Consider the following 60,948-nt stretch of genomic DNA (forward strand, 5'->3'; position numbering starts at 1 on the left):
GATTTTTTCTTTCAGTCATGCAGTATTGTAATACATTACTGTACATGACCATTACAATTATGTCATTAGTTGTGTTAAAGACCCTTCAGTTATTTGAACTATTGAGGAGTGGTGATATGGGCAATTCTGTTATTTTCTTGCACAACAGGACAAGAGCGTGATGGTAAAGTGATAACTGTGTCCAGGACAGCAACAATCACGCCATACTGCTTTTTGCAAGCATCTCCACAGACAGTATGCTAAAACAAAGCCAGTGAAGAACCCAGGGCAAAGTTAAAGCTGAATATGTTTGGACCCCAGCCCAGCAGCCAGACATGGCTCTTTAACAGGTATGAAAAGCAGTGATGAGCAGTCAGGCTTGTAGCAGTGTAGGCGCCATTTCTTCCTTTACCCTTTTCTAGAGTAAAATTGCAGTGGGAAACACTTTGAAGTTGACTTTGTGTTCAAACTTAAACACTAAAAGTAAGATGAGAAAGATGCATGTACTCATCATGCATCTTTCTATGTAACGAGCAGTGTAATTAATTGCTTTCTCTGATAGTAATTAAGAAATGGAATGAATTACTTTTTTTTTTTAAAAAAGGTAAGTTATATTTAATATGTTACTTTTTTGAATAATGATCCCAACAGTTTTACATGCATGGGAATTACTTGACACAACTGTAAATGGTTCAGTAATTCTGATGCACATCACAAGCATGCCAGTCGGTTAATGTAAGTGTGACATCCGTGCAGTGCTGAAGGAATAGTGAGCTAACACCAAACATGCATTCTGCAAAAAGTTTCCATCTAGGCCAAGGTATAGATAACGTGATGCCTGAAGGCCTTTACACATCGAGCATGTTGTAAAAAAAAAAATGGAGCCAAACTTGAGCCAAAAAAATAAATGCCGTAAATTTGTCCTGTGAAATTACATGGTTGCATTAAGAATAGGTGAGTCTGAAAAATATTTTTAACGCATGAAACATTGGCATGAATTTTACCTGTCTGGTGTGTAATGGCCTCAAGTCTGAAACCCATAGACCTTCATAGGTAAGCACATAGAGCTACCTAAGCAACCTCATCTGGCTCTGTTCAGCACAAAGGAGCAGCATCCTCTGGGTGTCTGCACTCCACTCTCTGTAGTTTCTCTAATGATGAGCATTGCCACCCTACAGAGGAAAATCATTTTGGCCCATTTCTCATTCTTTGGTCATGAACCAAGCCCATAAGCATGTGGGGGTTGGAATTTAGGTCCACCAGGAAACTGAAAGCTTTGCCTTCTGACTCGGACTGCTAATATCACACTAATCTGCCAGATGATCTTTACATTATCTCAGAAACCAAAAGCTCAAAGTCCTTCCCCATGGCCTCCTTGTCTTTCCTTTTACAAGCACCTTGTGTGCCAATACCTTTCTCCTCCTTCACTGGCATCTACCAGCAGGCTTTCAAGTTGGAACCACAGCAGGTGCCATCAACCTTTTGACCACACCTCAGAAGAGATGCTTCATTTAAGTAGGCTTTGGATAGGTTGTCATAGATTTTATGTCTCTAACAGTGCTTGGGCTTAACTAACACTTTGCTTTCTCTCTGGTTTTCCATCATTGTGTAAAACCCAGTTTCACTATTTCATATGAAATATGTGTGGTGGTAAAGGTAAGTAATAAGTAAAGTGAATAAAGTAAACAAAACACCTGCAGCAAGAAATCTGTCGCAATCACTTTTGAAATATCACTGATCAGACTGCCAAGTTTGCAAGAGCAGCACTGGTAGCAATCTTTGCAGACACCTGCTTTCAAAAATATGGCACAGCTCTAAGTGTGCCAGAGTTGCTAATGAGTCTTCAGGTGATAATATAACATTACAAAAAGATAGTGCAGACTGTGGATTCATGAAAATTAGCAAGTAGGTCTAACATGCATCCCTCCTACTGTTGCTATGCTTACTCAGATAGTTAATATTCTAAGGTCTTTGCCTTACCTTGTAATGTGCCCTGAGATGACTGTTATTGTGAGTTAATGCTTTGAGTTTAACTGAATTCATTTGAATTGAACTGAACTGCTTTTCTAGTCCCCAGCATCTGCAATTTACCCCAGCTTGCAAGGTTTCACTTTTGAGTAAAAGAAAGCTTAATTGTATAGTGGGTTTTTCTCAGTTGATGAATGATGTCATGAGACTGATAACTAGTCATATGTGGGCTTGTTTAGACACAAGTTTTGCATCAGTGTTTGCGGTATTTTTTTTTTCCTTTCTTTCTTTTTGCATATTTGTTGCACTTATGCATTTCAGATCCAATCAAACAAATTTTAATATTCGACAAAGATAAGTCAAGTAAGTATAAAATGCAATTTTTAAATGATGATTTCAGCAAAGGTATCCAAACCTACCTGGCCCTATGGTTAAAAAATAATTGCCTCCTAATCCTAATAACTGTTTGTACCACTCTTGGCAGCAAGAACTGCAATCAAGCATTTGCAATAACTGGCAGTGAGTCTTTCACTGTGGAGGAATTTTGGCGCACTCTTCTTTGCCACATTGGAGGTTTTTCGAACATGGACAGCTTGTTTAAGGTCGTGCCGAAGCATCTCGGTTGGATTTAAGTCCAGACTCTGAATAGGCCACTCCAAATCCTTCATCATTCATTTTATTTTATTCTATTTATTTATTTATTGATCCATTCAGAGGTGGACTTGCTAGTGTGTTTTGGATCATTGTCCTGCTACATAATCTGCAAAATCCCTCTGGATTTTCTAGTAAAGGACAGAATTCACTGTTCCATCAACAAGTCATCCAGGTCCCGAAGCAGCAAAGCAGCCCCAGACCATCACACTACCACCACTATGTTTGACTGTTGGTATGATGGTCTCTTTATGAAATGCTGTGTTAGGTATAACAAGGCACAAACCTTCCAAAAAGTTCAGCTTTTGTCTCATCAGCCCACAGAGTATTTATCCAAAAGTCTTGGCGATCAAGATCATCACGATGTTTTTTGGCAAATGTGAGATGAGCCTTTGTGTTCTTTTTAATCAACAGTGGTTTTCTCCTTGGAAAATTTCCATGGATGCAATTTTTACCCAGACTCTTTCTTATATGAACACTAACTTAACTGAGAGTGAGGCCTGCAGTTCTTTAGATGTTCTTCTGGCATTGAGGCATGATGTGTTGCTTTTTGAGATCTTTTAGCCTACTTCACTTTGTCAGACAAGTTCAATTTAAGTGATTTCTTGATTCAGCAGGTCAGACAGTAATCAGGCCTGTGTGCAGCTAGTGAAATTGAACTCCAGCTTTCCAAAGAATTTAATTATCACAGTTCATTCATGATTTAACAATGGGGGGGCAATTGTTCACATGGGACCATGTAGGTTTGGATACCTTTTTTCCTTAATAAATGAAATCATCATTTAAAAATGGGTTATCTTTCTCTAAGATTAAAATTTTTTTGGTGATCTGAAACCTGTAAGTGTAACAAATATGCATATTTAAAAAAAAAAAAAAGAAGTCTGGAAGGGGTCAAATACTTTCTCATAGCACTGCAGCTAAGAAAAATGTGCTACTGCTACACCCAACGTAACTCTGAAAATAAGCCTAGGTTAAATGGCTTTTGTTGATAGTGGTTACACTATAGCAGTTGAGGTGGTGATGATGTGGGGTGCACTGGAGCAAACTGAGGCAGGAAAATCTCCGGATGGAACGGTGGAAATCAATGACGGTCAGTTGTTTCCCCACTGGTCCAAAGCTAGCTGACCCAAAACCAGAAACTCCCCGTTGTCTGCCTCCCTAGACCTCTATTGCACTGACCTGATTTACACTGATTCATCATCTTCCAAGTCATCAAATGTGACCCCTTAGCCATGTTTCTCTACTACAGAGCTATATATTTGGATTGGAAACTCTTTTTTTTATGTTGATGCTTTTAATTGGTGAGTTTATTTATTTGTAAATCTATCAGACTGCTGTCGATTTGTTGCAATATTGCTTTTCCACTGAGCACTTTTATGACAGTAAGAAAGTAGTTTAATATAGAAAGAAAAGGACAAAAAAAAGGGAACAGCAGTGTTAAGAAAATTCTCTGGAAGATTGGGCAGTGCTACTGTTTAACAAGGTTAAATATTCTCAAAAGAAGAACTGCATGTCAGGAATTACTGTTATAGCTTGCTTCTGAAAGGAAAATGCATTTACTTGTCTGAAGAATTTGTGCCATAACATGTACAAGAGCTACCTCGTGATGCTTCAAGGTTTGATGAAAAAGCTTTTTTTTTAAATGTAACATTGTGTTTTCTCTCTCTTTGCACAGACTCTAGTTATAATGATATCTGAGTACAGTATTACATTTTTAGGGTTTTATCCTTTTCCTACTTCATTAGGAAATATTTATAGTTCTCTCTTCCTTAGTTGATTATACGATTTGTTGGAGTTATGGTATAAATTCCATTCTGTTTATTATAACTTATCATATCTTCTGTTTGTATATTTTCTATAAGTTGTTCTATGTACATATGATACTGTTGTTTTTATGTTTGAAATGGGAACACGTGGTGGTATTTCAGATAACTTCCGCTCAGCCGCGTGCTGAGTTCAAGGAACGGATCTCTCCTCCTTGCGCAAGTTCAAAAGAGTTGTGTGTTTGTTCTCTGAGTTATTAAAATGATCTGAACCTATCACGATTCACCAACAAATCTTTTTTCATTCTTTTATACATCATAAATGTTATATTATACAATATGTTTACATACCGGTACTGTCATCATCACATACTTGACCAATAACAATGGCAGTAAAACAATGGTAGGAATTATATTTTTGCTCAATTGCTTCCTGTCATGTGGAGATATAAGTCTTTAATCATTCAAACTTAAATAAACTGAAAGAATTTACTGAAATCTTAAGTGTAAATGCCCTGTGAAAAAAGTATTGTTGCTAAATGTATACTGATAAAAGATTTTTGCAGGTGCAGAAGAAGCAACGCATAGCAGTAAAAATTTAATATTTTACTGCTTACATGTATTTTTTTCACTAGTTAACATCACTGTCATTAGTATTATCATTATTGCCATCATTGTTATCATTTTAAGCAGGAGCAGCCACAGCTGCATCATCATTATCATCAGAGTCACTAATGGCATCATAGTTGTCATGATCAGGTGAGTAAACAACTCTGATTGCTTAGCACCACCCAGCACAAATTCTCTGTCTAGATTAGAAACATAGAATGCAACTCCATCCATCCATCCATCCATCCATCCATCCATCCATCCATCCATCCATCGGTGCATCTAGAAAAAGCAAAGAAAAAGAGAGCAGAGGGAAGGACTCACTGGAGGCCTCAGAGCAGCCTATGTGCTCCTGCATTATACCCTCCTGTCCAAGCAGCATCTCAGTGAGTTAGACTGAGTGGCCCTGCTCCAGCATGTTGAATAATGAATTAGAGGCTGATATCCTGTGACGGAGACTGGGAGAGAGCACTTCCTCTCTGGGCCAGAGTGGGGCTTGAATACCCGTGAATAATACATGGCCAAAAAGTGGGTCTGTTGAAATGACTCAATACTGGGAGTCAAGTGCAAGATTATCTTTCCATGGTTATGAAAATATTGCAGCCTTTGTAAAACAATACGAAAGGTGGGAAGATGATCGTATGAAGCGGGTCGACTTACTTTCCATGTGAAAATTTTGATAACACATTGTACCGAATAACTGAGTTGTGTCAGAGCTGAAATACGTGTCCAAAGGCATGTGTGATCGAGCACTGTTTCAAAAAAAACCTAAGTCTTTTGTAACCCTACATAAAAAGAAGAAATGTATCAATATTTCTGTGACTGAAAAAAGAGCTGCCACTTTTCCTCTAGTTTTTTTCTTAGTTGTTGCTTTTTTCATGTTCCACCTATTTTTCTTTTTATCAAACCAGAAGAAAGAAATTATGGCATACTTACTCATCCTTGTACAGTTGTTAATTTAGACATTTAGAAAAGGATATTGGCTTCCCATAAGACTAACCAGGGCTCCCATTTCTTCACTAGACCAAGGCAGGCCCTCCAAAAAAAACTGAAAACCTCAGGCTCTCTCAGCCCCAGTTCCCCCCAGCTAACCACTAATCCATGTGTTTGATATATTAGACTCTCCGCTTGGCTTTGTTCTGCAGAGATGGGTTGTCCCTCCTCCTGCCAAGTCTCCCTCTTTCCCTCAACTATCTCGTTTGCTTGTGCTCCCTCTTGCTCCCACTACAGACCAGAGGATTAGACAAGCGTCCATGGGATTTATCTAATTGTGTTTAATTAGGGCTAGGTCAGGGCAGAGTCACAAAGCTCAGTCCACTGGATTCATGGAAGAAGATACTGTGGAGTGACCCCTCCAGATCTGAGACTTGCAGGTGGGCTTTAGTAAGGTGAGACAAAAAAGAAAGCGTGTATAAATAAATAGATGGAGAGTGAGGACAAAGAGAGAGCGATGGAGGGCAGAGAGAGGTGGAAGAGTGGAATCATAAGGTGGCGGCAGTGTCTGTGTTGGATTCCCCCAAGGAGAAATCAATTGCCACGTGCCTCGCTGTTCCCTTAGACCTGTCCTACCCCATGCTTTTCTCTGTGACACCATGCTGTGGGGAGCCGTAACTCACTGTGCCCTTGGTCTGGGCTAAAGCGGATTGTGGGTCAGGAAGTCTTCCCTTTGGCATGATGTACTGTATCCCAGCTAAAATAAATTCTCCATTGAAGAGCATTAACAGTCAGTGGTTTCTTGCTCTGGTCTGATGAGGACTACCAAGGGCTTAGAGGAAGAGAAAGGCACAGGGGGTGCAAAAGGAAAGAGCAATTTCCTTTGATTTCAAATCTGCTAAGCACATCCTAAGTCTGTTGAGACAATTTAACTCTGACAATATCCGGCATACTTGCGTTCAGTGTTTCACATTAGTCTCATCCTAATTCACCTACAAAGAATCCATGTATGCTGTGTACAGTATATACTGTGTCTACTATGGAAAATAGATGTCACCTTTTAATGGATCCACTACATCACCCAGTGTCAGCCTGGTCCAAATTTTAGCCATAGGAAATGAATTGAATTAAAGTGCTTAGTGACTCTCATTTCTCATGACAGGTGAAGCATATAATGTAAGTGTATTTTTTTTCCATTCAGTAGTTCAATGAAACAGAACCGGCAAATGCTTTAAAAAAAAAAAAAAAAATCAGCAATGCGTTGGAGTAAAATGTTTATCCTTGTAAAGGAGCTGTCATGTTAAATCTCCCAAGAATTTTCTCCTGTTACAGACAAAATGAATCTGGTCGCCTTGTAATGAGCACTTATTATGGCATTGTGTTTATGTTTGGTGAAACAAATTGTTATTCCTGTGGGGAGGGCTGGAAAAAAATACATATGTAATGTCTGCACCACGGCATTGTCATCAGGAGTTACTGTAAATGCGGACGGCCTCTGAAATGTGAGCTGCTGGTACATACACATGAACAAAAGTATGCAATAGTAAAGCCACAAAAAAAAAGGAGTTATGGGGCCCATAAAGGCATGTTGATGGAGCAGCAGTTGCAAATGAAATGTAATGAAATGCTGCTGCTTGCTGTTGCCATAAAGCACTTCATCACTTTCTTATCTAAGGCACACTTTTCAATGTAATTTATTTATGGCGGGGGGGTCCAGTGTTTCAATTCAGTTACTTCCATTACTAGACTTTAGTGTAGTACAGTACAAGTGCAGTGAGCAAGTTTCAGTAGTATAGGGTTGTCCAGCAATCTATATTTCTCCTCCTGGCTGAAAATGTGGTCCCTCCCCTCCCCAAGATACTGTAGCAACCATATACAATGTTCCACACTCAACTTTTTGACCATGATGAGCAGGGTGCAGTTTGGGTTGGGATTTCCCCCTCCTCCGGTCTACATATTCCTGCCCATGCCTTTTTAGTACTACATCTTGAAACAACAATCAGCACACAATCTAATCAGAAACTGACTTTCAGCATTCACAATCCCACAACGGTAGAGATGACACTACACAAGGAGGAAGATCCAATCCCCTTCTTTTCCAACTTTTCTTTAAGCTATCAGTCACCACTGTTTCACTGTGAAAACAACCGCTATTTAAAGTCTTCTATTTTTGCAGGAGACTCAAAAAAAATAAAAAAATAAAAATCCTAGAAACATTTCTTATGAGTGCCAAACACATGCCTGATCATCGACATTAGAATTTCCTGCAAAAGGCGATTTGCGCAGGGTTCCCTGAAGAAATGTTATGCACACATTTTGTTAGCATTGCAGCTGATGGTAAAGCTGTTGTGATCAGAGAGGAGCGGCCACACTCCTGTGTGGAAAGCTCAGCCATAGCCTGCCCATCAATGACTGCATTATTCACAAGATAGAATTTGCAGTCAATGATGCTGTAAAACACATTACAGAGCAGAGTCTTTTTCACATATTTACTGACTCTCCAACTCCAAAATTCTGCTCTTGTAAATGGAACAGGATCGTCTCCTTTCCTGTGTGGAGATTTGCAGATGTGAGTAAAATAGGAGTGACAAGCTGCAGATAAGACTCCACAGCAAAGCAGAAAAAGCCCATCGTCAAAGCAGACTGTTTTCCTCAGAATCTACTGTAGTGGGATATTCATTTGTTCTTTTTTTAACTGGCAGCTTTTTGTACTCTTGAAATTTGAGATTATTAAATTACATTAAATATTGAAGTTAAATGGCACAGCTGGCTAAATAGCTCTAAGTGGAAGGCAGTGTTAATTTCGTTGATAAAATATTTTTGTTATAGAACTTATTTAATTTTGTGAAAGGCAGGGACACACTCACAAATGGGTGAGTGTGTCCAAACTTTAACTGGTGCTGTATACATATTATTATTATTATTATTATTATTATTATTATTATTATTATTATTATTATTATTATTATAACATGGGTGTTTGCTTTGCACCCAGTAATGATAATCATTGATTTTCTGGTTTAGAGTTCCAATAGCTATTTGTTAATGTGTTAGAAAAGTGTGCAAATGTTAGACTAGCCATGAAATAGAAACCATTGATTTTATCATTTACCCCATAATCAATGTGTTGATTCAGCAAAAGAGACAGATGTCCAGTGACAACCAATGCTATCAACCCAAACTGACTCCAAATGCTCCCACAATTACTCACTATCTCATAATCACAATGACCCCAACAATATCTAAGGCTCTCCACTGAGTCCAGAAATGGTTCGCAGTACAATTATTCAAATCACAGCTGAACAAGAGCAATGGTTGGAAGTGTTGGAATTGAGTAAATATAGAGGTAGCCAGCAGTGGCTCCAAATGCCACAAGCTGAGCGATTAAGTAATGGCCTTGTATCCACAGTAACCTTTTAAAGGAAATAATATCCGTATTATGACCCCATCTGATCAGAAGCACACAGAGAAGAGAAGATTCCACCATTGTTGTGACCAGTAGAGCATCACAAGTTTACCCTTTGAACCAATCAGGACAATATTTGTTTTTAATACAGTAGTGTTGTTAATTTATATTTATAATTTTCCATACATAGCACTGTTTCCAAGGTGCCCGTATTTCTGTTCAGTCAGTTTTAATATGGCTTTTGATGAGTTGAGCCACTAATCCTGCTTTATGGAAGTCCCCTCATATAGATGATATGATTTTTATGCAGGCTGCCTTTACATCAATCTTGTTGATATCCAGGAAATAGCTACCACCACTGCTTTGAACAGTGGACTTCCCTGACACCTGCATATATACTATCATAAAGAAGAAATGAAGGAAAGTCAGTCTGAGGTTTCATCGCATGGAACCAGAGATGGAGAAAATGAATAAAACTTTATTATTCATCACATGGTGGGCAGGGCAAACTACTGAACACAATATATCCATTTGCATCACCCTAACATCTCAGTCCCCTGTCATCTGCAGCATTAAGAATTGAGGTCTATATATGAGCCCTGGTCAACACCTTTCAAGGTGCTTCATGCTTCCACAGAACAATGACCTTCATTTGATCTGTGGAGACTAAACAGGGTCATAACAGGATCTTTCGATGTCTCCTGTAAAATGTTTACTGTTTAAACTTTAATGTTCTATTGGAATACTAGGAATACACATTTTGGGATTTCTTTGAACCTGAGTATATAGTTGGACACAAAGCTGAAAGATGATCTACTGATATTTGAATTTGATTTTGCTCATATATCAAATTTCATGATGGTCAAATTCACTAAGGTGTGACAGTTCATATTGCAATCAAATTTTTATGTAAATCCCAATAACATGAACAGCAGGATAAGCAGAAAAAAAAATAATACTGGGTAGCAGCAGCTGAAGAAAGGAGGATGAAGGAGGATGTGTTTTTTTCTTAGTACAAGTTACTCAATGAAGTACAGTTGCAATGTCCTGACTGCATGAGGTAAAAGTGGGACACAGCCGGACTTAAATTAGAGAGAAGCACAGCAGTTGCATGTGTGCACATAACATTGAGGCTGGTTGCCTAGTCACAGCGGAACACTGCACTGCATCCTGGTCCCAGAGCGTAAACTAGAGATGCTGACTCAGCCAAATCCCTCAGCTGCAGGCTGGAATTGGCCCCCAGGAGCACAATGTCTGACCCATATAACTCAACATTAGATACCACACAGTATCACCATACATTAAGTTTCATAGAACTTTACTAGCACTTCTGGAAACATTATGTCCTAACATAATAGCTTTGATACACTTGTGTTCTGCTGTAGTTGAAGATTGCACAAACATATGCTTTTGAGTTCTCTAAGCAGAGAGTGAATGAATAGGCTGTCCTCACATGGCCCATAAACTTACAAGGACAGTAAAAGGAAGGAATAATGTCCTTGTTTATACAACTGCTTTATAATTTGTGAAATATATTGCAGCTTCCCTAATTTTAGTTAGCCTTTTTGTCCCTAAAGGAGGTTTAAACTCTACATTGGCAAAATACTGGTCAATTACACATACCCAAAAACACACATACACACACACACACACACACACACACACACAAGGGTAGTCAAAAGTGTGATGGCCTGAGGCTTACTTGCCTGCAGCAACAGACCGCATGACCATCACTTCCCATTAACCTTCTCCAAAGAGGAGGGAGAGCACTGCAAAAAGACAAGACCTCAAGACTTTATATTTAGAGGTGTGCTGCTGAGACTGCTACATATCTGTTCTGTCTTTGTTCCACCTTGAGAGGAAGAGATTGCATGCTAGCAGTAACCTGGCAACAGGTTAGGTAGTCTTCACTTATTGTGTGCTTTAAAAAAATTATATATATATAAACTTCGCACAAAAAGTAAGGAAATTTATGTTTGCTTAATTATTTATTTGTTGTAACAATTCTTCTTGGCAATAAATTTTATACCGTTGGAAAGCCTGTTTATTTCCCCTTAAATGATGCCACATTTGTAAGGAAAATGCATTTGTGAGTTGAGCAGCACAGTTGAGTCTGTGGGCTGCACCCATAAAAAAAAGTTGTCAAATCTTCTCTGCCAGTGCCAAACAGCTTATTCTGCTATTGACTCTAATTTTGTGTCATTTATTGGATTGGATGGTTCAAGAAACAAGACATATTGGCAATTTAACACTATTCATTTAACAAACAGAGGCCTCAGTAGCCACATCAGCCTGGCACCTCCTCCTCATGCTGGTCACCAGCTTGGTCACACACTGCTGTGGGATAGCATCCCATTCTTCAACCAGTCAAAAAGTCAGCAATTGTGGTTGTGTTGGCCACTCTGGCATGAACAGCACACCCAAGCTGACCATAGCAGAATATGCTGTTTGGTACTGCCAGAGAAGATTTGGCAACTTTTTCAATAATCCATGATTATTTTTTAGTTCGAGACAGTTTGGGGCCAATAACGCATGTTCACTCAATAATAAAGTTGTATCAGTCACCAAACATGCCAAAACAGTATGCTTACATGTTATTTTTTGTGATTTGATTTTAAGGCATTATAAAAAAAAATATGGCAACATTATTGCCTTGCAACAGTTTTCAGTCTATGTTGTCTATGTTTTCCACTGCCATGAAATACTCATGTTACTTTCATTCACATTTCCAGTTGATCATCCAGACCAGGCAAAGAAATTTCTAGTATTTTTGTCTCGTCTTCTAGTCTTTTTTTTCTTTTTTGCCATTGCTTTTCTTTCTCCATAGTGTTTCCTATAACCAAGTAACCCTCTGCTTCCTGTTTACACTGCTGTTGTGCTAAAAAGCTTGTTTTCTTAAAAATGCTTGTTTAAAAAAATGTATTTGTGTGAATGGAACATAGGAACACCAAATAATGGAAATAAATGGAAAAGCTGGTTCTCACACGTATCAAATTTTTCCTGTGATTCTGAAAATTTGGCCTAGATGAGCACGTTACATGTTATTTATTTGTTTGTTTGTTTTTGGTTGTAGGTAAAACATGAGAACCTAAGTATAGATTCCTTATCTAAGCTTCACAAATGAGACTGGATTTTATTTATGTATTTTGGGATGCGTTATTTATTAACTAGCAACTTCATAACTAGATGTATGTTTTTCAGATTTAGTTTTCCTATGATTATGTGCCTCGATCAATGTGCCAGAGGTGACTAATTAGACCTAAATCTGCCAAACTGTGTGAATTGGAGGCACATGCTTTTAAAACCTTACTTTCACAGAGAGGGCACTTAATTGTTGCAGTTTAGGCCTGTTAGGCACTGCTTGGGTAATGTTGTTCTGAAGGACTTCTTCCGTGCTTCCAATCAATAATTCAAGGTGTTGTTTGAGCTGTGAGCAAACAGTAGATGGATCCTGAGCTATTCAGATAACATGACCTCCATTACATGATCGTGAAGACATAAAGGTCATTGATTGGTGGGGAATCATTAGCTACTGCCATAAGCTGGCTCTTGTGCAACCGCATATTAGGCAGTGGAGGGGTACTGAATGGAGATTAGCCTCTACAGTTTCAATTAATCAATAAAGGCCACAGTTACCAAATGAAATAAACAAATGAAATTATTTAATGCAAAAAACACTGACTGGACATCCTCACCTCATGTGACACTTAGCAGACACTTTCCATGCCAACTTTGATCAGAGCCTTGAAGGAAATAGTCATCTGGACACTGTAAGGGAAAGTTTGTCTTAATTGTTAAAACTAACACCGTGCAACCTGTACTCTGTTCTCCCTGGGTCTCTGTGGGCACAGTGGCAGCTGGCTCTATTTTGTTGTCAAATACAGGAAGGCACGGAGGAGAAAAACACCATGAACTTGTATCAGTGGAGAGAGAGGACACTTGGTATTATTAATAGTAACAGACCCATGACAGTGAACAGAGAGGAGTCTGTGTGAGCTGCCTTTTATTTCAGCCACCCTCCCAAATACCCCACAACCTCCAACTTTTCTCCAACCCAGCATCTTATGAAATATGTACAAGGCAAACAGAGGTGGGGCTGATGCGCGGACCTTCCTCTTCTATGACTAACCGCTACACGTCCAGTACCATTACTTATTTATAAGGCATGCCGTGTAAGTGCCACAGTGGCCTCGCTCGCTTCCCCCGTGCCATAAGGGCACTTTCATAACACCCTGTTTACATTTCAACCACCAAGAGAGGAGTGATAACAAAAAAGGATCTCCAATTAGTTACAGTGTCCAGAGCATGGCGAGACGCAGGCAGCGGCGAATGCTCTGATAAATATTTGTAATATGTCATAGAACCCTTTGGTTTGTACTGGGAATCATCCAAAGTTATTGAAGGAGATGAGTTGGAATACTTCTCTGTAAAATCTCAACTTAATTTTACTGTAAATCAGGGCAGGGAGAAGTGTAAAAGAAACAGGGATCTATAAGCGTTAATGTGTATTGCAGGCACAATGAAGGAAGAAACTATCTAAGCACACTTATGTTATTTCTTTTTCTGTTCCTCACTTCTGATCTTTTTTGCCTTCTTTTCTGGCTATTCCTTCTTCAAAATAGGAACAGATTATAGTCACCAATCCAATTTTTTATGTTACAGGCTAGTACCATTACCACAATTCAGTGCCATTACCACTATTCATGGCTTAAAATGATTTTGCGATGGCATTTATTTCAGTCCGTATAATGATTTCAAAGAGATCAACTACACATTGAAAGGAATTACAGATATTCAATAGCGGGATTCTCCTGATACACATGGATTGAATTATAATTAAAAATCAATTCTGACAACATTATTACAGAAAATTCAATGAATACAGCATTTTTTTTTTCCACAGAAACCTCAAATGTGGGAGAAATTTGGTTTCTGAAGTAAAAACAAAACGTTCACACTCACTTGCATTGAAGTAGGTGGGAGGACTCATTGTCAGCAAGTAAACAAAGCAGTGTGACATGCCAGTACCCCTCCCCACTGTTTCTGAAACACAGTAAAGAATCAGATCAAATGCGGATTAAGAATAAAATACTTGTGGCACTTTATACAAGACCTAAAACTGTATGGCTTGCAAGCTTTGCCAGGCTACTTAGAACAGGGCACCATTTGGTATAACTATATTCTTTAAGACTGTGCTATATACAACATGTAAAGCATATAGCTCGGTGACTCTTCAGACACTTGATATACTCGATATATCAGGTCACCCTCATCATTATGTATTTGCCAGTACTGATGAAACGGATTAAAGCAACAACTGTGCAGAAAAAGCTGTCTGTAAAAAATATATATATTTATGGAAACATTTAGGCAACTCAAGAATTTATATGATAATATCTGAGCTATAATTGCACATGTTGTGCATTTCTATAGTGGACGCATCAATATTCGAAGTGTTTCTGTGTACATTGTGAAAGCTAAGAATTCTCTCTCCCTCATGGCAATGTAGGTCATATTTTCTTCCAACTCTGCCTCTTGTGTGCCTCAGCATGAGGCTAGCCCTGCTCCGTCTCTGGATGCCACCAAACACAGGGCTGGCATAAACTCATGGGACGCACATACACACACACACAAGCCCACACAAACACCCACCCACACACACGCGCGCGCACATTCGGACAGATGTGATGCCAGGCAGAGCTCAGACATGTTACCATACTGCACCGCTGTCTGGGACTTCCATTGCCACTGTATCCCCAAACCACTATCCACTGCCATGCCTCATAGATTCAGCCTCAGGCCAGGCCGGCCCTGCCCAGCTGTGTGTGATTCAGCCCAGACCTGGCTGACACAAGTCCATCCTCTATCCACACCATGCACTTTATCCTTCTCCACATCTACCACACCCTGATCTCATCACTTGTCTCTGGATGAATGGGGGCTTGGGATTGACGGCAGGCTAGCCGCCTCCGTCCTTGCCACCACCATCTGCTTGGTGAGCCCAAGGAAAGTGAGAGGAACTCTTGCGTGTGTTTGCCAGCCAGCCAGCTAGCCTTGCTGAGGGCCGATGTGTCCAAAAACGCTGTGCCGTGCCATAGAACCTTAACTCACTGTCACAAGGCCGTCCAATGTGATTGATCTGGTCCATTTAGTCAGAGCAGCCAAGTCTGAGGGAGGCCTGGTGCTCCTGTAGCCTCTTCAGCCCCCTTCATCCCACAATAGCCCTGACATCCCAACTAGCACAACACAAACACTAGAGCCCTGCCAGCTGGCCCACAGGCTGGACATGCTCTGCCTGCTTATCAGTTAACACACCACAGGCCTAAAACCAGGCTTACATGGGCGTCTACAGCTCAATTCTTCTGGCTGTCCTATCGAGGGGTAATTGAACTGAAATGAATCATAGTAAATGTTCATTTTGCGATGTGTTTTCAATCCATGATAATGACATTTTTAATTTTTTTTTTAGAAATGGTATTTTATTTGATGTCGAAATATCGGTGGCTCAGGAGGTTAAATGCAGTTTCATTTATTAGAAGCAGCACAGTGCACTAACAGATTAACGCTCAAAGAGAAGCTTTTATCAGCCCTGTAAAATAAAATAAAAAATACTGATTCACAACGCGCGTTGTCGTTTATATTTCAACAAATGTATCTGGCAGAATATCCTTTATACATTTATTAGAGGCAGATGAAATTGAGTTCAGAGTGAATTAAAGAGGTCAAGAGTACAGTTTTGGGTATGTGTGGATGTGGGGGGTTTTTATTTTAAATTTTTTTGGTTTTTTTTTTTTTTTTTTTTTTCTTTCATTTTACAAACCTAATATTATTTCCTGTCCTGCAAATTTGCCTGTCCTCATCCCTTTTATTAGATGGCTGGTACTCTGGATTTATTCACTCCAGGGAAGACATTACATTGGTGTTTAGTTACTATGAAAATGAGCTCCCTAGACACATAGGTCATGGCCACAGCCCTTCATCTAGTTGCTATTTGTGCTGTGTGTGTGTATTACATCACTTTGAAATTGGGCTAGTACAGAGCTCTCAGTGCTCCTTTTTTTAACAGACTGAGTATTTTTTTTGAGGGGGGGCGGGGGGGGGGGGGGGGGGGGGGTGTCTACCCACAGTTACAGTTGTCCTCAAAGTTCCAGCCACATAATATGGTGTTATTTCTTTTTAGATGTCTAACTGCTGCAGAGGAATCTCTTCTCAATCTGCTGAACAGTACTCGCTAAACAGAATGTGACTGTAGACTTACTGTGAACATCATGTGCGGTTTACTTGATTTGTGACATTAAGCTGAAACAAACAATGCTTTAAGCTTTAATTGAGAGTGCTGAAGTGAGATAAAGATACAGAGCTTTTAGTCTGAGAGGACTCGGAAGAGAAATGGATTCTATGTATTGCAAGTACACTAAGTGAGTTTAAGAAACTCTGGGAAGTTGTTAGGAATATTGTATGTCCTCTCACTTTAATATTTAACAAGAGGAGAGCTTTTTCTCTGAAACTTTTCAGGATCCTTTGGTCACTGTGTATTTTTCTCATCTCACCAGGATAACTGTCTCTGCCTCTCTCTCACGTTCTTTCTTTGCTATTTCTGTGTTACATTTACTGCAGAAGAAGGTATTCTTTGCATCAGACACAGGGTTAAAAGGGCAAAAGAGAGAAAGCTTTGTCCATGTGAACCACTGGCTGGTCTTTTTTTTTTTTTTTTAATTTGATACTCAAGTCAAAAATTTTTTGGCTTATCCTGGACAACAGGATTTACAATTTCTACTTGACAAAAAAATAGGTCGTATACAATACTTGTCATAGTCCACGATGCTTTCACTGAATCTGAAGTCACACTATGGTGAGACAACCTAAGCAAACTCCTTATCTGACTGAGGCATTTGGCACAGAAGCCTGTGAGCTGTCCAAGGACCACCATGGGAACTTTACTAGGGGGGGTTGGCTGGAAAGATTGTGGGAGTGTAGTGACAGTTGGGGGACTTTTCTCGTGTGAAATGAGCCCAGCCATTTCATAGAAAAACACACCACTACAAACAAAGAGCATCCATGGCCTGATAATAAGGCAATCTGAATTAGATGATTTAAAAGTAGTATATAAACACCCCCCCCCCCCCCCCTTTTTTTGTGCATGCCTCCATTCGTAATTGTAGCCAAGATAATTAAAGAATTCTTTCCTTAATTCCCAAGAATATAATCATGACAGTATGACAGTTTTACAAGCAGCAAGGTAATATGATCTCATATTTCTGTTTAGCGGTGCTAACCGTGTTGCAAAGTAGTTTTAACCGTGTCTCCAATGGTGACATCTCATCATGGCACAGTATGAAATGGTCCTGAAGTTGAATGAGACTCAAACAAAAGCGTGAGGGAATTAGTATTTGCGAGGCACATTTCCAGAAAGTGTTTATGTTCTTCTTAAAGCCTTTCTCTGGCAGAAGCGATTACATGAACGTCTCCTACTTATTTGTTTTCATCTGAACATTTGGCTGAGGGGTTTATCCATCTTGACAAGCACATAATATGGCTTTTGGTGCTGTGAGGGAGAAAATGGTAGAGAACGGTAAAGAACGGAGGAGAGAGAGAGAGAGAGAGAGAGAGAGGGGAGAAAACGTGAAAGTTAAAACAGAGGCTCTGTGGTGGGGTTTTATCACTTTCCTTGCTTTTCCCTTCCTCTCTTTAACAACATGCTTAACTCCCCAAAGATGTGTTGAAAGATCACAATAATCCCCTCGAAATGACATTAGTCCTCACTCTCCTCTTTGAGTAGGTGGAATGTATCTGAGCCAAATTACTGAAGACACTCTAGGGTGTTGGGAACGATGTGATAAACATATAAAGTTCCCAATGTAATTTGATTAAGTCTAAAAAAGTATAAATATGGTATCTGCTCAACATTTCCACGCTAAGCCTATTAGAAGCTCTACAGTAAATAAAATTTAGTCCACATGATAGCTGACTTGACTTTCTTGAAGTAAAAACGTATCTTATCAAATAGTTTTAATGTGTTAAACTTTTCATTATCTGCTATTGGTCTCTATAATTTCATAAGAAAATGTGTGAAACAGCAGCAGGAAAATAGGATATCATTATTACAGATAAAACCTGCCATAGTTAAATTATTTGATCACACTAGATCAAGATCTATTTTTTATCAAAGTCCCATTCCTGTTCTTTGTTGTAGTCTATAGGGTTCCCTCCACCAACCACAGCAGGTCATAAATCAAAATATTATTTGCTATGTAGAGGGCTGAAAAAAAGGAAAACATATTATTGTCTGGGTGGATTGTCCTCGTGTACTATCTTAAGCACTTGGACACGACTTGAAGCAAACTTCAAAATGGAACATTACAGAATATGGACCTCTCCCTCCACCAAAGCTGCATTTTGAACATTGCAGAAAGAGCACCAAAGTGCTTATTTCTGCTCCATCAACTTGGGAGCCTGGGAGGCTGGATTGGAGTGCTCAGCTCCAAAAATTGCTGCCAAGATACGCCACTGACTTTTCAACCAGCTTTCACTTATAACAGCATAATACAGGAGTGAAAAGGAGGGGCTATTTTATGACCAAATATTTTGGTTCAAACCCTGTCTTCCCTTTATATTATTTATTAACTTATCTATCTATCTATCTATCTATCTATCTATCTATCTATCTATCTATCTATCTATCTATCTATCTATCTATCTATCTATCTATCTATCTATCTATCTATCTATCTATCTATCTATCTATCTATCTATCTATCTATCTATCTATCTATCTATCTATCTATCATAACTTGTATTATGTCCTACTGGTGTGTGCATACAGCTTTTGCAGCTTGTGTGTGGCTGTCTGTTTGCTGATTCCTTGTGTGAAGTGTTGGATAATTAGCTGGCTTATCAGCCTGGGACATGGGCAGTCTCTTCACCAATGACAGGTCATGGAGCCCAGCACCTGAAGGAGGCTGGAGAAAAGGAGAAGGTGGGATGATAAGGCCGCAGGAGGAGAGACAAGGAGGAGAGAGAGAGAGAGAAAGGGGGAGAGAGCAAGGGAGAGAAGAACAGGGCAGAGGGGTGGGTGGGGGGTAGAGAAGCAGACAAAACCTGAAAGAGAGAAATGAGATGAGGAGCCAGACAGAGGAGTAGACAGCGAGATGGAGCAGTTAAAAAGGGGGAGACAGTTAGGCCCCGCAAGGACAGAGCAGCTGCTCCGGCCTATCAGCTCTTCCACGAGACCTCGGCACTCATTAGCATAAATTCAAATGACAAATGTGGCCCGCTTTGGCAAAGACTAATTAATTCACGGAGGGGGGAAATGCACCAGAGTAAGAATTCAAATCATTCAATGCCACAGGCCTGTACAAGTGTTAAGAGGGAGTGTGTTGAGCTCCATTGTGTTTTGAAATTACTACAGTTCCTCGCATGTCCTGAAAAGGTTACAGATTTAATTTCAGTGTTTGGCTTGTGCCTGATTATTTCTTTTATTTATTTAGGTTGGTACTAACGTTTCAGAAAAGTTTAAGTTTGTTAAAGAGCAATGCTGCTTTTTGTAAATATTCCATATTTATATGGCATGTGTGGGTGGGTGTGATTTGGTTGATTAGACTGACTGGTCTTTTCACACACACATGCGTACACACAGAAACACTCAGTAGTTCCTGATTTATAGCAGGGAACAATGGACTGGAAAAGATTGCTTGTGCTGAAGTAAGGGCAGGCTGTGTGGCCTGGAAAAGATGGGGAAAGAATAAGTGCTCCCCCTTGTGTTCAGCGCATATATTTCTACTTTTTCTCCTGTCTCACTCTGTGGTGTCCCACAGTGCAGCATCCCCAGTTCTATTAGGAAAATTATATATATATATATATACATATGGATTTTGCACTCTGTCATTGTAGATACCAGCACAAAGTTTTGTTAACAAGCTTATCGTTCTCAAGATATGTGTGTAAACTGAATCAATCCAAGATGCTGGCATGTGGTCTAAATGATCTGTTTCAGTGACCGTACAGCTTCTGTTATCTTTCAATCTGCTTTGTTTTCCACTTTACAGAAGGCTTAATTGTCCTGAACATCTGGCTCTCATCAATTCCAGGTGTTCCTGCAACAGTGTGTGTGTGTGTGTGCGTGTGTGTGTGTGTGCGTGCGTGTGTGCATGTGACTGTATGTGTGTTTGTCTCTTGAAATTTTATGTCTATCTTGCTCTCTCTACCTCCTTACACCTCTGTCTTTTCTTTCTTTTCCTTCATACTCTGAAAGGCACCAAGCTCAGCCAGGTGCAACCGTTTTTCTCACCAAATGCCTTGTTAAAGACCCCGCAACGGTTGCCCAAGAGCGCTCTCTGCTAAACCAGACTCTTCTTGCACCATAATTACATCAAAACAGAACATGTTGTGCAGTGTGGGGACTATTTATACATCTACATTTAGAGCCAGTTTTTGCTTTTTCTGCTTCCAAGGAACATCCTTTCTGTGACTACTGTGACTACACACTGTGTGCGTATGTGTGTGTGTGTGTGTGTGTGTGTGTGTGTGTGTGTGTGTGTGTGTGTGTGTGTGTGTGTGTGTGTGTGTGTGTGTGTGTGAGAGAGAGAGAGAGAGAGAGAGAGAGAGAGAGACTGTGTGGGTGCTGAGGGAGTAAATAGGTGGTGGTTGGCAGGGTTGATGTTATTCTCCAGGTGGCACACAGAGGCCCCAATTGCTGCTGCCCATTACCAATTACTCCAAGATTCATACACCTGTAAAAAACATTACATCTTGACCAAAACACTGAAAGTATGCAGTACTCTTTCTGTCTGACAGTGGCAGACAGCTAAAGCCATTTGAAGGCAATGCTATAACCAATTGTTCATTCAAAAGCAATCATTCAGGCAAAACCACAACTATTATGGGCCTACTATTCATATCTTTGTATGAGGCCATCACAATTTCCATGCTAGCTTCATATGTACTATGATTGCTCTCTGGTTTAAACTACAGAATGGTCTTTGTTGGAGAGATCTCATAACCGTGCAGTATTCCAGCCTCTAATGGGCAATTACACTGTAGGCCCGGTCATTTATTTATTTAATGCTATCGTTACCATGGTAATAATGTTTGCCCCATTCATACGAGCACACTTCCATTGAGAATTTCCGTTCATTTCCAAAATCCCCACAATCGCAGAGAAAAATGACTCGTTTTTGTCATAGTTAGACATCAACAAAACTTACTCAAATATCGTTTTTCGTGTATGATTTTGTTCACGTGAAGAAGAGAGAGAAACCTTTGATGGAAATATGTTCCTGATAAAATCACGTATACACTGTGGCCTCAGTTTTTTTCAGCAAGTCCTCGGCAGGACCCTACATGAAAACTCAAATATCTTACTTTGTTACGTCATACATGCAAACTGACTCTACCTTTCTTTGTCCGTAGTACAAAATCTGTGTAATGTTCAACTGTACCCATGTGAGAAGAGCAGGGGTAATTGTCCAGTGACAGCGAGTGGGTGAGAGTCATCTGTCCTGCCTCTCCACAGGCAGCACTCTTGCCTAAATCAAATTTATGATTTTCCAAATTCAGGATTAGGATTGAACCTGTCAGCTTTAAAGAGGCATGACCGTTAGCTTTGATAGGTTACCCTCTAAACGGCCTCTCACCAATAATCCTTCAGTTCCCTTCAGCTACCAAAGTGAGAGAGAGCTAATAGGCCCCACCAAAACTCACATCTGTTAATATTAATTACAATTAAAACTCTAAAATTCTCCCGTGATGACTAAATTTATGAGAGCAAATGTGTCACAGTCATTTTTGACTGGCAAGATATTGTTATTTGGTTATGCAGCATATTATTTGGCATGGGTCACCGAACATTATGCAGGCATTAATGTAAGCTGCATATACTGTCACGATTCATTAAATCGATTTTCAATATCTGTTTCGTGATATTAACTGTCCATCCCATTCTGATTCCATAGTGTGTGTGTGTGTGTGTGTGAGTGTTTAAACTCAAGACTAACATATGACTAATGCACCTTGCCATACCTTGCTGACGTACATAGAGCAGAGAGGAAGGGAGGAGAGGAGTCACAGGAGGAAATGGTTTCATGGCTGAGCTGACTGTTTGTATTAGTGTATCTGAAATGGGGATCGTCTACTAGCAGTCTGACATGGTGTTGCTCTCGCCTATGGCATGCATCCATCCCTTCAGACTGACACACATGCACACACAACCCCTAGTCACACGTAAAATCGCACACAGACGCGTACACACACAGTGACATGCGGAAACGCACGTCGTGCATTTAGCTTGCCTTCCTCCGACCTCCCCGCTGTGCCTGACACAGCACCCATGATCCTTTGCCTCGCGGGCTGTGAGCTGTCAGAGTGACAGGGCATGAGGAGTCTGACATGTGATGCTGTGAGACAGGATCAAATGTGTCATCATCTCCTCGAACAAAAAAAAAAACAACAAAAGAGAGAGAGAGATGAGAAACTCTTTTCTGCAACATAAGCTTATTTTTGTCAGTCTTTGTTTTTCATCTCGTTTAATTCTCTCAACTTCAACAATGATTTTGTTCTTTTACGTTCTCTACGGGGTCACGTAGGGGAGGGCATACTTTCCAATAAAAAAGAAATGCCAAAGGAGTACTGGTTTGGACAGTGTAGTGAAATGGTGCACAGTTATGTAACACTAATTCAAGTTGCAGCATTAAAAGGAAATTAAATCAGTGAAAACACTACATATTTGATGAGAAAATTAGCTCAATAAATATGTGCAGTGAGCAGGCTGAGATGTTAATATTTGACAGGGGTAAAAGCACATGCGCATACACAGACACGAGCCTCTCATGGTTTTAGTCCAGTCTGTCCTAGGCTGTCCAGGTCTCTGCTGTGTCGGTAGACCACACATCCACATCAGCCCTTTATTGTTCCTTCCACTGTGGTAATGGAAACCGAGTCAATGTGGCACGAAGCGGTAGGAAGTGGTGGCCAGAGGCTGTGGGCCCTGGGCCTTGCATGGCCCCTTCATGGTTGGCATCTCTTTATACACACACACACACACACACACACAAACACACACACACACACACACACTGCTGCACACATTTTTCACACCACATTTCTATCCTTCTTGGGATTTGACACACACATATACAAGGGAGATAGGCAAGCCGCACCATAGTGAAAACACACACCGCCCGCCCCTGCATCCCATTGAATGGTAGGAAATCCTGGACATGTCGAGCACATTTAGAAAAATACTTGTGGTTTGGGAGAAATTGGAATCACTTCATCTCAAAGTAACGTGATGCTGGTTATATTAAAAAAATGAATGGGGGGGTTCCATATGGAAGCCATCACAGACCTCGTGCATGCACATACAAATGAAAAGAACTCCATCCCGGCTGCTAATGAGGGTGACTGTGACGCTTTTATGTTGTTATCCTACTGTGTGGCTAAGGTAATGGCTGTAGGATGGGATGTTTCATCCACACTCGCATGGGGGGTCTAGGCATTACTGCTACAGCCTAAACACATTTTGTTTTAGTCATTTTAGCCTTGGAATAATAGTATCACCTCACCTCCACATTTGACAGGTAGGGTTTTGTGGTTGGTTAGCAAGTTGGATTTATTTAGTTTAAAAGTCTCACAGCAGCTGGATTAATACAGAGTGGCTGGTGCTCTATTTGGAGCGAACAGCAGTGGTTCATCTGAGGAGTGCATAATAGAATAGAATAGAATAGAATATAGGCTTTCATTTCCATGTTGCAGAGGCCCTGTTAAATCAAAACAGCATGATGAAATTACTGTTTTTTTAATCCTTCAATGCTCTGGCGTGGCCTTAATTGATCTTTCTGTGAGCACAGAGATGTTAGATGTTATGGCAATAATTGTATGAGTTCTGCCCCTGGTTGGTGCTAGTATGTGTGTGACAGACACAGTGCATGTCTATTTGTGCATCTGTGCATGTACTTGCATGCTCCGGTGCTATCAGTCTTCGTCAGGACCCTGCCCGGGTGTGTGAAGGTTTGTCTCCCAGTGTTGTTGCAGCCTGTGTAATCATGGTATTAATTATTAGCTGTTTGCTCTCCATCATCTACCTCCCTTGGGGCGGGCACCGTGCCTGGGCTGCCAAGGGCTGGCACTGGGTGTCTCTTCCACTATAAATCTGCACGGTTAACATCACAGTCAGTGGAACCGCAAAGACTTCTATGTTCTATATACGTTATGCAGAGTGAAATAATTTGAACTGGTTGGATTAAAACAACTTAAAAGACAATCAAACGTGATGTTTTTTTGTAGTCCTTTGTCATTGTTGCTATATTTTTTTTTTTTTTTACAGCTGCTTAAAGTGAGCCTGTATCATGCAGTTCAGCCAAGACATAAACACTGCGTCCCTTTAGGCCTAGCCTAAATGGTGTGAGAAAAGATGTCTCACATTATCCTGCTTGGTGTCCTTAGGCCAGGTTGTGAATTAGTCTCTATCTGATCTCATATGTGTCCTTTTCTCACACTGCCACCGGCATAACTCCATCACTCGTTAACACACACACACACACACACACACACACACACACTTATGTACATTTGTCTCCCTCAAAAGCTACCATCGGCATTGCTCTCTCAGAGACACTTGTGAAATGATTGTCTGAAAGGAAGTCACAAGATCTGGCAGTGATTGTGGCGCCAAAGGCAGCGTGTTTGAATCCCAGAGAGGATACATGTGTGCGATGACCACCAAAGGGACAGGAATTTTCACCCATGTTGGTCTTTAGGGTAAGAGACAGCTCGCCCCATTATTGACCTACAGGATCTTACCCGCACTTTTATGTCAACTGGTGACTTCTGAAAACAATTTAGTTCCCAATTTAAGGTCATAATTCTCATTAACAATATATCTTTATTCTTCAAGCAATTTCTAGTACTACTCTGTATATGAGTGCGTGCACAATCAAAACACTGAAAGTCTTTACATGGATTTAAAGCAATTTAGAAAATCTGAAGTTATCAGTTATCTTTGTCAGTTTCACTTTAGTTCTCTTTCATCTGTTACCACAGCCCTCGAAATGTTTCCCATTTCCTTTAAAATCAGTGATTAGTCTTAAAGACCACAAAAGATCATTTGAGCAAAATGCATTTTACATCAGTTTATTAAATGGAAACATAAATGGTCAGGAAGAATAAAAATCCAACAAATCTAGACCAGAGAAAGAAAGATTTCTTCTGGAACCATAGCACAGTTAATAAAAAAATTACTTATGGTTTTCAGAGAAACAACAGCTTCTCATTGTCCGGGGTAACAGCTTGAAGATGAGGTATGAGATTTAGACGTGCCTGTTGCTAGATTCAAAGCATGTTTTCCTCTTTTTTCCCTCTTTTGAATCAGTAAAATAAAGCATTTGTAGATTCTGTTGCATTAATTAACAACTACCAATGTTCCCCTGTGGTTTCCATCCACTTTGAAGATTTCTTGACAATAGACTGAGAGATTTAACCATTTATACACTGAAGGGAGGTAAAAAAAAAAAAAAAATCTCTGTGATTGGATCACAATGCCACATGTTGGCTGGTTGCAGGCACGGGAATTGTATCGTAAAAGCAAAAACCGCCTCTTGGGAATCATCTCAGGAAAAATCCTGAGGTGGAAATGCTGCCAACTAGTTTTCACCAATGATTGTTAAAGAGATTTTTTTTTTTTAAATCCATTTCTGCATTTTTTTTGCTTCAAGACTGAGAGATGTTCTAATCCTCTGTTCATTGTTAGCGTTGTGTGGGACTGGCCGAGGAAAATAGCTTTTTGATGGCAATGGAAGGGATACGGAGCTTTGCCAAAGAGGGCTTCAGAAGTTAATGGGCCGGTTTCTATGCTGACAGTAAAATCTTGGCTGGAACCATCATTAGCTTCTGAGGCGTTATCTACTTCAGCGGTTTTGAAGATTATCTTTAAAGGGAAAACAGAAAATGACAATGTCAAGAACAAGAGACACGTTTAAAAGCAAAGGTTTAATCAAGACTTACGCCAGACGGAATTATCACCAAGCTAAAGCTGATTTATGTTGGATAGCAGTTTAGACAAATTCTTCCTAGATAACTGCTGTAGCCTTGAAATTGTCTCAAAAGCAAACTGCACCAGTAGTAGATTCATTTTTTTTTTTTTTTGATACACCACCATGCTAGCTATCTACTGCCAGTGTGTAATGTTTGATCCACTGGATAAAATATTGCTTACGCTGACTGTTTGCCCCAAAGAACAAAGAACCACAAAGAAAGTGAAACCCATTTTCTCAGTGAGGGCTCTTACACGCAGGCACCTACAAATACTGATCTTTATTTCAGCAAGGGAGGAGGAAAACTTCTTAAGTATTTTAAGAATAACACTGCATGCCTGAGCTCCGCTAAACCTTTACCAAAGCAGAGGACAATAGGGACTGTGTGTTTTACAGCATTTTGGAGCAGGGAAGATCTGAACAGGCAGTTTTCTTATCCAAAGATTGGTAAGGCAACTAGAAGCCTCGAGGAGAGAGAGGGTGACCCCATCCTTTATGTTTCCTACTGCAGAAAACTCAGCCAAAAACAAAAAAAAAAGTCACCCAGGTGTTCACAGGAATGATAAATAAGGAAGGAAGGCTGAAATTTTTTTGTCTCCTGTAAACCGACACCACTCCTGAACACGTAATTAATTAAAAAAGTTGCAGTAAACTATCAGTTTGACTATGACAGGAAGGGGCTGAGTGGCGGTGAGGGCAACAGGCTTGCTTCAGAAATCTAGACTAAGAATAATGAATATGTGCAGTTATTTATACATGTGTGTGTTTCACGTGCATATGCGCGTACACCGGCTTATTATCCTCCCTTTCAAGTACCTCAGGGGTCGCCAGAATCAGCTTCGGAACAGAAACACAGTCAATAGGCCACAAGCCATCAGCAGCCAGGTCAGATTAGGTTTCTGTCGTTGGCAATGTGCTGATAACACTACAGTGAGTGGCACTTCCCTACCGCCATTTCACCTCAGCCGTCCCACACTTGTCAGTCCTCGACCGGTCAGATAGGGTCTGTCAGTTAAATAACAGATAAAGGAAAAGGGAATGCAGGGGTGGTGGGGGCGCTTTAGCACCTTACTCAAAGGGTTTTTGTTACTGATGAGGGTCACAGAAGGAAGGAACAGCCTAAAGACAAAAGGGAAAGGGGAAGGGAAAGTTGACTGGCACATTAGCCAGTGTCTCCCGATCAATCTCTTTAATCTTAAGAGACAAGGGATATCTTGAGTTGTGGGGATGACCATGGGAACAGGGATCTGGCAACACAAGAGAATGGGGGCGCAACTGTCTCAATTGATTTGCTTTTACATTCTCTGCGCACAGATGTCCTCTCGCTCTCACTTTATCTCTCACTCTGTGCCGGTTTATCTCTCTCATGCATATGACTGTAAAATTACATACATTGCCGTTACACTGTGTATCAATTTTGACTAATTTTACTGCGGCTTTAAACTTTAACTTAGTTTTTTTTTCTCTCTCTCTTCTGTCTCACAGTCTGCTCATTTCAGGTTTTCATGGTTTTGTCCTTGTAAACCAATTAGTATTTCATAAGAGGCTCATCACCTTTTCACACATATCACTGATGATTAGCCTTCTGGGATAACTTCAGCAGAATAGTCTCCTGGATAGATTTAGTCAGTCTGTCAACAGGCATCAGTTCAAGCAGGATGAGACCCATGTCAAACATTACCTCTCTATTTCAGAACAGAGGCACATCTGCCAAACGCTGTTATTGAACTGGCACTACAAGACCGTAACCTAGCCCCACATAAATATTAAAGGTGGATGGTTAAAAAATATTAATGTCATATTCAATCAATCATTATCACCCTAGGGGAAAATCCTGTTTAAGGTGTAGAAGCATTAGCAATTTTTAGCTTTGGAAACATCAGGATATCCCACTTCTAAACTGTGTGCAACAATGAGCCCCCTCTCTGCCTGTCAAAATATTTTGCCTTTTGTCCTGAGGAATCTGTTCATTTCACTGAGCTCCCGCTCAAAAAATGCTGTCACTGACAAATTGGAAAAGGCAATGTCTCCACCTGTAGGTGCATATATAGCACTGCTACAACCATTTTGGTTCTTCAATAATGAGGGCACAGTATGTGTGATGGAAATATTTGCATATTAAAACACTACATACTCAATGAAATGAGTATGCAGTGTCAAAACTTTTGCTGTAAATCTCATGAAGATCTGCTCTTACAGTATGCTATTTAGCTATTATGTGTTCTTCCATGAGAATCAGTGTGAGTTTTGGCTGCAGGAATACCACATGATGGTCAGTACACTGCTTGCGGTGCAATTTGTTTATTATTTGTCACTTGCTTTAAGTATTATCCTGTGTGTTATTGTTGTTCTTGCACAATGTCGGGTCATTGCTGGAATTCTCTGAAGTGACTTCGTAAATTCCGAATCAGCGCGTTTTCTTTAAAATGAAAATGAACTGCATTTCTCTTTCCCGATACTTAAAACAAGCACAGAGCAGCAGCTTTGCAGTATTATAAGTGCTATATGTCAGTGGTAGTTAAAGGAAGTAACAGTTAACAATAAAGAGAATATCCACTGTATTTAGTTTGGTTGTTGGAAATAGCAAAAATGAAGAATAATGCAGGAGACAAACTTTGTAAAACAGGTTTGTTTGTAGATGCTATGTAAGTTTGGAGTAAATACAAAAAAAAGCAGACCATTAAACAAGCATACAACACACAAACATATAAACCAAGGGTAGAAAAGGACTTTGACATTTTTTACATTATTATATACAATGCAGAGTATAACGAGATTAATGAGGATTAAAACAGGAAGATTTTTCGGATCATCTTTGAGTTGATATAATGCAATAATTTGTTAATATCTAGGGAAAAAAAAAGATAAGATATAATCACAAAAAGCATGGAAGGATATCACCATATGAACAAAATATAGCCCGATTTCAAATACAGTTATTATTATTATTATTTTTTTTTTTTTTACCGTTCGTTATACTTCTGTTCTGGTTTGGGTAATTTAACTGTGTGGTGAGACTTTCAGAAACAAATGCTACAAAATAACTCAAGAAATACAGGAAGATGATTATAAGCTGATGTCTGATACATGTATACAAATGGCGAGCAGAGTGGAATGCTTGTTATATGTGTGGATCAAAAAGAAGACTATACACTATAAAATCTGTTTGTGTTTCTTTGAGAAAAGGTGGGGTGGGGTGGGGGGAGTTTGTGATCATTTGTCATTGTGATCTGATCTCTCCCACCAACATTTCGACTGCATCTCAAAAGGAAATAAGTTATTTTGGTGTAAGAGAAGGTCTTCTCTATTTTATCCAAGAAAATGAGGCTGGGTAATTTCTGCATACTTGTGAGGATTTTTGTTTTTCTCAAAAACATCAAAATCGAGAGTTACACTTTTCTTTTTTGCTCCCTACAAAACAGGGATTCACATGTTTCTTTATTCTTCCAACAAAATAGAGAGTACAAAGTTTCAGTGGGAGGATTAAGTTAAAAAAACATGCATTAACGTGAGGGAAGATGGTGTCCCTGAGTGCGTCTGTGTGTGTATGTATCTTTGTCCTAGTGTGTCTCTGCCTGACTATATGGTTTCCACGTAATTGGCAGGAAATAAGCCCTGACGTCCATCTTTGCTCCATCCCCTCCACCAGGCTTTGTCCACCGTCTCCACGTCCGTGATGATGTCACCCGGTTCAAAGGAGATCTCAGACTCGTCCTCTGTGAGAACAACAAAATAACACGGTGAAGATCCGATAATCACAGTGTAATTATTGTAAATGGAGGCACTTTATGTTCCCATGCATGCCGATTATCCTCTGAGTGGCAGCTTACCTGCCTGGTAGTCGTAAAGAGCTCGGACGCATATTTGTCGCTCAGCTAAAACCTGAAGTAGAGAGGAAAACGGAGTCAGAGGAAGGCTATAATCAGGAAATATATTTCATGTTCAACTACAATTCAAAAGATTGAATAAAGCAAAAAAAAAATAAAAAATCTTTCTCATGAACTTTCATGAAAACTTTCTCATATGAATTTTCATTTTAAAAATGTGTTGTTTTTTTAACAAATAAAAAAGTCTAAATCGTCTGTGGATTTATGCTGCTAACAAGTATTTTGATGATGATTTTCAGATCGATAGATTGCTGTGGCTGAGATGTCTGACATCCAAGTATTTAAAAAAAAAAAGACTTTAAATAAGAATAGATTTTTGTGGGTTTGGGGAGATTTATAAGCAACATTACTGCCTATGTATCTCTGTGTAAAACACCTTTTGTCCATTTTCTGAGATCTCTTTCTCCTCATCTTCATTGATGTCATCCTCCTCTGCAGCGCCATGGAGACTGTAGCACGTAGTCAGCTCTGAAGTGCTGAATTCTGTGTCACACGGATTCATACATTGCACTGAGGAAGACCAGCGTAAAAAGTACTTATCAGTCCAGCCAGCACAGAGAACAAATGCATTTATGTCATATCACTAATAAAAAGTATTGTTTGAACTGTAATTTGTTGCCAGACCTATGCCATTATGCTCTGCTGTGCCACCTTCCGGTGTGATCCCATTGCTTGACAGGATTACTGCCTCGTGTTCGATTTCTTGACAGACTGGTTCGGCATCTGAAAGATTGGTTTGTTAGTGGCAGTTTATGATGTATCATCTTTGAGAAAACTGCAGCATGCCATTTAAAAAGAATGACACCGTAACAATGCACCTTAAAAAAAGTTGCTACACGAAGATTAGGGCTACCTGCAACTGCTGAGTCTTCCTCTTTCTCTGAGAACTCGGCAGTGGGCCGGCTGTCTTCTGACTGATTATTCTTCTCCCCATTTTCCTTTGTCTCCTCTTCATCCCATTCTATTTCAACTGGTTCCTCCACTGATGCAGGCTCAGTTTCCCAGTTTAATTCTTCCATCACCTCCTCCTCCATGTCCTCCTTCTCATGCTCCTTCTGTTCTTCCTGTTCTTCTTCTTCTTCTTCTTCCTCTAATTCTATCAGGGCTGGTTCTGTGGTGACAGCACAAGGCTCTGGTTTTGTTTCAGGATTATCTTCCTCCTGCTCCTCCATATCCTCTTCCTCATCCTCCTCCACGAGTACAGCCTGTACTTTGTAGGCAGTGTCTGAGACCAGCTCAGTGTGCACATGACTGGCTGTGTTGAGGTCTGTGGATTAGAAAATTACACAGCTATAAATGCACAATAAAAAAAACAACAGAATATTTAATAAGCGTGCATGTTTTGAAAGTGCACATAAAGGCTGTGTCATCATCGTGTCATAACAAGCCGCTGGTTAACAGTCGCTGGCCTGATTTACATGGTCAGCAGTGAAGCAGTTTTTGCAAAAAGAATCTAAGACAGTTCAGTGACTTTGAAGAACAAACAGAGTAATGTGCTCCTCTTAACTTTGCATCTTTCTAAATTTTCTTCTCGTCTTTCCAGTATTTTACTTCAGAAAATTTACTGTATAATTAGAACTAAATATAATTGATTGTATCAGGTGACACCCTACCACCATTCGGCTGTGGAGTCTCAGCAAGCGGAGCTGCTGGAGCCTGTGAAGGCAGAACAGGCTTGAAGTGCAAATCTGATTCGTCAGGCTGGGTTTGAATATTTGGGGGCGAGGCAGGCAGGGCCTCTGAAAGTGACTCACAGGGGTTGATATCTGCCAAGCTGGGGGACAAAGAAACCAAAAGACTAGGGGATGCTGGAGGTGCAGAAGGTTGCGTTGGAGATGTAGGTTTGGGTTCAGCTGTAGCTTGAGCTTGGCTGTTAGTTTGTGGAACGCTAGGCAGGGGTGAAACTGGAGGGGCATGGCGAAGAGGAGATATAGGGGGTGATGTGGGAGCTCTGGGCCTTTGCGGAGCTGCAGCCAGGCAGAAGTTAGGGCTTGTGGGGGGAGACACGGCACGGTAAATGGGGGAGGGAGGAGCCCGAGAAAAGGGGGAGACCAGGGGAGAACTGCGAGGGGAGGATGCTGCGCTCTCTTCTGCTTTAGAGAAGATGAAGGCCGTGTCTGTCAGGCTCCGCTGGTATCGTCTGAACGGTTTGCCTGGATAGCAAGAAAAGGGGTGTTAGAATGTAAAAAATGAAAACACAGTTTATAACAAACAAAACTTGAAAGTGGATGCACTGCAATCCGGGGCTGATCCTTGTGTTTGAATAACCCACGTCTGCTACTTCAAGTGAAGACATGATAGAATCGCTTTCTTTTGAAGCTCTTACCAGCGCGGGAGGATCCAGGGCTGGTGGGACTTTGTGATGATGATGATGACAGCTGCCGAAAGAACTCCCTGGGGTTCATGGAGCGTTGGGATACTAGTGCGGCTGCCTCCTGCAAATCAAGTAACATACAGTAAGCATTTTAAATATTTAAACTGTTTCCACTCACTTTTTCAAGTCCAGTAGTGTAGTGGCAAACGTGCTACATTCAGGTCTGTGACAAAGTGCTACTTCAGTGCAACACTTAGTGACGCTAGATGCAGCTTTATATTAGCACAAGAATCACTTACTGCCGCTTTCTCTATGGATTCGCTCCTTCTGAGACGAGCCCTCATGTCTTCCTCGTGCTCCCTCTGCTGCTGCTCCTATCAGTGCAAAAACACAGCTGCAATCACATTTAGATACTCGCTGTAAGGGCCCAGCTCACGGAGGCCGGAGGCACTAGAGTTTGCAAAAGTGAGAATTTTATGTCAATAAGTAATTATCTTAAGTTAAAATCTAGGGAATAAAGTGGAAAAAGAATAAGCAACCCTGAGCAGGGTGAGCTCCAGCAGCAAAAGAGTGGAAGGCGCGCAAGCCTCTGCAGGCATGCCTTCGCAGCTGTGTACGACTAAGACAATGAAGCGCTTCCACTTCAAGGCCAGTAGGGGTTGCGGAGGCACAAAGCTTCAAACAAACATTTCAAAGCTTTTATCTCTTCATGAAGGTAGGACTAATAAAAGATGACTAGAAGACACAACACTCGAGAAATCACACAATGTGAAACTCAGATCTCGAGCTACAATTAATGCCCACCAACAACAGCTGCTGACAAAAAGCTCGTACTTTTTAGCTTTTCACATCTGCAAACGCGCCATTACCCTCTCCTCTTCCAAAGACAAACATGTTGCAAGCAGCCTGCACGCGCATCTCCAAGTAAAGGCCGAAGGCAACCTCTGTAAACCCCTTTCAATCTTAACACTGGGCTGCTTTTTTTTTTTTCTTCCTCACTTTCTGGCATTGAGGTAAAAGTTGAAATCTCCATATTCAGTGAAGCCATCCTTTCTTGCTGTTTCAAGCAATTTCGAAATTCTAGCGAGAATTTAGAAAACCCACCCATTTCACTTTCTCCTTTCTGCGCAGCTCCTCTTCCTGCTCTATCTGCTTCCTTCTGCAAGCCATTAAAAAAAAAAAAAACAATTACATCAGCACCATATTAATGTCATCAAGCAATGATTAGCAATGATTTTGTTTTAACCTCTGCTCCTCAATCAGTTGCAGCTTTTCGTTCATTTTTCGGTCCCTCTCCTCTTCATCCCTTCGCTCTTTCAGAATCCTTTCCCTTTCAAGGCGCCGTCTCTCCTCGGCCGCTCTTCTCCTCTCCTCTTCTTTCCTTTGTTCTTCTTCACGCTGATATAGACAGATAAAATGTACTGTATTTTCACTTCATTTTTAACTAAAACAGTAGCTCCCTTCAATAGTTCTCCTGAAATGCATTTAGCCACACAAATAGAATAAAGAGTACTTTGGCATACCTCTGCGCGTGCCCAGAAGGAATCTCTGTTTATCAGTCTCATCTCCATTGCAGCGTTCGTTTTTCTGTAGTTGGTACCCTAAAAGAATATTCTTTTCATGTTATTGACTCAACAAACATAAAGAAGGCTAAAATAAAAGTCATAGGGAGTTTTGTATTCTATAGCCATTATTATGAGTATATTAAAGACTTTGTCTCCCTCTGATGGACAGATGGAGCATTACAGGAGACTCACCACTAATTCCTCCTTTTCCGCAGACCTAGAGCTCCTTCTCACCCACTGTGTGGGAGTATGGGCTGGGGCCTTGTTGAACTCAGCTCTTATCTTTTCCTCTGTCACATCCTCCACCTTCTCTGCACTAATGAAAGCATTCGCTTCCTGAAACATGGAATGAAAAAGAGATGATGAGTTGATTAGCAAGAGTTATATAGATGGAAATTTAATCCAACCTTCAACATGCTGTATTATAGCCTCCCTCACTCTCTCGCTCTCTCTCTCTGTCTCTCTCTTGCTCACACACACATACAGGGAGAGAGAGAGTGATAAATCCATACACAAGTGCACACAATTCCTCTGGTGGTTTTCTCTTGGTCTCACTTGGAATTATGCAAACTTGGAGCCAAACAGTTGTGAAACTGCTTCTGTTGTAAGGATTGTGAGGGAACAAAAACAGCAAAGGCTTTAGTCTAATTTCAATGCTTTGGATGGTTATGGAAGGGGGCAGGTGGGAATGAGGAATAGCTAAAGTGAGCAAAGTATGTGAATGCATTTGTTTCAAAAAGGCAGAAAAAAAGCAATTCCACTGAATTAACACTTAAACACTAAATGAGAGAAAATCCTGAACGCATCATTCTGAAGCAAATTTGTCAAGATTCAGCTACTGTAAATCACTTTAAGATACTGATTCCACAGTATCACTAGTTCTTTATTTTGTAACAGTAGTATTTACACAGCAATACTTACATTCTGACATTTTCTATCAACAAAGGCACACGTTGATTCACTCTGTGCTGCACATTGTCTTTACAATAAGAGTCCAAAACATCAAAATTAATTCAAGCCTTTAATCTTAATATATATATATATTTTTTTTTAAAAACTTTCCTAAAGCTCAAGTTTATTGGAGATTCACAGAAATTAAAAAAAAAAATAGCTCCGACACATAAAGACCAAGTGTCCTACTGTTTGAATATATCGATGTTAAACACGGGTTTAACTCATGTCTGTGTGTGCATACAAGCATGTGTATGTGGCCAGGACCTTGGTATAATTTCTGTGGAGAGTAAATCCAGGCTTGTTGATGGAGAGCTAGGTCTGTCAGCCTCCAACAGGAAACCACAGATTTATCCAAGTGACAACACTGACACTGACACTGAGCAGGGAATTCAGTGCGCCCTATAATACACGTCAGTATAGTCCATAATCCATATCACTCTGGCTGTCACTGCCAACTACACACAGAGTTGGCCCAGAGACCAGAGAAACAGTCCACAGTGCTGCCAGCCAAAATAGGAAACTCATGGAAACAAATCAAGGTCTACGGGTACACTTCTCAGTAGCATAGTGAAGTGTTCTCGTATGAAAGTGCAAGTGCAAAAACTGTTTGCCCATTACAGACATAAGTCTGCATTTAATTAAGTACAGGACCAAAAATATCTGCCAGGGTTCATCAAGACAACTCACACTCAAAATAAATGTGCTTTATAGTACTGAATAATATAAAAGCAGGGTAAATATCATGGAGCTTGCAAAGTTAAGAGAGGTACATGCAAGTACTCTCAGAGGCAAACTTAAATAAAACAAATAACAGAACAGTTTACTCTCAGGAAACATAAAGCCATCTGTATCTCATTAAATTGTGTATAAACCACCTGTAATTCTTCTCAGGCCATTTCTGTATCTCATATCTAAGCATGTCTTCATGTCATTTTACATCATTCAAATATTAAAATGTTCATATATATATAAAAAAAAAAAAAAAAAAGAAACGACTTTCTTGTTCATCTCTTTTAACTGTTCATTCTTGGAGCCCATTCAGTCTGACATCCTTCCCTCAATGTTTCAATCACACGGTATTTCACTTTATTCAGTTATTAGAAAGCTTTAAAATAATATACTCTAACAAAACAATATAAATGCACACCTTATAAAAACCCCCAAACTTTCTATATGAACTCACAGTCCCGCGTCAATAGTGGACCTCTCTATTCAGAAGAATGTGTCTTGGCCTAGTTATTTCCATGGGAAAATTTCATAAAGTGGGATGTTGAAACAGTCTTTTTGGGACTTGTGACACTGATGACCTTGGCATTGAAAACTTACTACAGGTATAATGATATAACCTGCCAGGGAGGGAAAGTGGCCCAAGGTGATGTGACAGGTTGAGAGACTTTTTTAGCTGTAATTGGGCTCAAACTCCACACAAACTGTCTCTCTGCTCTGGAACCACAGTGCTTCATAGTCTCTTTCCAACTAAGGACTTGCTCAGAGTAATAGGCAGTAGGTGGATGTGGGGCTACTCAAGTTTCCCCAGTTAAAGTTTGTCCTAGTTGACTGATGGGTTACTTATAATAGCAGTTATTATTGGCCAGCACTGTTGGCTGAATTATTAGTTCTGAAAGCATTTATTTTCCTTAAAAAAATGCAAGTTGCTCATGAACAATAACATTTAACTGACAAAATTTCTATAATATTTACTTAAATTAACTGAACATTGTGCTCCTAAATAACGGTGATTTTTACAGGTGTAATGAGAAACAACATGTGTGATCCAAAGTGCTTCAGGATACCCTGACCGTAATGTGTTAAATTATTCCTTATCTATAACCCTAATGCTTTTTGTGGTCTAAATCTCATGTTCCACCTTAAAAGACATCTGGCCTTGAACTAATGTGGCCAATAAAGACATCGGCTTATTAAGCCAGACGCTATTAGCCATTTCTGGATCCAAACAAAGCCAAAACCAAACTCTGATGTACCAGTGAGAGATTAAAAAAAAAAGGGCTAAATTCTTTCAAGGTTTAGCGGAGTTAGAAGTTAGCAGGAAGTTAGCAATCTGATTTTCTCCTAAAGATAATCCACCATGTTCTGAGTGAAGTATTTCTAAAAACCTAAAACATACAGAATTGCTATAACTTTGGAAGTAAACAAAGGTGAAAACCTAAATAGCAGCAATGTTTGGAGGGTTAGTGAAGTTGGGCTAGCTGACATATAACGATGTGCTGCCTGGTAGCTAGCTATGTGGTTAGGTTAATATTAGCACAGGGAAGATGTAGGATGAGGGTTAAAATGTTCTCAGTGAAAGTTTATGTTGAGCGTCCCCGATGGCCAAAGACAAAAGCTATCATACGGCGGGAAAAAGATGCTGAAAATGGACCAAACTTCAGTCTAAACGACTAAAATGAGCCCGTCCACAGCACGAGGTTAGTCGTTAAGCGCAATGTCCACACTGAAATCTTAGTCATCCTGAGAGTGATTCTTTCCATCTAAGACACCTTGGGCCCATGGGCTGTAGTATACACTGCAAGCTTTTAGAAACTTAACACAACTAAAGATATGATGCACATGAACTGAGTAGAGTCTGAGCATGACCGTGATTATTTGGAACGAGGGGGCTTGTTTCTATTAAATACTAGACATGAAGAAACATGTTAAAAAGATGACAGCCTCAATCATCGTAGTAGACGCTGGGACCCAGTAACAGGCCTGATGCATCGTCATTTAACTGACAGATACTGTATGTTTGGTGAATCAAATGTGCATTTTATAATTATGAAGGTTGGAAAAGATGTGCATTCTAGAGGTGTTCCCATAGCTAACACAGTTAAGCATGCATCAAAACATGCAGGTTCTACCCTCTACGACGCTCCAATTTCCTGTCTTCCTGTTTTCTTCCCTCTATCAAATAAAGGCCTGCAGGTCAAATTAGAATTTTATACTACTGTTTCTTATCTTGTGCACACGGACTCACACACACGCACACACACTCGCACACAAAGCCCTTCTGTCTAAACTTTATTCTGTTTATTTTTTTATTTTTTTTTTAGTAGAAATGAACAATGAAAACACCTGCACCCTTTTCATAATTTGGTTTTCATAACTTAATGCCACATTAAGTTCAGTTTAAAACACACCCAAATCAGACTCGCCTCGACAGAACCCCCTCACTGCCAGCTGGGACATGCAGCATAACGAGCCAGAAAAAACAGAAACAAAGTGAAGGGAAAACAGAAAAAAGAAAGAAAAGTTACAAATGACACAAGAACTAAAGTGCTAACAGTAATTACCACTGTACTTAAGGCAAAAACAGCCATGATTTTAACAAAACAACCTATTGCATCCCCAGGTATTATCACCAATCAGTGCATGCTTACAGATTATTGCCATGGTTTTGTTTTCCGTGTCACTGCCAGGTCAAGTAGTAGCAGAAAGTTGAGAACTGTTTAGACTACAGCATCTGCTTAATGTAGACATTTAGCAGGAAAGCTAGTGACTGACATAGGTAGTATCTGTCTGTGCATCTATATTCCAACTACTGCTTTATTAAAATAAAACAATGCCCAAAAGTTCGACATCAGGTAACCCCTGCAATACACAGCAGGAAAATTTGTCTCTACGAACATATCAGTCTACTGTGTAGACCGGCTATAAAAATCACACAAATAAAGGGAGCTTATGTCTGAAAAAAAAAACAAAAAAAACTTTGAGTTCAACTACACACCAACCCCAGACAATTACAAAACACAAGCCTGAAACACTTTGGTGTGGATGACGTTTCACAAGCTTCTCAATGTTGGCAATTCATTGCCAGTGAATGATGTTATAACGGAGCATTTTTGTATGTGTGGGAAACTTGATAAAAGGTGATTAAAGGTGATTACGTGGCGCTAAGTGTGTGAAAGCCATCACATCTTAGTCACAAGTTAGAATGAATAAAAGATGGGATTGTACAGTTATGCATCATCACCGCATACTTCTGCAAATGGAATCCATATGTGTGTCTATGTTGTACAAGGACGCAGTCTGTCCTCTTTAAGTCTAAATTGACTTTTACTAATAAATCAAGGGTTTGAACCAGTGAGCAATGGAAAATTAAGCACTGGTGTGATTCTTGCAGTTTAAACAAGGAACAATTTGGTCTCAAATGAAAATTCATTGTTTCTCTTCTTTTCTGTGTTGCATGCCACGAGCAGCAGGTTACAAGGTGCAGCAGGGACCATGGGTTGCTGCCATGTCATTACACAGTCCCACTCATTAATGAACATGTGTGTGTGTGTGTGTGTGTGCGTGTGTGTGTGTGTGTGTGTGTGTGTGTGTGTGTGTGTGTGTGTGTGTGTGTGTGTGTGTGTGTGTGTGTGTGTGTTGGCTAAGCTTACAGGTCTCATTTCTCCCACAACTTGCATAAGGAGAAGCGATTTCTTTCACTCCCCTCGACTTCCACCATGCAATCTGTGATTATGAAATCCCATAATAAAATCCAATCATAGAGTGCTCGCACAGTCTCACAGAGGGGCTAGTGGATTTTCAAATGGTTGCTCACAAACTCCCCGACTCGATACTCGCTGTTTAAAAAAAAAAAAACGAGACAAAAAACAACAAACATTCCACAGATGCTTCTACAGTTGACTGGGTGATGCCTTTATATGGAAAATGGTAAACCGAGGGGTCAGTTTGATTCCTTCTACTTAGACTGAAACATAAAATAAATACTGTTTGAGGGGCACAGAGAGGGGAGGCATCAGTGATGATGGATAGGGTTTCTCATATGCTGTGCACACACATGCAGCTGAATCATTAAAATACACACACACATGCAGCTGAATCATAAAAATATGCACTTCTCTTTTCTCTGGTCTGTCTACTTCCCGTCTATCTTACCACTACTTGAGTTTGGCATCTGTTTCCGGGTTGTACCACCAACAACAGAATTTTAAACAAAACTTAGCTATTTCACCCTGAACCAACAAACCAATAGAGCAGGAAAAGGTCTGAGGACAGGAAACTCTCAAAACAATACTAAGCAAACTACAAAGTTTAAATATAGAGTTTGAAAGTACAAAGCCTTGAGTCCAGAGGGAAGATAACAGAAAAGAATAAAACATGTTTTTTTTTTTTTCATGAGCTTTCTGGAATTTATAGGAAATTTAACAGAATCTAAATGAACAGAAAGAATAACAGTCATCTTTTCTTGGACCTCCAGCTCTCAACAGTCCTTTCACAGCTGGAATTATTTTCTCTTAAATGAAGCCAAACAAACACAAATTACTGGATAAAAAAAAAAAATGAACACATTTTAGCTTATGTCAAACCCAAAGGCCAATAAGTTCTTCACATTTTTATGTACTGCACCTTGAAGAAGTTCTTGATGGCTGGAATGTGGCTGGCACATTCTGTCCTTCGGTAGTCATCGACATTTTGGCCGACCTGCAGACAAACAGGATATAGACACTTAGAGCGATATCACAGCTCAGAGAAGCCTAAAAAAAGCCATGAGGGAAACATTCTGAGGAACAACAGGATTCAAAACATCTGGAGACTGCTCATCTCTAGAAGTGTATTGTTTCGTTATGCCAATATCGAAAGAGCTGCCAAAGACATTAAAAAAAAAAAAAAAAAAGAAAAAACTTGTGGATACCAGGATTTTAAAGGACCTCCAAACGATTTGAAATAAATGATTCCACTGCAAGAAAAACTATCTACACTTGTGTAGATTTGTGTAGGTATTGATTTCATATGACAATACACTTGTCCAGAACTACCAACCTAATCAAATTCAGCCTAAATTAAATTCAAATCCCCAAATTTCAACCCAGGATCCACAGGTAACCTTTGCAACGGTAAAGAAACTGTACAAATTCGATCTGCATGAGAGGCGTGCCAGGACAAACAAACGTTTGCCAATGAACATATAGGCCAGGCCTTTTGGAATAATGTGCTCCTGACTGTGTGGAAGACAAATCAAAGAGAGTTTTCTGGCCACAGTAATAGTGGACATGTTTGGGGCAGACCAAAGATGGCTTTTTTGGCGAAGAACTACATACCATCATAATACTTTAAGCACCACATGGTGGTGAAAATATTACGGTTTGGAGTTGCTTCTGTGATTCAGAGAATGGGAGTTACCATTTCAACTATGAATTTTGCATCATATCAGCGAGTGCTTAAAGATCATTTGAGGCCATTTGAGGTCTGTGAATTTTGGAGGAGTGCTCAAGTTTGCCAATGCCTGATACGGGTGGGCAAAGTTGTACTTTTTCACATAAAAATATTTCACCTACTAATATTTTTGTTCAGATATAAGATTGGAAAAGTTCATTTTCCCTTACCTGCAGGCACAGTTTCAAGGAACATAAACACTTAACTTATTCAAAGATTAGAAAAAGTAACAAAAGATAAAAGCAAAAAATTTCTAATATGCTTTTTTATCATTGCAGCCTAGGCATAAATGAGCATGAACACCTTCTTCTGTTTGCCTTGTAATTCACTAGTTTTTTTTTATACTGCAGTGAGACATTTTCAAAGCATTTCTTCCAAGCCTCTCAAAACAGAGCACAGAATGTGAATAAGCCAGGAACATTTGGACCTTTCCAGAATACTTTATAGGTTAATGAGGGCGTAGATTTTTCAGTATGTGACCACAAAACATGTGAAACCCCTTATCTCAGAGCTGCAAAATGACCCCGGCTGTCTCTAAATGAATTCAAGTGTGCGAATGCTTGTGTGTGAAGCGTACCTGCCATTTCCGTGCCAAAGCATGCATGTGTGTTTGAGTAATCTGAGCTGGTATTTGTGTTAAAGATGGGCGCGTGCTTACACCAGCCCGTCTGCTACTCACCCAGTTGATCAGCACAATCCGGGGGGCTCCTGTCTCTACACTTCCGACTTTGAACAGTCCATATTGAGGCTTTGAGATGTGAAACTTCTCCGCCAGCTCTGCCACACCACCCACTGTTAGGAAAGAGACAGATGCAGGGTGAGGGAATAAAGGGATATTGATGTGCAAATGCGCTGCACTTTTCTTTTTATAGCAAACCCAGGAGGGTATATGAACTTCTTACAAGCCAAAGCGGGGGAGCTAACAAGCGGTTTTGTGGTCTTAGGAAGTTAAAAGTTATTATCTGATGAAAAAGACAGTCCACTTTACCTCCTGAGTCAGCCAGTTTGAGCTTGTTTGTGACTCCATCATATGCAAATAATGCCCTGTGAACACACACAGACACACACATACAGGTCAAGATGTGATGTGAACAACAGTGTGACTTCCGTGTGTGCAAGCAAAAAGGCCCAAGAAGTCAAGCGCTTCTTAAGCTTGAGCTCCTGGACACCCTTTCAGAAGGCGCACAAGCATATTCTAATGTTTTCCTGCACATACCCGCACTTTGTCTGAAAAACAACAAGCTTCGCTGCTGTGCAAAGCGTTATTACACCTGCCAAAAATAAACTCTTTTCAACTGTGACACACGCACTCGCTCACTTTGTTCTGGTTCCCTTCCTGCTCTTGTTCACCAAAGACTCTTACGGCACGGAGATAAAACAGAGCGGCACATTGTAACACAATAACCTGCATTCACAGCGTTTTCCTCATCGATGGACAGCTCCTGAATGCGAAATAAATGAGCTCAGCGGTGTTCACAGCTACGGGGCTTTTTTTTGACGTTTTGCAGGTGAAAACCTGTCCCACCACACCCTTCGGTGAATCGACCGTCGCTGGGGCAACTTGACAACTGATGATGTGTTTTCAGGAGACCACTGAAAAACAACGCTGCTGCTCAATTAAGAGCACGGTGATTGATTTAAGATGAATCCATATAAGCACTCATATGCGGTTTGCTGCAAGAGGAAAATGTGTGACTTCATACACGCAAAAAGAAGTATATTATAAGAGTACTGAGGCAAGTTCATGTTGTGTATACCACTGGATCTGGACCCAAAATGACACCAGTGTGCTATCTGAGACGATGTGTAATCTCGATTCTTCTTTGTGTGTTTGAAGCACAACTGTGACTTAACAAGGCGGCCTGCAGAGGGATAAACTGTCAAATCTTTAAAAGGCCGCATGTGCCCGTGTGCGTGCACAATTATGTGTCTGACTGTGGGCCTGTGTAAAGCTTTCTCTGTAGGACTCCTGGAGGTGTGGCAATAACATCTGGAGCTGGGTCGCAAAAGGCCACCAGCAACTATTACAAAGGCCCAAAGGTGAACGGCCCCTGTGTGGGTGAGTGAAAGGAATTGGAAAAGCTGAATCAGTATTAGTTTAAAATGTTTTGGTTGACTATACAAAGCGTACAAAAACAGCTGTTTGGTAATATTGGCTGACAATGGTGCCAAATAACTCAGTTAGCATTTCTGATTCACTGTTATTTTTTCCTGATGCAACAAAGTCTGCTTTGTTCTTCCTCCCCAAAGAACAAAAAGCTTCAGTCAAAAGTCAGTCAGTGTGCGAGTGTGCTGAGGACACAATAACCATATTGTGAACCCCGCTGAGCAAGTTGCGAGCTGGTCGAGCATGTGAGGAGGCATGTTGCCACCGCTCTTTCATTTTTTTATTGTTTGGGTAATGCTGGCAAGTGTTTGTTTAATATCTATGATGTCACTGAGCAAGTATTTTGAAATCAGATTGCATAAGAATATAATCCAACTTGTGGGAACATTCTCCCAAAGTCCCCAGTACGAGCTCTGCATCACCTCGAACAGTCTCATATCTGTTCCTGGATTGGATCAGCCACAAAAACTGCAGCAACAACCACTCCGCTCACTTATCAGTCTTGCCAAGGCACCACAGATCCTTGGTCTTCTAGCATTCCTAAAGGTTACCATTCACAAGCAGTCAAGGTCAAAAGTCACTGTGACTGTGAAGGAGTCTTAATTGCATGTGCAAATTTTCCACCCACATGGAAAATTTGCTCACGAGGATAGGCTGAGTTGTGGGACACTCTTTGTTCTACCAGAGTTTTCACTAAGAGGGACTTTGCAAAGATCCTATTTTTAGGCAACTTTGTCTCTGCTTCAATTTAATGAAGCAGTATTACAAAATCAAACACAATGAATAAAAACTATCTTTTGTTTCTATCCATCCATCAATCTATGCATTTTTTTTTAAGAAAGGTACAAAAAGTGTCAGAAATGGTCCCTAAAGATTAGGGTTTACCTAGTCTTCCTTGAGCAAGGTCACACATATATGAAACCACAACTCCCCCCACCCCCTTGTCTCAAAACAAATGGGTTATTGTCAAAGGAAAGCCCCTAAATGTTGCCAGTCCTAAATATAGCAGCCATGCCAAAACCTACACTAAACCACTAAATGACTGAATATATCAGTAGTTTTATGTAGTGAGGATGCTGTTTCCCAAACAGAAGGTGAACTCTCAAGTGTTTATACTGGAAAAGCATCCTTGAACGAGACAATGAGACCAACGCAGTTTCAGGGTCTCTCTTCTCTAGTTGATCCACGGCGTGCAACATACCAAATATGAAATTAAGATACCTTCATATGCTCGTTTTTGTCGGCACCACTTGATCAGGTGCCTAAATGTAGTTTCAGAAGTTTCAGAAGTAGTAAAACGGCTCCCCTAATTAATAGAGCACAGACACTCCACCCCAACACACACACACACACACACACACATACAGATACTGACTGACTGATGAGAAAAACAGACTCTCTCATGTCTACTCCAACCCACTTCCCAACCGAGCCAGCTATGACTTCAGAGGAAGAGAAGAGAAGAGAAGAGAAGAGAAGAGAAGAGAAGAGAAGAGAAGAGAAGAGAAGAGAAGAGAAGAGAAGAGAAGAGAAGAGAAGAGAAGAGAAGAGACACGTGACATGTAGGAAGGGGGCCATCATGAAGGGCAATGGAGCACAAAGTGGGAGAGGGTGAGAACAAGAACAGAAAAGCCTACAGCAATGATGTCATAATCTGAAACATCAACTCTTTAAAGTAATTAGCAGTGAGAAATGAAATCTCTGCATCATAGCCACAGCCAGTAACTCAACAAATAAACATTCATTTTCAAAGTATTTAAAGAAATGGCAGTTTAGATGCACAGGCATGCGCACACACAACGTACTGTAGGCCTGAGCCAGAAACAATAGAGATGGTTTGTTTTGGACTACCAGCGCCCCAGTAATACCTCCAAACATGCTAAGCTCTAGCATTTCAAGATCAACATCACAGAAGCAGATGGTTACTTATCCACATATTCCCCTCCACCACACTAAACTCTGTATTACACAGGAAATACTTGAACACAACGTACATATTTCTCTCGTGTTGTAAATTCCCAAGAGATTTGAGAGATTTTCTTTGCTTCTACCTGTTGTTTTTGTTGTTGTTGTTGAAAGGGAATGCATTTTATTGTGCTGGTGCTTTATTATACAATAAAGAAGAGCAAAATAAATAATACATTTTGCACTCCAGAACCAATGACCGTTTTATTATTTCACTTCAACCTTCCTCCTCACTCCATATACTATACGTAACCATCCTCACCACTCTGAATTCATTTTTCTGACCCTCACCTCTAACAACTCTAGATTTTTGCTCCTACTTTAAATCTTGTAGCAAAACACACCTCTTTCACAAACTGAAGCAATATCTAATCCTCATTTTTTTCTCCCTCTGTGCCCATCTGACAACAAGTTCTTGTGAGCTCATAGGTCATTTATTCCTTCCATCTGCCAGGCGTCGAGATATGAAAGGATATTTTTTTGTTTCGCACACTGGCGATAAACTCGGTATGAAGAATAAGATATGAGAATATAGATGCAACGCTGGGAGGTTTCTCAAAGATTAAGCTCTCCATCAATCCATCCTCCTTAAAATGATGGGGGTTTTTTTCATTTTACATCAGATGTACTTTTTCCTCTGCTCCTTTCAGCTCCACAATTCCTTACTTTCAAAGCTGACCTGGTCTTCCAGTTCTATTTTTAGCTTGTTTCTCAGCCTACCTCTTGGTCTGTGCTAGACTGGGGAGCTCGGAGACGTCCCCACAGCACACAACACTCATTTCCTCTCTCCAAACATGGGCATAATAAGTCTTGCCAGATTTGATACTCATATAGTGACCATGCAGCGACCTCAGTGGTGCACACATTCTTCGATCCGTCTGCACTGCATAAACCTCCATGAGACACATAGAGGTTTATGAGAAGGGGCTCAGGAAATCTGACTAAGAGAGAGGAAGTAATGGAATAAAGCCAAGAATCTGTCTGGCTTGTATTGGCCTACAGACTGGTATGGTGTGCTCTGACGTGATGCATCGCAGTTAACATCATGAGTAAAAAATGCTGCATGCTAACCCAAGACACACTGTGTACATTCTTTTAATTAAGCTGTACAAGTGTGTGTATGTGCCAATAAAAATAGCTTCCTGCACTACATTATGTACAGTCTCAAGCACCTCAAACCACAGTGATGAAATCAAAACAAAACTGAAACAAAAGAGGATATTGTTTTTCCATATGTCTGTCTGTCTGTTAACAATAACACAGCTAAACTACCAGTCCTATTCATACCAAATTTGCACAAAAGCTAGCCAATGACCCCCTAGATCACCTGACTAAATTTTTGCCATAACTGGGTCATGGTCAAAATAAAAAATAAATTTTAAAAAATCCAGAAAAATTCATGAAAGCAGAAAAAATTCCTTTAACATAGGGCAAAACATAAAAAAAAAATCATATCTCCCTCAAAACCTATTGGATTCATCTGATATTCGGTACACAGCTGTGGAGGACCAAGGACTAGTGCTAAACCAAACACCATCTGGATCCAATCCAGATTCTGGATTTGCAAGCCACTTAAATTTAACATGGGAAACTTCTTTTAAACACATATTTTTGGCTGAAAAAAGACACAATGCCTTCATTTTAAGTAGATCAATATTGTCCATGGAAATGAAACATTTGATCGGGATATGCTCCAGATATGCAAATATATGACAATATTTGACTCTATCAATCCAATCACTCAATGCCCCTATAATCATCTACCTGATAAATCGCATATTTTCTTATTATAAGGGATAAATCTTTTACAAAAAATGACCATAAAATGAAAGTTATTTTAGTTCACCATTTTAAACACTGGAAAATTATGGGCATGGACAACAGGACCTATGTGTTATCTTAGTGACTCAGTATTTAGACAGTGACACGTTAGAAAGGGAAGCAGAGCCCTCAGCTTTCAGGCCCCTCTTCTGTGGAACCAGCTCCCATGTTGGATTCGGGAAACAGACACCCTCTCTATTTTTAAGATTAGGCTTAAAACTTTCCTTTTTGATAAAGCTGATAGTTAGGACTAGATCAGGTGACCCTGAACCATCCCTTAGTTACAGTGCACGTTCTGTGTTTATAAACCACTCTGCATTTAATAATTAGTCATTATTAATCTCTGGCTCTTTTCCACAGCGCGTCTTTTGTCCTGTCTCCCCCCCTTACCACCAACCAGTCACGGCAGATGGCTGCCCCTCCCTGAGCCTGGTTCTGCCATTGGTTTCTTCCTGTTAAAGGGAGTTTCTCCTTCCAACTTTCGCCAAGTGCTTGCTCATAGGGGATTGTTTTGATTGTTGGGTTTTCTCTGTAATTATTGTAGGGTCTTTACTTACAATATAAAGCACCTTGGGGTGATTATTTGTTGTGATAGTCTCAGTTCAATATGAATAAAATTGAACTGAGACTAACAATGTTTAAATCAGCTAAAACATCTGCTGGGGGGCAGGGCTTGTTGTGCCTGGCACCACTTTTTTTTTCTTTTTTCTTCCTTTTTTTTTGGGGGGGGGGGGGTCTGTTTGCTTTTTAATTCTTGTTGAGAGGGTGTTTATTTGAACTATTCTAAGTGTTTAGAATTGTTCAAATAAAGCACTTAAATATCTCACAACACAGCTGACCCAGAGAAAGAAAATCTCAGAAAGAAGGAAGGAGACAGAACAGAGGAGAGAAGGAAAACACAGCGTGCAGTGAAAATGAGTTAAGATCAAACAAATGTTGCAAAGGAAATGAAAAGAGAAAAAATGGAAAGTATTGGTCTCATTCTTATGACTTGCTGCAGAGGATTCAGGTGGCCTACGGAGAATTATTGTAATCCTTCCAATCCAAGCACCAGGGTCCTTTAATGAGAGCTGCTAAGCAGTAGGGGCCTGAAACATGTCACTAAAGACTCTAACCCCTGACCAACTCCTTTGTGTCTGTGACACCATGTCTCCAATACTGTTTTGGCCTGTTCATTGCAATATAATGTTGATGTGCTGATAAAGTCACGAGGCAACGAGCTGACAGAAACCAAAAACAACTTCCAAAGAAACGTTTCTGCAACGATGGGGGTGGAAATCTTAATTCAACAAGGCAAGTAGCCTCTAGCAGTGCTGTGGTTTATTAAGTGGGTTGTAATATCCTGCTGCTGTCATTTCTGATGAAGCTAATACTCAACAATACCTCTCCAAATTAGATCAGATTGAAGTAATGCCAAATATAAAGAGAAGTGTATAACTATGTGTGAGAGTAACTGAAACCATACTGTCATCATAAAACATATGTTGTCAGACTCCAGTCCAGCATATAATGTCTGGTCTATTACAAGTTTATTACTGTGTCAGATGTAGAGTTGGCTCTAAAGAGGCCCAGTGTAAACTTCTGGCATACGTTGAGGTTATGATGTGATGGTGGTGTCTTGCCAAGAGCTTTGACCTAATAACCAAATCATGCCCAAGTCCCAATCGGCAGCACTACTCAAGCAGACCAAATATAGTGGATATACTCTTTGATTCAGACTATGTTTCACATAATAGGCAGGATAGGCAGCACCTCCATTCAGATGGCACAAGGGGTCACTGAAAGTTTGATGATCATTTATTGCCAATGTTTTTTTATTTTCTGCTTGCTAATTTTTTTTTTAAACTACCAATTAATTAAATCTGCATGACCCCAGAGCAAAAAGTTACAGCAAAAAAAAGCACTGCTTGATGTCTGTTTGGCTACAGAGGGGACATCTTTTTTGTTAGATGTTGTGTTTTCTTCTTTCATATATTGCTCAGGCAGCATAAAGCGTCCTGTACTTTTTCACCTTAAGAAAATATTACGTACTTTGTTTTGCATTTTTGGTGGGCTAATGCTCATACTAAGGATGCAACATGTTTCATCCCCTTATAGGGACAGCTGTGCAATTTTGAAATATAAATGCTTGCCTATGTGACCCATAAGAGTCCCTCAGATCCACCCTGTGAGTAACGCTGACTGATGTGCATAATACTTGACAGGGTGGAGAACAAAATCAGACTCCCCTGGAGACTATTACAGAGCACTAAAGCTATTTGGCCAAGAAATGTAGTACATAGCAGGAGAAATGACAGAGGCGATGGAGAGTAAAATTACAAGAAAGAACAGAAACCGTAGCTAAACATAATGTAGGAAAAACTTGGGCAAACAAACAACAGATCGCATACAATATCATGCAGAGGGGGTGAGGGAGAGACTGAATGGAATGCTGCAAGGAGGAGGGGAGAGGGAAAAAAAATCTGTTCTCAGCAAAACACGGAGCCAGAGGAGTTTAGAATACGACAAACTAAACAAATAAGTAATTAAATGACTGCCAAGGACCAGTGAGAGAAAAAAAAACAGCCCTCCCTGTGCTGAGGCAGATGGAAAATATCTGGAGGATGGACAAAGAGACCAAGAGCGACGAATAACTATGCTGCTGTGTAGTAGATGGCAATCAAGGTACTGAAACAACAATCTTGCAACAAATGCAGACAAAACACAAGATTAATGCTAAGGCTACAAAATGGCACAGGCGGTGAGCACTATGAGATCAAGTGATCAACACCTGGTCTCACGTTACAGCCTTCAGTTAATCTAAAGACAACAGTAGCCAGTTAGTGTGCAAGCAGAGGCTGTACCCATTGTAACTAACTATAAAAGCACGCCTCTGTGTGTAACATAACCCAAGCTTTAAAGAACGGTAGGTAGCACAGGGGTGCGTGTGTCTGTTTCAGAAGAATATGAAAAGAAAATTTACTACCATCACATGATACCGCGCTGGCACAAACCTGGAGCAGCTCAGACGAACAGGTTTTAAAGAGTTTTGCAGAAATGTAGCAGCCTTTCCGAAGCCAAATGGCATCTATCGATTCAGCAGAGAGAGAACAGTCCAGAGAGAAGACAAACAAAAACAATTTGAAGTTATATTGCTGTTTGACAAAAAAGTTGTTGGAATAAAGTGTGGCAGTATGGTGATCTCCCGCCATGCTGTGTAGTAAAAGGCAGTAAAACACATCCTTTTTTTTTTTTTTTTAACTCAATGAGACAGCAGTACTTAAGCTACAAACAACAGAAGATGGATACAAGAAGTTCAATGTCATAACGGTGGGAGCTTAAAGAGTGGCAGGGCACACAGTGGAGAGTTATATTCTGGTTGGAGAAGAGACACTCAAAGATGGGTTCACACTGGGGAAAACGATGAAAAGCACTAGGGGATGTGCAAAAGTATAAATGGGCAGGGTGAGAAGGGCGCTTTCAACAATTGCACACAATGGGAAGCAGTCAAAGTGTACTGGAGGTTTCCAAGGGTGCACTGGAGTATGTGGTTAATGGAGGGAAGGGTTTTGATGAAAGTAATACTGCGAGTTGTCATGAGTCTGTATGGGGTAAATCATTATGAGTCTGGAAGGTATATGGTTTGTTCAGAGCGTTGGAGAGGAGAGGAGAGGAGAGGAGAGGAGAGGAGAGGACAGGAGAGGAGAGGACAGGAGAGGAGAGGAGAGGGAAAAATCTCCTAAAATCATGATCCACTGGGATCACTCTGGCATTTCCTGCCCACACTGTCCAACACTACCACACAAACACAGACACACACACACACACACACACACACACACACACACACACACACACACACACACACACACACACACACACACACACACACAAGCATCCTCCCTCCTCTATATTACAGTTATTACAGGCCCACTGGAAGCATGATGGCATCTTATCTTCAAGCATTTCCTTCAGTTAAACAAAGAAAACTCTCAAGTATTAAAGATCAACTTGGACCTCATTTAGCCTGTCTTCTCTCCAACATCTCTTGATGCTTTGATCTTATTCTCATTCCTCTTCACCCCCTCCACCTGTCCTCTTATCTTCTCTCAACTCTAATGCCTCTTTAGGTTTTATAATTTGCTGGCTCTGCTTTTCAGAAACCTCTCATCCAGACCACCCTCCTGAACTGGTCTTCCATCTGCTGCAACTCTCTCTGCTTCCTCTCACATGCTGTCCTTTCTCATCTCATTATTCCCTTTTTTTTTTTTTTTTTTTACCAAGTATGCTTCCTCATTCATTTGCAGTCCCTTCCCATCCTGCTTAGTCCCTCTCCACTCACCTCCCTCAATTCATTCACTCTCTCTTAGCAAACAACCTAGCTTTCCCACCAGGGTCGTCACGACAACACAGCCCCCCCAACTTTCCACAAGGACGCACAACTCAATCTCGCTGCCAGCAAGTGAACAAACATGACAGGAGAAAGGGAAATGGAGTTCCCAGTCGAGGTCTTGCATTCAGCGTTACTTTGCTGCAAAATGCTAGCAGTTAAGCCAGAGAATGTCATCACTATAAGCAGGGAGCGCTTTTGTAACTATGGTTAAAAAAGAAGCAGTTGCTTAAACAACTCAACAAGCACAGCTCCTGAAACCTCACGGTGTCTGAGAGGCCAGTGCGTGCATGTGTATTTGCATGTCAGTGAACTCAAATGTGTATGAAAAGTGTCAGTGAAGTAATTCGGAAGGAATAAAGAATGGGTGGCAACTTGTCGTCATGTTTTACTACTTGATGTGGCATAAAAAGACTAATTAATGTTAGAATTGCCAGAACTGAATTAACAGGTTCTGTTCTGTGCCTCTCAGTTTAATGTAAAGTTAAGAAACAGCTCAGCAGTATCTCCCAGATGGCTCTATATGATTATTCATTATCTACTATAAAATCCTGGAATTCAAAGTACTAATGACAACCTATCAGCCCTTCCTGATTAGATACTCACTTGTTCACCCGTAACCACACAAATTTCTGTGTGGGTTCCTGCAATAATGAATATTTAAATTTAAAATAAAGTAATTATAGCAGGCATATTATGCTGTAATAAAAATGTAATAACTTATTACAACATATTGTAAGTTGCTCTAGAATGGACCTAGACTTTTATGCCTTTAGAAAGTCTAGCCCGTGCTGGGAGACTTCACAAATACAGATATCTTTAGACCAGATGAGTAACTTGAAGTATGTGTGACTCAGTGGGGGTATGGGTTAAGAAGAGGACTTTCACCTGGGAAGCACACGGTGTGAAGCCAAAAGTCAGCACTGACTCATTTTTAGCTTTCATGAAGACGTGCATATACCTGTGCTTATTTGGTAGGTGGCGCTTAGAACAGAGACGACAAAGGGGAGAGCTGCAAGAGGAGAGCTATGTATTTCGAAATTCTGACAGTGTGTGTGTGTGTGTCCGTGCGTGCGTGTGTGCGCGTGTGGTTTAATAAATAAATACTATTCATAATATAGCTGAATACTTGGTAGTTACTTGATAGTTACTGTTTTTCGAAAAGATACACTTCTATATTTTATGGATGGCAGCACAAATTCACCTCTTTACGTCTTCCTGCAGTTCATCCTCTGATGTTCTTGAAAAGGACTGAGACAAGGAGAAGGCAAGACCACTGTGTAAACTGTCCACAGAGACTTGGGTAGTGAGCCAACACAGAAATGAAATAACATGCAGCATCATTATTTATTTATTTATTTTTAACTTTCACTAAATATTTTAAAAGAATCAAGAAAATTAGCATGTTAATTTTAACATAACTAGTTATTAGCTTATGGTATTTTGTTGACCTGGGATCAGTAACCTTATCCCGCCAAGACAGCTGGGATAGTTTCCAGCCACTGTGCAACCGTGAACTGGACAAGTGGAAGAAAATGGATGGATGGATGGATGGATGGATGGATGGATGGATGGATGGATGGATGGATGGATGGATGGATGGATGGATGGATGGATGGATGGATGGATGGATGGATGGATGGATGGATGGACAGGACCAGTGTGCTCAAAAGCAGGGAAGAATAATATCACAAACAATCACAGATAATATGAGCCTGTCAGTGACAAAAACCAGCGAGCATCTGCCCTTTATGATTACATTACAACCATTCTGCAATTGCTGGCACAATAACTTAGACTCAAAACTTGGGAAAGCAGGCACCAGTTTTTTTTTTCTTTTAAATATTCCATTTCCTTTAAGAGGAAAAATTACAATAGGCACTTTGTGACTGTCAGACACTTCTTGTGTTGTGCTTGGCACACTCAAGTAAATGAGCCATAGGAACACGGAACATGACAACATGACTCTCCGTGCACGTTCTCAAAATTCATTTATAAGCTCTGTACTGTCAATGTCCATCAGGTTTTAAATGAAGATACTAGAGCAAAGCACTCCACTTTAAAAACCATTTCTTACTTTTTAAAGAAGTAGAGTTCTTTATAGATCTGACCATACAAGTGGAATAATATTCTGTTCTTTTTTAAAATCTCTCCAATAAGGATCTGTGAGAGAGAATCTTTTATTAGCTATTTTGTTTAGACCATATGTGGAGACATGTCAGTTCTTTCAGCACTTCTCATTATAAGCATTGCAACATTATAATAGTTAGGTTACTCGCATATTTTTAATACTATTATATGACGTTCATCATACTTGTGAGTTCTGGTATATCACATAATTGCTCAGACACCCCCTAAAAGTCCATCAGTTGGCTCAGGACACACACTGTATTCACTGTTTTCATTCTCATGCCAATGTTTGAAGAAACACTTAAATACAGATGTCTTTAGACAGCTATTAGACACGCCCTTGGAAATAATACCCTGTCTATGTGCAAGGCCCATTAGCTGAACAGGCAGTCCCCCCTTAATGCAGCCTCTATGTTTTTTTTATAACATTTGCATGAAAAAAATCATAGTTCCACAAAGAAACTGACCAGGTTTTACAGCAGAGCATTGAAGACTTTGAATTACAAAGGCAAACAATAACACATTTGTAGCCTCCACTGGTGTAGGCACAGAAAAGGACACTGGAAACAATGGGCAAAGGGCCGATCAAATGATGTGAGACACTTGAATGAACAAAAGGAGAATGTGACAGAAAGGTCAGGTGTAAGGAGGACCGACAAGATACTTTGAGGGTTATTGTTTACAGTGATTTTAATACAAAAAATATTGCTACAATAAAAAAAAAAAATACAATATCTGCATTCATGCATGCATCCTTTTTGAAGGTGAACACTCTTTACTTTGTTCACAACTGACACCTGAAACCAACAGGAATGACACGGCACCAATAGTTTCCATTTTCCGTGGGGCAACTACAAGCCACATTTGAACACAGCGCCAGTTTGCATACTAAGAAACCCAAACATGTGTAGGCAAACAGGCACAATACACACATCCAGTTTAACGGTCTGTAGTCATGTCTCACCATGCCTAAACCCTACCATTAGCCTGCAGCCTCATCTCAGGCCCTAGATGAATCTAAACAACATTTAAGGGAGAAGAAAGCAGTTGTTTAGTGATAACCGCTCAAATCATTCCCTAAGTTCATCTAAACAGGGAGGCATACAACAGCCATTATAGCTATCATTGTCATCATCTTCAAACATGCCACCCACAAACTTGCTCACACAAGCAAGCAAGACAAGCTGAGGGTACTGCTCTGCAGAAACTACAGCCTACACAGCACTGCGGAATTGTTTGTTTTTTCTAACATGACAGGAAATTCTGCTGAAATAACATTAAACAAAAACCTGATAAGTATGTGCCCTAACAGAACACTGGTGCTTATAATCTCTGGCCTGCTATCACACAAAAAGCCCTTCACTGGCTCCAGTTGTGCTCCGATCAGCTTAAGTTAGTGTTCAAGTGCCGCAGTGTCTAGCCAAGGAATCCACTGGATTGAAGTTGTACTCTTACTGTTAAGGCATAAATAAGTGGCATGATGCATGTTTCTTTGGATAAGATTCGTGTGTCTACGTCACAAAGAAAACAGCTACACTGCGCAGAGCCTGTGACGCTGCGACAGAGATTACACTGGTTATGGCCCAATGTACTCACCTCTGATGTCCTATTTACAGTACACTGCTATTTATATCATAAATCAATCAGACGTGATTTGTTATCAGTCAGCCTGGAAGCAACTGTGCAACCTTTGAAGCCTCAACAGCGAAAGGAAACCAACCAGACTGCTCGGTTTCTTTCTGTGTGTTTTTGCAGTAAGGCGATCAACAGGTATTGTTTCAACATAGAAAGGTCTGAGAATTACTGAGGTAAAATTACACAACAGTATGTGTGTGTATGAAAAGCTAGAGTTATTGTGCTTCTGGGGGTTTTTGACAGGTGGGTGACTGTGGGTAATTCAGGAACTGAACAAAAAGCAGAACCTGCGCAGAGAAGCTTAAGCAGGAATTAGCTTCCTGATAACAGTGTTAACCATACTCTATTATTACTATTTACAGGCAGAAGCACTGAAGTGTGCACATCCATACACACACAGCCCTACAACACAGGTGTACTCCATCCAGAAAGTAACTTCAGACCTAGCGACTGTTTAGGTGTCAGTTAATCATGCGTGAGCCTGTGGAACCTTTGGAGCAACACAAACAGCCCGTGCTGTAATAATGCCAGTCCCATTTATCATTAACGGGAGAGTCCCTTCACAGGAGATTAGACACCTAGAGAGGAGGGATAATGTGTCGCTTCTTAAATATAAATGGATGTTGATTTCTTATGTTTCCCAGTGACTTTTGAAACCTTAATAGAGAAATGGTCAAGCCAGTGTCACGACAAAGTGTGTAATAGAGCCGCCCATCCACCACAGGACATCATCAACACTTTCTGTTGATTTTCAGCATAAATGGTATTCAACATGCTGAATACATTTATGAAGTTTTCCTGGATGTCTTTAAAAATAAATGTTGCCGATGGTGATTTTCTTCTTCAAAGCAGCGTTGCTGAAACGTAATGCCTGGAATTCTGTGACCATTAACATTTGATGACAGGTCGCCTGGCTGCTACACTCCTGCCAAAAAAGACATCGCAAATGAAGGCGTTACATCACTCAACAATAAGTTATTTCAAATCAGAGGGGGATTTTTAGCAATTTAGGAACAATTTCATACCACCTTAATGACAAATATCTCTTTAATGAATGGAAATAAAATACTGGACTAGAAAACCAATCAGGAATGGGTGCAGCCAAGAACACTGAATAATTCGGTTACTATGTCACTGTCAGTTTTATTTGTATAGAACATTTTATTACAAGTAAACTCACTGTGCTTACCATAAAAGATAAAAATATATAGAAAACAACTACTGCAATGAAATCAGATATTTGCTTTATGTGTCGCTATCTAACTGCAGAGAGAACAAAGTATGATCTGCAATAATAATGCTGATTAAAAAAACAATGTGTTAACTTGCCCTGAGCTACAGATGTCTGGATATAGCCCACACCCCTTCTGATGAAAACACTCCACAAATTAATATGAATTCCTATCCGTTGTGATTTGTGTGGCTGAAACAACACCATAAACATTAAACAACTCCTGGCAAGCTGCTCGTATTTACGTTGCCTTAGAGGTGCCTGAACAACAACTTTGTGTTGTACAGCATAAAAATTAAAGGCTAATGATGTAAACTATGACTTCTTACCATTCATGAAATTACATCATTTTATTGGAAAGGTAAATTCCAACAATTTACTTTTATTTCTGAAAACAGGGCTTCACAACTGGCAGTCTTGAGCAGTCCAGGAGACTAAACACAGACCTCCAAGGCTGTCTGTTGAGCAGAGAGGTCTGAATGATGGATGCTTTGAAACTGCCCCTCTTTTCTTCAGCGGCTCGCCCACAAAGGGTCTGTTTCCCATTCAGGACACAAGGTCATTAGATAATACACACGGGGATCTCAAGGCCACACAGTGGGAGTGGGATCATTCAGCACAACAAGCCCCCATGAAAACTTCTCAACGCCCTAAACTCAATAGTCTCTGCAGGATGCGTATGCACATGCAGAAACAAACACTCTGATTTAAAAACTCACATGCACATTGAAATTTCTCCAACACAGACAGTCTCACGCACACACACACACGCACGCGCGCGCACACACACACACACACACACACAGGGATGGGCTCAATAGTTTGACAGTAAGAATCATGACATCACCGTGCCCCCCACCCCACCCCACCCCCCTCTCTATTCAGTCACAGCAATCATTTTTTCTTTGAAAGTGGGCTAAATGAGTGCTGAGGAATGCCTTTTTCTTCTTTTGCTACTTTTCTCTGATATAATCGCAGGCATATGCATCCGTACATGTTTGTGAAATTCTTTTAGGCACCTCGTTGGCAGAGACCCCATCGAGAGTTGTTATTCAGCAAAACTGCGGGGTAATGCTCCCAAATGAGGAAATGCGGGCTCAGTGAAGCGTCAGCATGTAGCAGTTACCATGGGACAAAAAAAAAAGTTATTCTGAACATGGAAACATTAAGAGATTTGCCAAAATTAAGAAAGAATGGAAACTGTGAAAGATCTGTCTGGATGGGGAAAAGTGTTTCCACCCTATTCATGAAGCTGTCAGATTTCAGCTTGTCATGGTTAACTCGCAGCGCTCTGAAACTCATTTCCTGAATGGCGTTGTTAGTTCCAAATTGAAGCCAGGAAGAATGTAGGAAGAAAGTGGGCGGGGAGAGAGGTTTGAGGCAGAGGAAGATGAAACAGAGATGGACCAAAGCTGTCCTCTACTTCCACTTGAGCACATGTGTGAGCTGGGGCCTTGGATTTTTTATTTTATTTTTTTCTAAACCATGACTTCATCAAAGAGAGAGAGAAGGGTACATTCACACGCATTTATTTTATTTTATTTTTACTTCACTAACTGAGTATAGCAAGATAAAACATGTTCATATCTGAGGATTACAAAACACATGCATGATGTAAACAAAATAGAAAAAAGAGGAAGACGAGTACAGAGGAAGACTGGAATTGTTTCTAAAAAGGATAGATCACCACAGCCACAGACCAGCCAAACCCTAAGTGTCTGGTGCTCAGGTTACATGAACCAGTCCAGAATTAATAGAACTTAATAAATATTAAGTATTATTTTTTTGAATTCAAGATGAAATCTAAAACTTGTTCTGCCACTAAAACAACTGATTGAATTTCCCTAAACTGTGAATTTAGTTTGAATCCCGGCTGTGCATTTAGCTGCACCCCTGGCCTGTAATATTTCTCCTTAGATATTGCTTTACATATTTATAAGTCTCATTGATCATATGGTGTTACTCATGTATACAGTGTTGCCTTTCAAGGAGCCTCTCCCTGAAAGACAACCCATGTCAGGGATCAGCACATCTGCAGAAACACGATCCGATGACGCCTCACAACTCCTGGGGGAGAATAGCAGAGTCACGGAGAGCCAGGTGCGGCGCACTGCGAGCCACGCCAGCCGACTGGCGTGCGTAATGAGCGGCAATTAAAGTCGGTGCATCCCATTGCCGTTCAAAACCACTAAATCACCCTGCTTGTTCAGGACATCGCGGGACTTGCAAAATACAGTGCAGGTTGCGTGCTGTCCCTGTGCTGGCCACCTCCATATCCGTCACTGGATTAGCTTAAATCTAGCCTCTTCTTACGCAACGGCTACGACAGGATGGAAAACAAGATGGAGAACAATAAAGTTTTATTAAAGTTACTAATTCTACTTACAGCCCCGACTGTCACATTATAAATAATAAAAGAAGAACAAAGTTGGCGCTCGGTCTTCTGTCATGAAAAAAAGGCAAACTCAGGTGTGGCTGGTAGATGCAGATTTGTGTAAAAGAAATAAGTGTTACCAGTTCGTGGAAGATCGGGGGTTGAGGATGTCCTCTTTGGCCGTGAGCAGCGACAGGCTGTAGGTATCAAGGTTGACCGTTCCCTTGCTCATTGTGGCAAAAGTTTCCAGACCACTCCCGCAGCTTCTCTGTTCACGGTCCCGATGGCTTTCGGGGGTTAGAGTATCTGCCGGAGAGCAGTCACAGCGGAATACTGAGGTTCGGCAGAGAAAAGCGCAGAAAATGTATCCAGGTTCATTCACTGCGGCCCTTTTAGTTCCAAATGGAGCGATCTGTGCTGCGCACTCACAGCGTGGAGGAGACTGGGACTGCACGCTGGTCTTTGTGCAGCTCGTTAGAATGCGTTTTTATGGTGAGCGCCCCACCTCCCGTTAACAGAGTGGAAAGCCTAATGACTTCACTCGCTGGTCACTTGAGAGAAAAGTGTTCAGCAGAGGAACGCGACCACTCAGCTGCACGGTTGGTGGAAAACGAAATGTTTTCGTATCCTAACTTGCCTGCACTTATTACTTAACTGAGAGGCCACCGCTTGAAGCAATACTATAAACATAATTATTTTGTAAGTCATTGTTTTTTTTGTTTTTTTTTTCTCCCTCACTATAAAGTTATTGTTGGCAAAACGATGAAGCAAAAAGAATCACAATGGTAATCTCTGATGCTTAGAGGAGCTGTGGGGCAGTGCGGCAGCCTTGGATCTGTCACTCTCGCTTTGTGTCTCTGGTTCTTGTGAATCGGACCCCACTGGTCCTTGGCAGACTCCGGAGAAGCCATTTACAGTGCAGGCGATCTCTCAATAAGCCAAAGAAGGACCAATTTCATGGGAACTGAGTCTGAAGCAGGCTGCACATATATATTTAAAAAAGGAGGCTGTTTCAGTGTTTAACAGCTGGGGTCCTGTTCAGCTGCTGCCCAACCACACACACACACACACACACACACACTGTCCGCAAGCTCATAAATACATACACTGCCATGCATTCATGCACAGGCTCCCACATGCACACTTAGACGAGCTGTGAACTCTAGGCACTCCCTCTAGACATGCAGCACACACACATCGATGTGCATGCACGCACACCCATGCACTGGTATTTGCCTGTGGGTCAGTGGCACAGGAGTTTAAGATCTTGGATTATAGGAATGTTCCTGAGCTCTTTAATTTACTTAGCAGCCATTCTTAGGTAATCCAGGACAGATGCAGAGGATAAAAGTCACGGGGTTTTTATGTTCTGATGTGTTAGGCTCAGGCTCCGTATACCCACATAAAATGTACCTTTGTGTCATTTTTTTTCCCCCATCATTTAATATGCTTTGCAGGGTTATTCACTTCTTTTAGACCTGGAAATAATTTACAATGGCTGAGTAATTCTCTTGAGCACATGAACTGACACAGTCACTCACTGCAATCACAAAACGTTCTTGTGAGGCAAAAAGTTTCCATTTCCATTTCCATCTTAATATTCCTCTTCCTTGGCTATAATTTTTACTGTCAGAGAAACAGTTAATACATGCAAGTCTATACATTAACGCTTTAAGTGTATAGATTAGAGAAGACTACAATTAGAGAAGACCTCTATTATAATCATTTAAATAACAAGTCAAATACTGGCACAAATCAGACATGATAGTTTGTAAAAGTGAAATATCACTGTGTCATTTATTTTTAGAAATGATCTCCCCACAGATCCTGCGTTTGGTAAACCCCTGGTTTAAGAATTGCAGCACACTCGGGCTCAGCTTTTTTGGCCTGGAACTTGCATGCCATGAGGACAGGGGGCATGACATCCCAATGCCGCTATTATTGTTACAACTTCCTGCTATTAGAGGCTCTCCTGCCCATCCAGCCTTTCAGCTGCAATGCTGTTCTGCTCTAGTTCAGAAAACCTTGGCATTTCCTCTGTTTGGAGTTGATTGTATGTCCGGTGGGGATTTGCATGTGTGTATATGTGTGTGTGTGTGTGTGT

The 60,948-nt window shown here is 40.5% G+C and overlaps 1 protein-coding gene across 2 annotated transcripts; it reads right to left on the reverse strand.

Annotated features, from left to right (window-relative positions):
- Positions 1-28,874: 28,874 nt before the first annotated feature.
- Positions 28,875-59,454, reverse strand: LOC115785946 (drebrin-like protein A). Of its 2 annotated transcripts, none has more exons than XM_030737896.1 (16): positions 58,985-59,454; positions 42,201-42,256; positions 41,892-42,004; positions 40,406-40,480; positions 34,292-34,435; positions 34,058-34,135; positions 33,781-33,932; positions 33,639-33,693; positions 32,834-32,908; positions 32,547-32,655; positions 31,922-32,373; positions 31,074-31,368; positions 30,845-30,943; positions 30,597-30,730; positions 30,164-30,215; positions 28,875-30,049 (listed from the first exon to the last, which is right to left on the reverse strand). In XM_030737896.1, exons 1-16 carry the CDS (start codon positions 59,074-59,076, stop codon positions 29,913-29,915), a joined length of 2,118 nt encoding a protein of 705 aa, XP_030593756.1. In that variant the 5' UTR covers positions 59,077-59,454; the 3' UTR covers positions 28,875-29,912. The 2 variants fall into 2 exon arrangements, with proteins under 2 accessions (XP_030593756.1, XP_030593755.1); XM_030737895.1 differs by having other exon boundaries at positions 31,074-31,487; positions 31,834-32,373; positions 58,985-59,446.
- Positions 59,455-60,948: the final 1,494 nt, after the last annotated feature.

The sequence above is a fragment of the Archocentrus centrarchus genome, chromosome 9, assembly GCF_007364275.1.
Source record: "Archocentrus centrarchus isolate MPI-CPG fArcCen1 chromosome 9, fArcCen1, whole genome shotgun sequence".
NCBI lineage: Eukaryota > Metazoa > Chordata > Actinopteri > Cichliformes > Cichlidae > Archocentrus > Archocentrus centrarchus.

Excerpts from the sequence above, each read along its gene's own strand:
- LOC115785946 (XM_030737895.1), bottom strand. The coding sequence starts at position 59,076 with ATGAGCAAGGGAACGGTCAACCTTGATACCTACAGCCTGTCGCTGCTC. Across the intron at positions 33,933-34,057 it reads CCTTCTGGGCACGCGCAGAG|CGTGAAGAAGAACAAAGGAA; the intron begins GTATGCCAAAGT and ends TGTCTATATCAG. Across the intron at positions 32,656-32,833 it reads AATCCATAGAGAAAGCGGCA|GAGGCAGCCGCACTAGTATC; the intron begins GTAAGTGATTCT and ends CTTGATTTGCAG.